Source organism: Gopherus evgoodei, chromosome 7 (assembly GCF_007399415.2).
Source record: "Gopherus evgoodei ecotype Sinaloan lineage chromosome 7, rGopEvg1_v1.p, whole genome shotgun sequence".
Classification (NCBI taxonomy): Eukaryota; Metazoa; Chordata; order Testudines; family Testudinidae; genus Gopherus; species Gopherus evgoodei.
This window is the reverse complement of record NC_044328.1, coordinates 110,165,159-110,225,801: the sequence shown is the minus strand read 5'-3', so window position 1 is coordinate 110,225,801 and position 60,643 is coordinate 110,165,159. Positions and strand designations below refer to the sequence as shown.

The 60,643-nt window shown below is 43.6% G+C and overlaps 1 long non-coding RNA gene across 1 annotated transcript; it reads right to left on the bottom strand.

Annotated features, from left to right (window-relative positions):
• Positions 1–18,331: 18,331 nt before the first annotated feature.
• Positions 18,332–36,216, bottom strand: LOC115655195. The gene is made up of 3 exons (XR_004001347.1): positions 36,129–36,216; positions 22,577–22,748; positions 18,332–19,440 (listed from the first exon to the last, which is right to left on the bottom strand). It is a non-coding gene; the product is annotated as an uncharacterized LOC115655195 (long non-coding RNA).
• Positions 36,217–60,643: the final 24,427 nt, after the last annotated feature.

The window sequence follows — 60,643 nt, the reverse complement described above, 5'->3', positions numbered from 1 at the left end:
CTTAGCTGATGGAGATCTTTAAGAGCAAAGTGTTGTTGTATTATTAACAGCCATGTCAGAGCTCCACACAGCTGGGGTGTGAATGGGTGGGAACAGTAGCCAGTAGAAACAAATGCATATGGTAGCCACCTAAGTGGCTAAGAAGGGAATTTTAAACAATAATCAGATGGTAGCAGCAACCATATTATGTTTGTGTTTCTTGTTTTGTTTTTTTAACTCTGCTGATTGTAGGAATCTTTAGAATACAACAGAATTAAAAAAATCAGAGACGATTATATAAAGGATATTGCATTTCCTTTCCACTCACAGATGGCATCTGTCGGTCTTCTTGTCAGCCAAATGGGAAATAAAACACTGCAATTCTCACATTAGTAGGTAGAAGTGGAGAACATACCGTATGTAAGAACAATAGAGCATAAACGACCTTATTTTAGGAATGCATTCCTTTTGTCCTCTAGAAATTAATATAAATGAACTATCTTTTGTTGACTGTTTTATCTCACATCCTATGAATGTATGTAAATAAAACTGTACATAGATGCATATCTGTATAAAATATCTTTTAATAACATATCAAAATTTGTGTAAATTGGAAACAAAAATATCTATAAAGCCAGTGTACATAAGTTACAATTCTGTATATTTTTCTTTTGTTCTTCATAAAATATATTTACTTTGACAATAAAATGAAAATGGAAATTTTAAATCCCTTTTGAAATGATTTTTCCCCAATCATGTTTGAGAGAAGAAATTAGTTCTGGAATTTTATTTTCCCTCAGCATAACTTCTTAGGTATGGAGTGAAAGAGTGAGGCTGGAGCTGGGCCACAGTCAACTTCAGAAGCTTTTGTGATCCTGATAGACCCAAAGTTAACTGTAGGGATGTTTGCTCTGCTTCATGTGACAGGCATAGAACCAATATTCAGCAGGGATCAGAGCTCAGAAATTATTGGGGGTCCTGAGACGTTTCTGTTCCCCCTTCTATTCTATTTAAGTTTTCATGCCATGCCTGTCAGTCAGTGTGGTGCCCTCTGCGTAGGGTGACCAGATGTCCGTTTTTAAAGGGACAGTCCCATTTTTGGGGACTTTTTCGTGTATAGGCACCTATTACTCCCCACCCCCTGTCCCGTTTTCTCACAGTTGCTATCTGGTCACCCCACCTCTGTGGTATCTGACTGCCATGGAATATGTTTGCAGTGCAAATGTGGTTAACGAATGAAAAGCTAACAGGCTCAAGGCAGTGGGGTCTAATGGTTAGTGTGTAAAATAAGGACTCGGGGCTGCAGGGTTCTAGTTGTGGCTCTGTCAATAGCTCACTGTGTGACCCAGGGCAAAATACTGAACCACTCTATGCCTCAGTTTCCTCATCTATAAAATGGGAATAATGATACACCACAGAAATACTGCAGGGGTTTTATTATGTTTATAAGATGCTAAGATGAAAGGTGCTAAAGAAGAACCAGATATTATTAGTAGTAATAATAGTCATAGGGCTAGACTGTGAAATTAAGCAGCCAGTAGGAAGATCCTGCATGACAACACAGATTTAATTGCTAATTCATTTTGGTCTGATTTTCTTGTGAAAGTCCCATATCCAACAGAATAGTACATGAGATCTGAAAGCCCTCTGTGGGTCTGGGGAGGAAGACAAATTCTGTCCTGCTTTCTACTCCTCTTTCACAGAATTGGGGCATAACATATGCTGCTCTCACGCTCTGCACAGGAGGACATCTGTACTGCCTGGAGTCTGTCTGTCTTTTCACCATTTGAGGAGGAAATCAATGATGTACTTCCTGTCAGCATTGTGTCTGCATCTATGCAGAAACTGCTGTACGGGGTCAGACCAGCAGTCCACATTGTCCAGAAACATATCCCTAGCAATGTCCAATACCAGGCTAACAAGCATTTAGGGACAGTGTATATTATTCTCCTGACCCACAGGTTACTCCACCAAAACAGACTGACATATGACCCAAGTCTTTCTGTAACTTTGATGGTGATCTTACAGAATCCTTGCATGACCAACAACATAGCTCAGGAATGTGTCAAACTGGGTTCCGTTCTCCAGTGTGTGTTGTTAACTCATAAAATGTGGCAAGATCATAGTCCTAAAAACACTAGACTGCTGGTTGCGTGCAGGCTTTTAATAGTAAACATTCACCTTTCCCATCTCCTCTCTTTACAGATGTTATATATTAAACCAGTTACTTTATATTAACAAACACCACAATCTCATCCCCATCTTCCTTGTAGTTCTGATATGAATATAACTTTGCAATCTACTCTAAAATGAACTGGAAGCAGAAATTCTTATGCCACTGCAGTAGAAGGTACTGTATTTAAAGCAAACTGGAGTTATTAAAAAAACTTACTATTAGAACAGAGCAAAAGTGAACATTTTTTTAATCCTAGTCTGGGTCCTGTTGCAACCTGGAATATTTTGTTTTCCATCAAATGGCATTTACCCCCTTTAAAAAAAAAAGTGTATACATTCAAAACTGTACCTGATTGTTAGGAAAACTAATATCTGCCCAAAAGAAATTAGAAAAAATTGAATTTTTGCTCAAAAATAGGGCCTTTTATGCGATGCAAGTCATGCCATTGTTGAGTGAAAGTTTATAATGTTTCAGGGGTTTATCATGAAAATTGGACAATTTTTGAAAATTCCAAATGAAGTTTTTGAATTTTACTTAGACTTACTTGCATACATCCACCTATCGTGGACATAGGCCCTGATCCAGTAATGCACTTATGCACGTATTTAACTTTAGATACCTGAGTCGAAGATACTAGGACTACCTATAGGCTTGAATTTAAACATATACTTACATTCTTAAGTGGATTGGGACCATAACTGGAGGCACCTTCACTATGTCCCTTATTCAATAAAGCATCTCTATTCAGCAAAACACTGAAACACCTAACCTTTATGCACACGCTTAATTCCTATTGACTTCAGTCATCTATAGTTGCAGCCTAGAAATATGAATAAATTACATATTGACCCTACCATAAATCTATAAGATGATTATCATGATCCCAAGGTTTGTATGCGTCTCTAAAATATTTTAACGGCCATTTTTGGTTGCTGTCATCTTAATTTCTTCAGAATTTAGCAGAAAAAAACCCATTAAATGATAGAAGGTAAGAAATGAAGTCTGATAAAGTCAAATGCAGGTGGGGCATAGCCATAACAATAAACGGATGTTGACATTAACATGCTTGACATATATCTATTTTACCTTTGACTAAATGGAAGCTTAGAATGATTTAGTGACTTGTCCAAGATCACACAGCAAGGCTGAGGTAGAGCTGGGAATAGAAACAAGAAGTCATGAAACTTAGTCCTATTCTCTACCCACTGGAGCGGACCACATGTAGATAACATACATTAGATTACAGAAGCCAAAGAGTAAAAGAACTTAAGGGCGGGACATCAGATAAGAGAAGGTCAGAACAGGGCACCAGATAAAGTTAGGTTGTACTGATAATTATTACAATGGGAAAAGATGCCAAGGAGAGAAAAATAACCAGTTTGCCAAGATCCTGATGTTGTGGCTCACTACTTAGCCAGGCCAAACTCACTGGGTCTGGCTCTCTTGTTGCTTATATCAGTTTTATACCAGTGTAACTCCATTGGCTTCAGCGGAATTACTCCCAATTTACACCCAAGTGGTGGGAGAATCAGGCCTGGTCTCAGGCTCTGATTTGGCATGGTCAATATCCATGCGCATCAATCCACTAGCTTCAATGGGCTGACTCATGTGATTAAGGGTGGCAGAACTGACCCCTGGTGAGGATTTCAATATTTGTGTATATTTTTTTCTCATTGCTGTGGGGACTGTCACACACCAAGGATTGTTGCAGTCTCTCTGCTTCCTTCCCCTGGGATTTCCTGATTTACAGGGTCAGTGGTAAGAGGAGGTTGGAACATTTCTTCTTTTCTAACATACCACTTATACATTTAAACCAAACAAGCAGGTGACTTCAGAACAAAGTACCTGGCACTGAGCCGAAGTTAATGACTACAGTGACCTCCTTGCTGTTATGTAAGCCTTTGTGTTTGATAACACGGGCACTTGGTGCCTCCAGCTCGCTGATCCTGCCGTCCCGTTTGCGAGAAATAGCAAAGATGTGAACAGGGATGTAGTTTTCCTTCTCCCACGTAACAGCACCTATTAAATCTTTCCTGTTTGGTTCACTGAGCATTACACATTGTAGTAAAATACCAGTTGTTCTTTTATTTAGAAATACCATTGATGTGGCCCTTCTAAGGAGCACAGGCTTGATTGGTGCCGAGGCACACTGACTTCACTGTGAGTTGTGGGCACTTAGCAACTCACAGAAGCTGCTTAGCACCGAGCTGGATCGTGCCCATAAGGCCTGATCCATCTGCCATGGAAGTTAATGGGAATCTTCCCATTGCTTTTCATGGGAGTCAGAGTGGGTCCTTAATCTGTTACAATAATACTTCCCCAAGCCTATATTGTGATCTCACTTTTTTGTGGTGAAGCTGGCATGAACCCAATTAAGGTGGCCCCTCTTTTCTCTAGATAGGGCTAAATGAGCTCCTTAGCACCGAGACAAGCATGCTGCTGAGAGCTTTCATCAGTGTACCTATCCTGCCCTTAATTTTATTCTACTAAGGAATGTGTATGTCTTGGCCTGCATTCTGCTAAAATGGGGTCATTCGTAAAGCTTCCTATGGTTTACAACAACATTAGTAAGGCTTCCTATAGTTTCAAACAACATCCGAGAAAGTTCCAGCCAGCTGGAGCAGAGGGCAGGGTTGCATCTTTCTGCTTAGCTCTGCAAGCCAAAGTATTATGTAAAACAGAAATGAAATATGTGAATGACAAGTTAACTCTTTGAAAGACTGGAAGACACAGGGCCTGATTTTCCTCTCACTTACGACAGGGCAACTAAGGAATAACTGCTCCATGGATGTCAGCGGAGTTATGACAGTTCTGAAACTGGTATGAATGAGAGATGAATCGGACCTGGAAAGAAAGGAGAGCAAGAGGTATGTTAACAGGGAGATATTCTCTTGCCTCCTCCAATATGCACAGAGGATTGGACCCCATTTATACAGCAAAAGGTATCCCTGCATTACTATTATATAGCAATGCAAGAGGGTCCTTGGTGGAACCATCACAGGAAAACTAGATTAGACCCCAAGAGGGAGAAAAATCTAGTGGTTAGAAATGGGGGATTGGATGAAAGGACAACATAGGTCTCTTCCTGATGTTGCAACTGCCTCCCTGTGTGACCTCAGGGAAGCCATTTAACTGCCCTGTGCCTCAGTTTCCCCTAGTGTTAAATGAGAATAATTTATCTGCCCCACCTATATAGTATGAAGCTTAACTAATGTGTGCTTTGAGCTCCTTAGATGAAATGTGACATAGACATTACTATCATGGGGTTTTTAGCACACCCCTTGACATAGTGTCTGAACACATATCAGCAACGCAGCTAAAAAAGCATAAACTCCTATTATTTTACCTCTCAAAATATTCCGGCCAAAATTTTCAAACCTAGGTGCCTAACGTGAGGTTCCTAAATCTCTGGATAGGCACCTACATAAGAGAGGCATGATTTTCAAAAGTGCTAGGCAGCTGCAGCCTTCATTGACGTCACTGGGTAGTGGATTGGGCTCTCAGAGTTAATATAATGTTCTGATTGGAAAGAGAAGCTGCGGGCTGTTGCGCTGAAAAGACTCCAGGCATTTTATAAATCAGCCTCCAATAAGTGCAAGAGTGCCATGAAGGCTGGGTTTGGCTGCTGGAGAGCTGGCTTTTTCTGAGAATTCTAAAAATGGCAGCCAGGTAGTTACCCACTTTGTGTTTTCTCTGATTTGTGTTATTTTTCCAGAGACAGCATGTCCCAGACCTTGGAGAGCAAAAATTAGATTCATTCAGAGGGAAGGTCCCCACTGGCAGATAATCCAGCTGGGGGTAAAGCCTTTGCAAATTCAGTTATGCCAGAGAATGGCCATAATGGGGTCAGCACTGTTCGGAAAGGGGGCTGTGTTAGACAGAGCAGGCATCATAGCATGTGAGCTGTGGTGTGCACTGGTTCAGAAGTTCCCCTCGCTGGTTGTTTCAGGCGGGGAGCATCCAATAGGGTTTAAGCTGACCCACTGGAAAACCTGAGAGACAGTGATGATTCTACTTGGTGAATTCCTGCCCAGGATATGGAACCTATCGGGTGTGTGGAGATGTAAATTACACCTGCCTGTACTGGATTTTCTGTAAATGGTCTCTGAAATGGAAGAGGTGAACGATCATTTTGTCTTCCAGAAGCAAATGGTGAAACATCTGCCCCCTACCATGAAGTCCATAATCAGTTCCTTATGAGCTTTGAAGTGGGAGTCCCAGCAGCATGCTGAAAGGTGGAGGGGAATGTCACCTGCTGAGGTTTCTTTGTTGATTTCAGTGCTACCCAGGAAAGTTGAATGGAAAAAGAGGGGTGAGGGGCTTTTTTCTATCAGAAAAGAGCGTCCGTAATATGTAGCTGACATGTATATCTAGTAAACTCTTCCTCTTCTTGTCTCGGGAATGAATGAACCAACTTGAGCTGGGTCATTCACTTGCCATCTGGAATCATTTTTCTATTCACAATGAATAACTGGTAAATAAACATGCTCTAATAACACATTTCTCCTTGAGAGTTCATGGTTTTCTTTGGCTATGAGCTACTCAAGGTCTCCCTGGTTGTGTGAGCCAATGGTGAACACAAACACATTATAGCTGGAAGTGTCCTGTAGGTAAAGCATGGGTGTCTGACATATGTGATACCCACAAAATGTTTAATTCAGATAAGACTGTGGCTTCCAAGCTGATAGAAATCATGTGATGCCTCAGGGGATGATCAGCAAAGTGGAGTTGGTCCTGATGGTATAAGGCTTGAAACTTGATATCTGCTGGAGCACCATGGCAGGTGGAGTACTGTGAATCCTGAGAACCCTGAAGACATCTCCAATTTGCTCCTGCAGTTTCATTTAATCTCAGTGGATTAAATCACTTAATCTAAATTAATAATAATAATAATAATAATAATAATAATAAATAGTGAGTGGCACTTCTCTAGCATCTTTCATCTCAGGATCAAAGTGTGCTTTACAGATAGGAATGAATTAAGCCTTGCAGACCTTCTGCAGAATAAGAACTGTCTCGATTTTACAAATGGAAGAAACTCAGAGACAGAGTTTAAATGACTGCCCCACGATCACAGAGAAAGCCAGTGGCAGACATAGGAATTTGCTCCCAAGTGTCCTGATTCCCTGCCCCAGGCCTGTGCCTTAGCCACTAGCCTGTACTTCTTAAAAATCACTTGGTGTTTTTTTAACTCCTCTCTGATCTTATAAATACAATTGTCTCAGGCAAAACAGAGAGTGACAGGAATAGAACTTTTTGTTCTTTGAGTTCGGCTAGAGGTCTGCACTATATATTACCATGATATGACAAAGTTACCAAATGTGAGCTATGGCCACATTCCCAGTTGCGTGGATGGAAAAAGCTGCATTAACTGTATCCACACGTGGACTATTTGGGGCCCAGTTCATTCTAGCACTGTGGCACAAAGGAGCCTAGGAAAGGCATAACTCATCTAAGAACTGTCCCTCCCACATATTGCAGGACCAACTCTGCTACCTCTGCAGGAATCTGAGGAGCAGAGGGGCATTCCAAGGAGGCCTGGGGGAAAGATAGGGAGTAGCCAGGGTTGTCCTGATCCCTGGCAATTCTGAGCCCACCAAGTAGCTCATAATGGCTTTTGCAAGAGGGGCTCAAGTTTGGACCGGCCTGAGGGCTTCTCTGCCTTATGCTACGGGCTGCATTGGCCCCACAGTCCTCGAACAGAGGACACACCAACTAACTTCCCTCCATTCCTATGCCAGTGCCTATTCAAGGAATGAATCTGGCCCTTGATTTAGAATGTACATTGCACCATACAGCAGCAATAGTTTAATCTTTAATCCTACATGCGAACGAGTGAATGTGGCCGTGACCCTCAAAGGTTTATCTTAGCTAACACTGGAATCATAACTCTCTTTTCCCTTCTATTCCTTACAGCTGCTATTCTCACTCTTCATCTTTGATACTTTCTGCTGGTTGCAAGTGCCCACACATACTTTTCTTTACAAAAACCCCAACCCTCTGCCCCCAGAAAACACCAGCATTGGTCATTCATTCACTATGTCTGTGGGCTAAGTCGTTATCTATTAACACAAACATTTTGCTTGAGTAAGAGTTCCCGTTTTGAAAGCTAGTACAGAGGATTTCACTGGCGTCAGTTTCTGGTGGTTAGTCTGATCTTCCATTTAATCTCTGTAACTACATAAATTGTGTTAAAATTAACAAATTCCGTCCTTTGTTGTGAACAATTCTAATTGCATTTTTAAGGCAAGTTTATTGGGTCAATAAATAACCAATTGGTGTCTAGAGAGAGATGCTACTTAGGGCCAGATTCTGCCTCTCTTACCTATCATGAGTATTATTATTTTTTCTATTGCAGTAATTCTTAGAAACTGGGGCCTTATTTTGCTAGGTGCTCGATGTGTGCATAGCAAGAGCTAGTTCCAGACTGCTTACAATATCACTGGACAAGACAGACAAAGGAATTTTTATTATCCCCACTTTACAGCTGGGGAATTGAGTGCATTGCACAGGTAGAACCAGGAACTGAAGTCAGAACTCCTGAGCCCCAGTTCAGTATCTGAAACACAAGATCATACTTCTCCTCTCATTGATTTTTCACCCCCATGAAAAATTTCATAGAAAATTTTTGCTGAAAGTAGAAATAGTTCTATAGAAATTTTTCACATCTCTTCAAATATCCCATTCCTCAGCCGTGTGGCAACAACCTCTCAGGGCAACAACATGGCAAAAGAAATTTGTCTTCAATGGATCAATGAAGCTGACTCATGTTGCTAAGAAAACTCCACAGAGCTCAGCAATGAAGAGTCTATCAAGGCCATTTGCATACACGGAATAAGTACAATTGGACTAAAAAATAGCTCAAAGTCAGCTAAGTGCTCTAGGGTTTTCTGGCAGCAAGAAGAGAACAGTATAACTGAAGATTATTGCTACCTGTGTGAAAAACACCTTAGTTACTAGTGGAAAGGAAACTCCAGCACCACAAGCAGCTTCAGGTGCTGCTGCAGATAGTCAGGGTCCTAATTAGCTTTCACATGTAGGCTGTAGTACCCAGTCCCTTCTTGCTTTCCCTATTTCACACATATGCTGTTCAAGTGATATTATCCTCCATTGTACAAACAAGGAAACAAATGCAGTGGTGTGTGTGGGGCGCTCTTTGAATCCTAGGTTGAGTTAGAAACAGAACCCAGGTCTCTTAACATCCAGCCCATAATTATTCTGCTAGACCACAGCCCTGCACTTGATAGATGGGGCACATTTTGGAGACCATCTCACTCAGGGCATATGTGTGTAGGGCACATACTAAAATTTCTATTCAGGATAAAATATGAGCCTTAGTGAAGTCAATGGCAAAGCTCCCATTGACTTTAAGGGGGGGGACAGGATTTCACCCTTAGTTCTTACTCAAGCAAAACTCCCATCCAAGGCTTCAGGTTATGGTCTTGTACCACAAGGCTGACTCTTTAGGGGCTGCTTGACCCAACCCCACCTGTGATGAATCAGCTGCCTCCCAGCTGAGGCAATGAGGCCAGAGATCAGCTGATAGTTTGAAGATTCATCATTCTCATAAAAGCCAGCAGGTAGCTCAGTAGAAGAGGGAATTTGGGGGGGGGGTGTAATGATAATCATATAGGAGTCTTTGGCTCAGGGGAAAGAACTCTGTTTATATGAGCCTCCCAGACAGATGGTCTGCAGAGTGTAATCCTACAGGGAGTAGATAGGCTCACACAGAAGCCAGTGGGTCAAGGGGAAAGGACAGAGAGGACATGGTGAACTTATATTCAGTAGTTTTCTTCTGAAGAAGTAAAACTCAGTCTCTGAAGAAAAGGGAGTGGAGTCCTACAGCTGGAAAATGTTCTTTGATATGCAAGTTTTTGAGTTAGCTCAGTGGCCTTACACTGTGTATGAAGAGCAAAGCAAAGAAGGGACCCAATGGAAATAAGTGAGGTTGGAAATCTACACAAGTGTTTGATCACCAGAGGGGAGGGCAGGTACTCCAGCAGTCATCAGCTTACAGCAACAACTTCTAGGGGTTATTGGGCACAAAATGTGACTTAGCATATTAGATTATTTGGGGGCACTGGGGGGTTATTTGCACATCTCTCTGTGGCCTGATCTATATTGCTATAAAAGTGAAATGTTTTCCATGTGTTTTTATTTCATTCTTTTTAAAATACAAGCATCAATTATTTTCTGCTGGAAAAAAAATGCTGGTTATATAAAGTGCAGAACCCCAGGCACAGCTCTGTCCAACCACATGTGCTGAAAGTCATAAACAAAACTATAAGAGTGGAATAAAAGTCTGGGGCCTCTGAACAGGAGAGATTTCTAGTACGTCAGGGTCCAGATTTTCCTACTTACAGGCCAAACATCACCATGACAAAATGCAACAACATAAATAAAAATAAAAATAACTTCCAGATGAGATGTATGTAATGTTTTTGTTTTATTGGCATTTATGCTTATTTGGCTGCAATTCCCAACCAGATTTGTTTACAGCAACCATGTAATAGTATAAAAACAATAACAACAATATTGTTTGTTCATACTGTGCCCTTCATCCTAAAGGACATGGGAAGTGCCATGCCATCTGCTGACAGGCAGCCTTCTGTTGGATCGAACATGACAGTTGTTTTATAACAGTGCATGGCAACACTGCACAATAGTTTAGGATAGGAAGCAAAGCATACTATATCCAGTTCATGGGTGTTGTTTGGCATATGGTATGTTCATGTGGGTTACACTTTTCATTTCCTTTTGTTAACAGTATATGCTATTCTAGTCTGGGAAGAGGTCGGTGTCTCTGTTGTGGGGAAGTGGGAGAGGTCAGAATAGAAAGTGGAGAGTCAATGCATCAGATAGAGTACATGTGCACATGTTTGAAATAGCTGGCTCTATCTATGGAGGAAATTCAAGGAATCAAAATGTAGTTACCCAAACCAGAGTTAGCTAAGGATCCAGTGTTTACACTCCGACTGTTGTGAACATTTCTGTGAGATTATTATTGTGATTTAATATTTGTATTATCATAGTGCCTAGAAGCCCTAAGGTAAGCAGGCAGGAGCTCTGTTTTTGTATCCCACCTCTTAGACATCATTAGAGCAGTTATACATGTTTAGTTCCTTTTGTTGTGATCCTTCCTCATAAATCAATCCCTCAGACTCCTAGGTTATGTTTGATTAGAATTGTACATTTAATGCTCTTCAGTTGGGAGCAACATGAAGGGGACAGAATGGGTAGTGCAGTGCTCAGCAACTTTCATATAAAGAAAAATCTTCTATCACATTTGGCAAAGACTATGGTGTTTTGGCTGTAGGAGTATTGCATGGACTGATATCTGTGAGAGCAGAATTGTTATTTCACTTCCTAATTTCCCCTGGGTAATAAGAAGATGGGCTTACACAAAATCTAGTATCAGAGAGGTAGCCGTGTTAGTCTGGATCTGTAAAAAGCAACAAAGAATCCTGTGGCATCTTAGGGTACATCCAGACTACCCACTGGATCGGCAGGTAGTGATTGATTTATCGGGGATCAATATATCGCGTCTCGTCTAGACGCGATATATCGATACCCGAACGCACTACCCATCAACTCCGGAACTCTACCAGAGTGAGCAGCAGTAGTGGAGTAGATGGCAGGAGCCGCGGCCATTGATTCGACGCTGTGAGGATGGGAGTTAAGTCGAAATAAGATATGTCGACTTCAGCTACGCTATTCCCCTAGCTGAAGTTGCATATCTTACATCAAACCCCCGTCCGCCAGTGTAGACCAGCCCTTATAGACTAACTACCCACGAAAGCTCATGCTCCAATACGTCTGTTAGTCTATAAGGTGCCACAGGACGCTTTGTCGCTTTTTACAGAATCTAGTATATAGTGAAGCGAGAGTCTTTTTCTACCACCCTGAGGCTAAAAATAGGGCACTGACTTAGCGTGAGCTTTTTCTGGTTTCTGAAAAATGTTATAAAAATGGACCAACTAGGCTATAATTCAGTTCTCTCAAGATGACAAATTAAAGGCGTGATTCCTTCTGCGTAGTCATGGCCCATTGTCCTGCTGGACCTGATTCACTGCTGATTTACCCTTCTGTCAATCAGGACTCACACCACTGAAGTTAGTCGAGCTGGGCCCAATCCTAGCAGGTTTTGAGCACTCGGACTGCCCATTGTCTTTGGAGGGTGCTCAGCACGTTGGCAGATCAGGCTTTGTGTGTAGTGTAGATGAATTACAGTAGCCACCGCAGATACTGCTAATTAATGTGTCATCTGTCCACAGATCTAAAAATAAATGGATAAATCAGACCAAGAAGACAGTCGGCTAATATAGTCAGCCCTTTGTCTTTAATAAACAAATGCATATGAACCTATATTTCTATGTTGGATCAAGGATCTGTGTGTGTGTGTGTGTAAAAACACTTAGCAGAGCACTGTGTGTGGCAGCTCAAGTGCACAGTTTCCACCGCAAACATATTTGTGTTTGCTGAACAAGTGCTGCCTTAGGAAGGCAGGGAGAGGTGGGAGCACGTGTCAGAGCAGTGAACTGCTGTTGCTGCTCACTTTCAGAGCTTCAGTTTACAAAGCACGTAGGGAAATGACTTTTTTGCAGTTAAATTTAGGCTTTTAGGGGTGGTTTTAAAGATTGTAGACCAGGCTGGGAAAGATGCCTGCTCACACCAACAGACCAAGCAGTGTAAGTCCAAACTGATTTCCGTCTCTGGGGCTTGGCTTTAGAAAATAGCAAGAAGATAACACAACAGCAAAGTTCAGCTCAGACTTTCTTTTCAGGCTTCACTGCTCCTAGGGTGCCTTGCTCAGATGTACCCTAGTCTCCTCTCTCCAAAAAGTCACTTCCTTATATCCAGGTGTTATTAGAGCCACCTGCCTCACAGAGTCAGCAAAACCCTTTTTATCTTTTTCCAGAAAGATTAACACCAGCTAAAAAAGCAGGGGTGTTTCAGGCAAACATTTCCAACTTGTTGTCAGGCTGTCTAGAGTGGCTTGTGACCATGAGTGCTTACCTCAGGGCAGACTGTCAGAAAACAGGACAGACACCCCAAACTGGTGGTCTGATCTATAATTAGATTTCACCAAGCCAGTAACAAGTGTGAACACCATGATCACTATACCAATATTACCATGGAGTCACAGACCATCCTCTTAGACTCTCCAGTCCATCTTGCCACCCAGACAAACTGGACTTTGTGATAAGAGGTCACTTATACCAAAAATCACATTACATTTAGATTGCTTCCAGTCCCAAGAGACCATCCCAAGAGACCAGTTACTTTCCCCAGATCAATTGGTACTCTAGATCTTACACAAAAGACAATGATGGAAGCCAATTCTATAGTAAACTAACTAAAAGTGTATTAGTTTAGAAAAGGAAATGAGAGTGATTGAGGGATTAAAGCAGATAAAATATATGCACAGGTGAGCCACAGTTTGTAATTCAAAATGGTGGCAGTGATGTAATAAGCTGCCAGTTTCCCAAAAGTCTTCTCGGGATATCCAGATTGTCTCTGGAGATCTCCACTTTGCATCTGGTACACTTCCCTATAAGAATCCAAACAGTCCGGAGATGCAGGCTCTGTCCTTGAATCCATACTTATAACTGCTTCTCCCAGAAACCAAGCAGACAGTGACACTACCCATATGGGCTCTTCCTTTGATGACAGAGAGTAAGGAATGCAGTTACAGTCTTTGACCTCCGATCATCACACACAATGATTGCTTTCTTTGAAATTAGCACTTTTCTGTTAAAGTTCTTCATTCGCATTCCACAAAGCTTCTTTGTTATTTGATGGGTTATTTGATTACAGGGTGTGACGTTGCACTCTCTATGTTTATGGAAATATGCTTATGAGTGGAATTATAATGTAATTGGAATATTACAAAACTTACAATCTACTGAATGTGTTCGTCCTATTTGTATGAATGTATCATTCTTGTATCTGAAGCTAGAAATATGAAGTGTTACTCTGAACTCCTATTGTAACTATGAAAAGTGTGGGCCATTAATGGTGGCTTTGAATCTTGATGGAGCTCATCAACTAGGACAACTGGTGGTAAATGGCTCTCTTTATTTGCAAGTCTCCACTGCATATGTGCGGGCCAGTCCTGGAGGAATGAAGCAGGGCTCACAGGATATGTGACCATGTCACCTGGTACTGGAATCCATCTTTAACCTGGTGCTTTTCCATTTAGAAAGAGGGGTGGGAACCCAAAGAGAGAAAAAGGATTCCTGTCTTGTGCCAGAGCTATAAAAGGGGGTGGAATAGAACAAGGGGGGCTGCAGTCATGAGAAATCCCCTAGCTACCACTCAGCTGGAACAAGGACTGTACTAGGGGAAAGAATTCATCCCAGACTAGGAAGGAGTCTAGTCTGTGAAAAAAGCTTATGGGAACACCTCTGAGGGTGAGATTTACCTGTATTCAGTTTCATACCATATCAGGCTTAGACTTGCGTGTTTTGTTTTATTTTGCTTGATAACTTACTTGGTTCTGTCTGTTACTATTGGAAACACCTAAATCCTACTTTTTATATTTAATAAAATCACTTTTGCTTATTAATTAACTCAGAGTAAGTAATTAATACCTGGGGAGCAAACAGCTGTGCATATCTCTCTATCAGTGTTATAGAGGGCAGACAATTTGTGAGTTTACCCTGTATAAGCTTTATACAGAGTAAAACGGATTATTTGAGGTTTGGATCCCATTGGGAGCTAGGTGTCTGGTTGCTAAAGACAGGATCTTAAGTTGTTTTCAGTTAAATCTGCAGCTTTGGGGCCTGTGGTTCAGACCCCGGGGTCTGTGTTGGAGCAGACTGATGTGTGTGGCTCGAAAAGCCAGGGTTCTGAAGACCCAAGCTGGCAGGGAAAACAGGCTGAGAGGTAGTCTCAGCACATCAGGTGACAGTCCCAAAGGGGTCTCTGTGACCGAACCCATCACACTGGGGTATCCACAATGTCAGTGCTTGCTGCTACATTATAAAATGGGATACAGATAAGTGGAAGCAATGTAAGTAACATCCCACTAGTTTTCATGAAATTTAAACAACAAATATACACTTACAAATTTAACAATCACTTTGGTCTATACTAATACACAAGAGAATTGGCCTGGGGCTCTGGAATAGATTGGCACCTGGTCTGCCAGCATCATACCTATTACAGATGTATTTTTTGATCATTTCTTTCCCTTTGTGACAGGTTCCTACTATTGTGGTGAAGATGTAAAGAACGCATGGAAGGAGACTCTGGAAAGAGCATGTTGAGTGCTTAAAATAAGCCTCATTTAAGGTCCCTGAGAAGGGAAGCCTAAGAGCTGGCATTCAAATATTATGGTGATGAAGATGGTGCATTTGCTTAGAAAGCAAGACAGCTAGATGGATGAGGGGATGTGTCCATGCAACCCCTTTCCCACAGAAAGGAATTAGCAGCATATATAATAATGACTGTCTCCTGTGTTTATGATGTAGAAGTCTTATTGAACGGGAGTCCATTGAAATAGTCTTAAAGTGCAGCATAGCTTTTCTGTGCACTGTTAAACACCTCTTGTTCTTAACCCCAGAGTAGCAGTAGTCAGTGGTGAGTGAATGATCCTTGAATATATTATGTATAGATATAGATTTTCCTCAATCCCGAAGCCCTCACTCAGACCTGGAACTTGTAGACCTATTAGTTACAAATAGTGTTTAGTTATGAGATTTTCCCCCTTTTGGGTTGGCAAGTCATTCACATTTTCTTTGAATGTCTTTATATTTGCCAAATAGTTTGAATGAATAATTATCAGGCCGTTGACTTGAACTATTCAGTGTCTGTTAGTGGTGGTATCCAAGTCAAACGATATTATTTTTGCTCCCTGATCAGGTTACTGAAACATGCTGAACGGGAGGCTAACAAACAACAAAGAGGAAATAGCATTTTTAGGTAAATATGTTGAAATTTGTGAAACTCTGCAGATCTGTGAACACTATAACTCCATCAATAACAGCAAACCAAACTCAGCAATTTTATTTGTGCGTGTACCTTTTCTTTCCTATATGGCAGCTCCAGTTATATTTTGCTCAGACAAAAATCAATGAGTCAAATCCTTAGGGTCAGATCCTCGGTGGCAGCTCCACCCATATGCCCTAAAAGATTCCAGGGAATTCAGGACTTCCTCTGTCACCTTCCCAGCTCCTCCCAACTGACTTCCTGCTAAAGTTTTAAAGAAACAGCACATATGTCCTTCCAGATGGAAAGGTGAGCTCCATGCATGAAGGCATACACCCTGGCACAATCTAAGCCCATGTTAGGGGACAGTGGAAAATAAACATGGTTAAACCAGGGTTCCTTCACATATTTGTAACATGCAGGGTAGGTTTTTTTCCTATCTGCATTGACAGGAAGGGATCATTTTATAACATGGCTGGGCCTCACAATTGTGTGTCACAGCGCTGTTGCATATGATTTTTTATTTTTATTTTTTTGCAGAGACTTAATGCTCAAAATCTTTGTCCCATGTTGAAATGACTGAATGCAGTTTTATCTCCAGTTTCCTCTGGGTTTGGTGAACAGAGGGAGGAAAACAGGAAGATGACAAGGACAATAAGAATTGGACATGATTCAGTGGAGTGATGTGAGTGGGCAACAGCCTCAGAGACCCAACAGTTTTTGCCCAGGGTCTGTTGACACTTAGTCAGAGTCACAAGGCAGACAGCTGTCATATTTCCATTGAACTGAAATCTTCAGAGGGATTGGGAAACTTGAAATGGAGTGGCAACATCTCACCACTCCCCAAGGAAAGTCTGTGCTAATGTATGCTAGAAATGAATGCATTGTCTCCGTGATGGTGCATAGCTATTCTGATGATTTCCAGTATGGATCAATAAATCACCAGACAGAATGAATGTTTAGTGCCAGATGGTGGTACACAGAAAATCAGACCTTTTGAAGAATGTTTTCTTGGGCTGGGTGAGACTTTTCTGGTAGGCTTGGGAGTAGAAAGTGGGCAGTTTTCCTCCTGGATATTTTCATTAAGCAATGGGGTGAATCAGCTCCAGAAGAGATAGATATCCTAAAAGAAATAGGGGACCAGATGTAAAGCAGCATAGCTCCTTTGATTTCAATGCGTCAGTGACTGATTTACACTAGCTGCAGATCTGTCCAGGTAGCTCAGTTGTGACCCTCCTTACCCCACCTTTAAACTAGCAATAGGCTTGTTAAGTGGCAAAGCTGCTATGTTCCTACTGGCTTTTCAGAGGTGGCACTTCCTTGGGTGAAAAAAACGGCATGGAATTTGGGAAGGCAGCGAACTGCCAGATCTTTGAGACAGCACTGGTTGAAGATGGCATTTGAGGAAAATACCTGACTGCACTGGAGGTAGGTGGGTCATTTCATTCTGCTCCATCTTTAGTTCTAGTCTATTTCCGTATACCCTGACTTCCATCAAACTCATCCTCCATCTGTTCCATGTCTTCTGGGCTCAGTGCATAGAGTAATTAATCTCTGGAATTCATTGCCGCATGACAGAGCGTGATAAAATTTAAAAAGAATTAGACATTTTGATAGATACTGAAAATATCATCCACAGTGATATTAATTAGGGCAAACAATCTCATTGCTCATGCTTAAAGATATAAACTGACCATCAGACACATAGGATTAGAGGAAAAACTTCCCACATATGCATGTTATTGCAAAATTGCCCATTATGGTGGTTTTGACTGCTATCAGAGACAGGATACCCAAATATATGGACCTATGGTCTGAACTTCTATGAAAATTTCTATGGTCCACAGTTATTTTTGAAGTAGCTCCACCAGGCAATTGGTAACATAAATTGAGCTAAAGGTTTTTAAACAAATAGCAGGTTCAAGTTAAATATTAACTTTTGGTCATTCCAACTCTGATAGCTTTGGCCTTCATGTTGATCATTTAATGTTCTCCTTTTTGTTGCCTCAGCAACTGCAGCCCTAGAAGACCTTGATTTTCAGTCAGCAAAAAAATAAAGCTTGTGCTGAAATTTGTTTAGGCCTCTTTTGATAAGTGTCTGTGCTCCAAGTCAATTTTCAGACAAACAAGGCCTGGAACTGTTGGAAATTTAATGTGTGTTTTAATGCAATTGTTGCATAATATTACCCAGATGTTTGGTTTCAGAGCCTCAACACTGTAAAAATGAAATACCTTCTAATTCATATTCTTCTTCTTAAACAAAATGAATGACACCCACTGTGTGATTTAGCAATCTAATAGTTCATTAATCACAAAATACACAATTAATTGTGCAAAGAACATGTATGCCCTCTTTGTTGCACTAGTGAACCATATATATGCAGAATGGACTGAACTTACAAATGATGGGCTCATAAATTTCTCCCTCAAAATATGTACTTTCACTCGTGTTTCCAAGTATCAGATTTGCATTAGAGATGGGCAGAAAACAAAACTCCAGGTATGAAGGACACACCCCACTCCCTGCAACCCAAAATGTGAGGCATTAGAACTCAGTCCTGGATCCAGCACCTACTTTTGCAAATGCATTAATGGATAGATCTTCAGCTGGTGTAAATCAGCAGCGTAGCCCCATTAACTTCAATGCAGCTGCACCAATTTACTCCAGCTGAGCATTTGGCCCTCCATCTTTAATATGTGCCAAAGCAATTCCCTTAACTTTTGATCAAAATGTTGCAGTTTGAGTCTATTTCAATATTGCAATTATTTGCCCTGCCAATTGTGCAGCACCTACATCTTTGCTGGCCTACTTGATGTGGAACATGGGTACATAGTGTGTACATGCACAACCTACACCCTTCTCTTTCAGTCCCTTTGAACAGCTCTGATGTAGATGTCGATACCTTTTTTAAACGGAAGGCTACAGATACAGGGCTCAATACTCATTGAAGTCACTGGCAAAGTGCCCATTGATTTGAATGGTGCAGGTTCAGGGCCATGTGGTTTATTCCACGTTTCACATTTGACTTTTAAAGTTTTAGGGCCTGATCCAAAGCCATTGGAAGTCAAAGGAAAAACTTTATATGAATTCAGTAGGATTTGGCTCAGACCCTTAGTCTTTTGATATTAAAGATATTGGAGCCACATATATTCTTACACTAAAATATTGCCACTCCTACTGGAGGTCTACATTGATTCTGCTACTGCCCCCAAATACCAAAGAACAGAAAAAGGACCATCTTGGCATCACCAGGCTTCTCCAGAATTTGATGATCTTCAGATCTGGGGATTTGGTTTTGGTTTCTCTCTTTCAAGAGGAGTTTATTGATTTCTTCATTTGGCTGGAACAGACTCTGAAAGGACACCACACAGAGACATCCCTGTCAGATGTGTTTTCACACACATCCACCCTGCGATTAAAACAACAAAAATAACCCCCTCACACACACATATTTGGCCCTAAGTTAGCCTTAGCTTTTAAATTAAGTTGGAAAAAGCTCAAAAGGCAACAGCTGTAAAACCACTGTGAAGCAAAATACAAAAAAACCAAAATACAATTAAGTCCAGATGAAATCAGCTCTTCATGTAACTCTGGCAGATGCACACATTGATGGCCAGGCAAGCTTGGTGGAGCACTGGCCTGCATACCACTCAAGGTGCAAAGTGACCACATTCTCCTGGGAAGAAGGGAAAGAAAGGGAGCTAGCTTCCAGCGTCAAGTGAAACAATAATCCTGAGCTGCAAGAAAAAGCTTCCAAGTCTTCAGATGGTGAATTATTTATCCGCTGACATGGAACAATGCACACACTGTAGTCCATGTGCAAGGTTCCCAATATGTATTGCATTAGAAAGCAAAGCGACTTAGTTATATAATTATTCATTTTTCATTGGGGGGAACACCCACGCTCTCCCTCATCTGCTTTAAAACCTATTATCCACAAGGGACTCTGAATGTCCCCAGGCAGCCCCTTTGTAGGCTATTGGTTATTACAGTATTAAAACTGAATGATAGTGCTGGGGAAAGGTGCCCAATTCAAGCCCAGGAATCTTTTCTGGAACCACAGAACAGGTCTAGCACAGGCACGTATCCCCAGAACACCTCCTGCAGATGGGTGCCTGTTGCTTTTTGTTTCTTCTCACGTCCATTTCTATATGTCTGTATAAAGTATAAGCTCTAATGGGCAGGGGCTCTGTCTTCAAATCAGTCTGTATAACACCTTTCATATGGGTGCTAGGTGAATAATAATGATGTGCCTCATTTCCAGTGCAGAGGGACCCACCTTCTGAAGATCAGTTTTTCTGCCCTGATGAGTGATGGGCCTCATTGCTAAGATCACAGACAAGGGCGCCTGTTAATGTCACACACAATTGTGGTTTCCATGACATGGACTCCTTTCCATTAGGAACTGGACTGAGATGACCAGTCTCAATTCACAGAGAGGTCACTGAGCAGCTGTCAGGTGGTAACGACTTCACTTCCTACTGACCTGATCTGGATTGGCAACAGTTACCTAGAGGAGAAAAACTTCGTATGTTGTTTCCAAATCTCTGAGCTAGCTCTTAATTATTTTAATCTTTAATTAGAGGTAGGTTACTCAGTTAACTGGTAGAGATGCTGCCAGCCTGAGAATAACAAACATGAATGCCTTTGCTAATAGAGAAACCAAACCCCCCAAATGCCACCTTTTTAGAAGGGACCCAGTGAGCTGGCATTGAGGAGGTGTATGGCATTGCCGGGCAATGGGACATAAAATATCACAGCATGATGTGTTGATCTCAGTCTTCTTCTTGGGGCAAATGTTTAGCACCTGCTTTACCTGCTTCACAACCCATTACTCACTCCAGGCAGCACCTTATTAGGTGACTGGTTATTTACACAGTATTCAAAGTGACTGGTGGGGCTGGTGAAAGGTGCCAAAGTCAAAGCCCTGGAATCTTCTTTGAAAACTCAGAACAGGGCCAATTTCCTTTTGATGGGTCTCTCTCCAATTCCAAGTGGACTTGTGTCCTCCTCACAAAAACCACCAACACAGTCCCAGTAGAGAGGCCAAGGGTTGAATAGAGTGAATTCCTCTTTTAGGCCTAAAGAGAGTCCATACAGGTCAGGGTTGAGGCACATTGCATTGCCACTGCCTGTTCTGTGGCTCAGTAGAGGAGTTCAGACTCCAGCTCACTCATTCTAGCACCTTCCATCAGCATTCTGCTCACAGACATTCTATTTTTTAAATGACGGGGATGCAACATTACAGAAAGCTGTAACCTGAGACCATATCTAAGGTATTCAAAGGGAAGGCTGGAATTCTACCTTGTTTTGTCCACATATATCAGTGCACAGGCTACTTCTTATGAGAAACAATCTCATCAGCACCTGGATGTTATGGAGTTTGGTATAAATCCCAAATATCTAAGAGACTCCCATGATAATCAGATGCAGCGGGGAACATTAGAGACACAACAGCAGTGACATGGATTTTTCACAAAGTGTGCCATGAAGCTAATTCACTCTCAGGCTGAGGATCTATGCACAGCGGCGGCTCCAGGCACCAGCACACCAAGCGGGTGCCTGGGGCGGCAAGCCACGGGGGTCGCTCTGTCTGTCACCTCAATGGCCTCCCGCAGGCATGCCGCTGAATCGGTGGGATCGGGGACCTCCTGCAGGCAAACCGCCAAAGGCAGCCTGCCTGTCATGCTTGGGGCGGCAAAATACCTAGAGCCGCCCCTATCTATGCAGCCAGATAGCATGCATCCATTCTGTGCGAGGCACAACATATATCTTAACCAAAACACCACAGATAAGATACTGAAAACAAATCACTCATTGTCCACCTGAGCAAGCCATTGTCAGCTTTTGTTGTGCCCATCCACCCTAGTAAAAGTACAGTGGATGGGTGCAAATGAAATAGGTTTTTCAGCTGCTCATGGAGAAGAACCATGAACATTACTTGGACTTCAGTGTGGAGAGCAGAGTAGACCTCACTGGGTTTAATGACACAGGAAACTAGCTTCAGTTAGACCGAAAATTGGCTCTGTAGTTAATTAAATCCACGCTCTGCACAAGTTCCCTGGCTTTGCGCACTGGAGGCTGCTGTTGTTTTGCAGAAACTACTCTGAATTAAGGAAAGTACTGCTCCTGATAAAAGTATCATAAAACACAATTTTATCTAGTGATAGCAGTTCCAGAAACAAGGGAAACAAAACACATGAAACTTTACACTCTCTTTACAACATATAATCAGCCAGATCAGCCAGTCAACAGTAAATAACGTAATAAAGGAACAGCCTGTGATAGCTCCTTTTAGGGCCTTTGCTTGCTTGGTTCCATAATCTGAACTGAATGGCAGCTCCCCTTTCCATTCTTCATTCCCTTTATTATCTCGGGGGTGGGGAGAGGGGAGATTGCCACACTTGCTCTTTGCCTTCACTTTTCTTGCCCTTACACAATTTTGCTGTTAAGCACATTTCTGAACCATCTGGTTACTGATGAAATACCTTGTACAGATGACAGGCCACATTTCATATCCTCTCGCTGCCGTATTATTGCTGGGACAGTTGTTTGCTGGCTTGGCTGTAAGGCAGGGGCATGGGTCCTGGTGCGTCTCAGCAATTTGAAAGCTTCAGACAGGGGTTAGTGACGTGCTGGATAGGAATCCACATCTTCAGCCTGAACAAAACAGCATGTCCAACTCTGCCAGAACTGGATCCAAACACCCCGAACTTGGAGAATTCAGATATGGATCTAGAGCTGACCTTTGCACCTCAGATCCCTGTGTGTTAAGAACTTTCCTTCCTAGGAATTCAGAATCAAATCAATGTAGAGCCATTTTATGTGGAATTTTCCATGAGCTGCAGTTGTATCAACTTGCACCCACACTTTGCAGTTGCAAACATCTGCATTTGCATTAATACTTGCTTGCACACTTTAAACATGCTAGCACCAGCTTGCACGTACTGGGGTGGGGCCAGAGTGCGGGTGCAAGGCAGAGGCTTGTTTGTGCACAGCTGTTAGACTATTTAAAGGGTGCTTACAAGGGTTGGAATTTTTAACAGGTTTTTCCATCTGCAAAGAGCAGATGTAAGTAAGTGTGTGCATAGTCCAGTGGAGTAGAAGCTGGATAGAGGCTAAGCTGACAATTTACATTGCAGTGGTCTTGGTGAGATCTATGATTTCATTGCATCCTTTTGTAGGCACTGCCTACAGTCATTGCATCTCCATACAGAGGGCAGGATGCTTGGCCAATGCCTGAGGACTGGACTGTGGTGTCTGAGAAGTGAATCCTCCCTAGGTGAGGGGTTAGGGAGAATGAAAAGAAGGAAAGGGCTGTCTCACGTGGCACAACTGCTAAAGTTTAGGAAACTTCAAGGAAATTAGCTTGCTGGCTATTGTCCTCTGTGCCACATGCATTTAAAATGTGGTTAAATGGTTGATAAAATGAAACAGTTTGATGCACGCTATAAGTCTAATGTTAACTGTACAGGTGCAATTGTCTGCACAAAACTATGCATGAAATTGTATGCTTAATTTGTGCACACAGTTGTCTTGTTCACACCCAGCTGGAACTGTTGAGCTGCTGTCATCACAACTGCTCCAGTTGCTTCCACAGCCAACTCCTAATCAGCCAGAGGGCGTAGAGAATATAAGAATGTAAGAATGGCCATACTGGGTCAGACCAAAGGTCCATCTAGCTCAGTATCCTGTCTACCGACAGTGGCCAATGCCAGGTGCCCCAGAGGTACTGAACAGAACAGGTAATCATCAAGTGATCCATGCCCTGTTGCCCATTCCCAGCTTCTGGAAAACAGAGACTAGGGACACCATCCCTGCCCATCCTGGCTAATAGCCATTGATGGACCTATCCTCTATGAATTTATCTAGTTCTTTTCTGAACCCTGTTATAGTCTTGGCCTTCACAACAACCTCTGGTAAAGAGTTCCATAGGTTGACTGTGTATTGTGTGAATAAATATTTCCTTTTGTTTGTTTTAAATCTGTTGCCTATTCATTTCATTTGGTGACTCCTATTTTTGTGTTATGAGAAAAAAAGGGAAGTTTTTCTCATTGTATCAGATTCCTTCTTCCTGTCACTTATTGATTATATAAACTTACTATATTATTGACTTCCCTGCTTTTGGCTTCTTCTGCACAAATTAATAGCTTTGCACATTGACTGCCACACCTTGGGCTCAAGTCAGTTCCTGTGCCTGGTTCTCCCATGTAGAAATACCACCTATTGCGTCACTATCACAGCCTGTGTTTACCAGTATGCCACTAATCCATGAGTGCTTGCATAATGCAGGAGGCCAAATTTATCCCTGGTGTAACTCCATTGACTTCAGAATGGATTTGTCTCCAGGAGTCGAGTTTCCATAGCAGTGCCATCCATCAGGAGATCTTGGGCACCAGCCCGCACTGTGCTTGGAGCATGGCTATTGCTTTCTTAGGTTGTGAGTTTGAAGCCCACCAAGAGGAGTTGGATGCCTGATTCCAAACAAAAATGAATGGGAATGAGGTGTCCAAATCCCTTATCTTTGAAAATCTCAGCCTTAGGCTCTTGACAGTGCACACTGAGAGCTACTTAGTTCCTTTAAGCAATTCATTGCCTTGGAACTGTTGCCACACTTCACTGAACTGGAACATTGACCCTCTGTAACTTTTGTGTTTGGACCTTATATCTGCTTAGCAAGTCTTTCACTTTAACCAGAGCATTCATGTGGCACACTTTTAATCCCTCACTGCCTCTGAAGAACAGTAATTCTACCTGAAATCCTGTCCCAGTTGAAGTCAATGGTTGTTTTGCCATTGACTTAAATGAGGCTAGCATTTCACCTTCTGTCCCCAGGAGAGCACTGAGCCGTAACATGGGAGAAGTGTTTGCATGTACTAAGTGCAGGATAAAAAGGGGGTGAGCTGGAGAACGAGCACAGGGCAGCCTGATCTTGCATTAAGGAAAGTCCCATTTCACAGCTACCAAGTAGGAGCCAAAGAGGGGAGCATGTAGCTAGGCATCTAATAAACATGTTCATTCTCCTCAGACCCAACCATGCTATGCCTATGACATACTGGGGGCTTTTGCAAGAAAGTGGAAGAAACACATGACAGAACAGGAGCAGACTCCAGCTCCAAACCAGCACTTGAGGGTCTTGGTTGGTTGCCCTTGCATCCTCGTCTGTGCTTTTGGTCAAACAAAGCGAAGGGAATAGAACAGCTGACGGGGGCAAAAGGGCAGAAGGGAAAAATCATCCATAAAAGAAACTGAATGCAAACAATTCCCTAGCGTGAGCATGAGTGTTTGTCTTGGCCACTGATCTGACCTAACAACCCTCTCTCACTCTGTTGCTTTTTCTTTCTCTTTTGTTGACAAAGCTTTGTGCCCTGTAGGATGGTTCCTCAGACTGGAGGAAGTAGTGGAGGAGGAGTGCACTACATCCTTATCAATAAACAGAGGGGAGCTTGGAGAAGCAATGACTAAGGCAGGACATTCTAACCATCTGCAAATATTTGAAGTCTGTAAACATCAAAGAGAGAGAGAGAAAGTGGACTTAGGGTGCTACAAGTGGAATAATTAAGACTAATAGGGTAAGACTAACCAATGGAAAATGTAAGCTTAAATATCAGGAAGTTTCCTAACAGTGATTTCTATTAGACTGTAGAATATTCCCATAAGGGAAATGGTGGAAATGGAAAACCTCATATTCTGAGACATTTTTCAAATTAGATTGGATCAAGGTACTGAAGAATAGACTCTTGCAAAGAGAGATTAATTAGATACTCTAATAGCCTTTTTTCTGTCTCTAAAGTATCTTATTCTATAAACCACACAATGCCAGGCAGACAAATAGTTGTATTAAAAATGGATTAAACACAATCAAAGATCTTTTTAAATGGCTTGTGATCTTAAGCATTCAGTTTGTCTGAAAGAATTAAAGTTTCTAGCCCATATATTGCTGTAAACTAGTTTCATGGAGTATGCTTAATAAGCATAAATCCATTTATGAGTCCTCGTGCTGGATAATAGGAATGGATGTGAACTGATATTTTTAATTGCTATGTGATCTTGAGAAGGAATTAAAAAAATGCAATTTTTAAAGGGCCTGATAGGACAAAGGCCATGAAATTGTTCTTTATATTAACTTTAAAAAAATGTATTTGTGTAGCCATTTGTTTCATGTAGTATAGGACAACTACATTTGTGTTTTAATTATACAAACAGATACAATAACAGAGCAATTAGAACCTGATCCAAAGCCCCTTAGGTCAAGGGGAATATTCCCGTCTGAATCCAATGGGCTTTGGATCAGGCCCTCCAAGAACCAAGTTCCAGGGCCTGATCTTGCAACACTTCCTCATATGACTAATCCTCAACCCACATGCAAAACATGGTTGAAGACAATGGACCTACTCACAAGAGTAAGGATTGCTCACATCTCAGGATCAGTTTTCATTCTGTTTGTATTCAGGCAAAACTCCCATTGACTTCAGTGGAAGTTTTGCTGGAAAAAGACCTCAGGCTTTGGCCAAATAGCTTGTATCCCCATTGATTTCATTGGAGCTACTCCTATTAACAGCAGTGCGAGAGGAGATTCAGACCTTACAAATCTGTGCACAATTCATTTGGACTATTTGGGGGTGAGAGGGTAGAAGTTTCCCTTAATACTTCCTGAGGAGTTTGCTATGAGTTGTTACCAAGGCTGGCCTTATCACCCAAGGAGGAAAACATTTTCAGTGTCTACCTGCCCTTCTCTCCCACAAAAGGTACAAGCAAAACAACAAATAAACACAAATGGGGATTTGGTGCCCCGGAACATTGGCTCTGAAGGTGGTAGCCCTGATTGGATGATAGATAATGATCTGGAGGATGGCATGGACTGAACCCTCAGCAAGTTTGCAGATGACACTAAACTAGGAGGAGTGGTAGATATACTGGAGGGTAGGGATAGAATACAGAGGGACCTAGACAAATTAGAAGATTGGGCCAAAAGAAATCCGATGAGGTTCAACAAGGACAAGTGCAGAGTACTGCACTTAGGATGGAAGAATCCCATGCACTGCTACAGACTAGGGACCGAATGGTAAGGCAGCAGTTCTGCAGAAAAGGACCTAGGGTTACAGCGAATGAGAAGCTGGATATGAGTCGACAGTATGCCCTTGTTGCCAAGAAGGCTAACAGCATTTTGGGCTGTATAAGTAGGGGCATTGCCAGCAGATCAAGGGAGGTGATCATTCCGCTTTATTTGACATTGGTGAGACCTCATCTGGAGTACGGTGTCCAGTTTTGGGCCCTACACTACAAGAAGGATGTGGAAAAATTGGAAAGAGTCCAGCGAAGGGCAACAAAAATGATTAGGGGGCTGGAGCACATGACTTATGAGGAGAGGCTGAGGGAACTGAGATTGTTTAGTCTGCGGAAGGAAGAATGAGGGGGGATTTGGTAGTTGCTTTCAACTACCTGAAGAGGGGTTCCAAAAAGGATGGATCTAGACTGTTCTCAGTGGTAGCAGATGAGAGAACAAGGAGTAATGGTCTCAAGTTGCAGTGAGGTAGGTTTAGGTTGGATATTAGAAAAAACTTTTTCACTAGGAGGGCGATGAAGCACTGGAATGGGTTACCGAGGGAGCTGGTGGAATCTCTTTCCTTAGAGGTTTTTAAGATCAGGATTGACAAAGCCCTGACTGGGATGATTTAGTTGGGGATTGGTCCTTCTTTGAGCCGAGGATTTGACTAGATGATCTTCTGAGGTCCCTTCCAACCCTGATATTCTATTATTCTATGATTCTCTGATTGCCTGACGCTGGTTGTTGTTATAAGTTATTATTTTTATAAACTTTTATAAAAAGTTATTATTTTATAAGTGCTCCAAATGGGTGAGGCATTATAGAAGCAAATTGGAAAGCAAAGTCCCTGCCCCAAAGAACTTACAATCTAAATCACAAATTCTGTTGTTAGGGATCTATCTAGCTATCTAGCTATCGTGTTTATAGGCCACAAATCACCATCATGCCTAGGCACAACTAGAACCAGATTTTACACTACTGAACTATTGAAGCCAATTAGATTTTGCCATTGGTACTGGAACTAGGGATTCTGGGGGTGCCGCAGCACTGCCTGACTTGCAGTGGTTTCCATTATATCAAGGGTTAACAGTTTGGTACAATGGCTCTCAGCACCCCCACTACACAAACTGTTTCAGCACCACTGGATTTTGCTACTGATTTCAATAAGATTAAGTTCAAGCCTCCAGTATCTGGGTTTCTCAGTCCAGGCAGGTGTCCCTGTTCACTAAATTCTACTGTACCTATTTTTTTAAGAGAGTTTTCAAGAAAGAAATGTTGCTCCAGAGTTTCAGCTAGGGTAAATGGGTATAGCTCCAGTGGAGTGGAGTTGGACTTTCATAGAATGCCATCAATTTTTCCAGCTGAGGATCCTACCTATTAAAAATAAAGCAGTCTCTCCTCCTTTCAAGGTAGTGAGGATCAAGACATAAAAAATTCCCATTTTTTTTTTTTTGCTGCCCATTCTGTTTTCTGTTTGGAAATGTTTCTTTCTATGGCTGTGTTTAAGCAATCAGAGATGATATTACCTTAGTCTCTAGATGATGAATCTAATAAACAGTGACGAACTGATGTTATAAAATATAATACTCCCAAGAAAACATATTTCTGATCCAAATTGGAAAAAAAAAGTTCCGATTGTAATGATAGGTAATTAGAAACTCCCAGAAGCCTAACTCAGCCCTGTTGTAATATTGTGAATCACGGCCTGTACTGGAACAATGAGCTCCAGTGATCAAGCCCTGCTGAGGAGGAATCACATAAAGGAAACAAACTTTACAGTTTATCATAAACAGCCATGGAGTTCACCTCTCCCTCCCTCCTGGGTCAGATTCGGATTTCTTGCATCACTGTAAATCTAGAATAGCATCATTGACTTTTGAGCAGAATCTGACCCTCTGTCTCTGGGTCCTAACATGCATGAAAGAGCTCAGGACCATGCAAGATTGGGCCCTATCTCTTTCTCTCTTTGTTTAAAACCACAGAGGACTGTGTGTAGGAGGTCTAGTGGTGACACAGGGAAATGTACATATGAGGCATTGCTCTTTTGATGAAACATGTGGAAAACAAGCTGAGCCAAATTCTGTCCTCCATTCCACCCCACCAATAAGTGAAGATGTGGTCTGGCCCTCTCTGACTCTTTGCCAAAGGAAAGGGGGAGGACTTCATCAAAGAGCCACACACAGCACATCACCTTTAACTGGGTTTTATAAAAGGAAGACCAGAAATAGGTCTGGCAGTGAGATGGTGGACAAGGTATCTTCCCATAGCTCTCAGACTTGGCAAATTAGCCAGCTGGATTTTTTACTTCATAGTTAACTCCAGCCAGGAGCAAAATGTCAGTCATGGCCCCTGTCATAACCTTAGTCCCAGATTTGGACCTTAGCGTCCAAAATATGGGGGTTAGCATGAAAACCTCCAAGTTTAGTTACCAGCTTGGACCTGGTACTTGCTGCCACCACCCAAAAAATTAGAGTGTTTTGGGGCACTCTGGTCCCCCTGAAAAACCTTCCCTGGAGACCCCAAGACCCAAATCCCTTGAGTCTCACACCAAAGGGAAATAAACCTTTTTCCCTTCCCCCCTCCAGGTGCTCCTGGAGAGATACACAGACACAAGCTCTGTGAATTCAAACAGAGTGACTCCCCCTCTCCGTTCCCAGTCCTGGAAACAAAAAGCACTTTCCTCTTCACCCAGAGGAAATGCAAAATCAGGCTAGCAAATCCAACACACACAGATTTCCCCCTGATTTCTTCCTCCCACCAATTCCCTGGTGAGTACAGATTCAATTTCCCTGAAATTTCCCAGAAAAGAAAACTCCAACAGGTCTCAAAAAGAAAGCTTTATATAAAAAGAAAGAAAATACATACAAATGGTCTCTCTGTATTAAGGTGACAAAATACAGGGTCAATTGCTTAGAAGAAATATTGAATAAACAGCCTTCTTCAAAAAGAATACAAATCAAAGCACTCCAGCACTTATATTCATGCAACTACCAAAGAAAAGAAACCATATAACTTACTATCTGATCTCTTTGTCCTTACACTTAGAAACAGAAGACTAGAAAGTAGAAACTACTTCTCCAAAGCTCAGAGAAAGCAGGCAGACAGAAAACAAAGACCTCAGATACAAACTTCCCTCCACCCAGAGTTGAAAAAATCCGGTTTCCTGATTGGTCCTCTGGTCAGGTGCTTCAGGTGAAAGAGACATTAACCCTTAGCTATCTGTTTATGATAGCCCCTAACTGCAAACTATCACAGACAACAGAGATCCTGTGAGCGTGCAGAACAAAGGAAATAGGTCACTGTTACCACATAGGGAAAATATGTGGTCTCTTAGAACAAGGGACTGGGAATCAGGACTCCTGGATTGAAGTAATAGAATCATGGAAATGCAGGGCTAGAAGGGACCTTGAGAAGTCATCAAGTCCATCCCCTGGCACTGAGACAGGACAAAATAAATCTAGACCATCCCTGACAGGTGTTTGTCCAGCCTGATCTTAAAAATCTCCATAAAAGGGTTTCCATAACCTTCCTTGGAAGCAATTCCAGAGTTTAATTACCAGTATAGTTAGATTTTTTTCCCAAGATCTAACCTAAATCTCCCTTCCTGCAGATAAAGCTCATTAGTTCTTGTCCCAGCTACCCTCCTACCTCAAGATGGAACTTTATCTGAGTTTAGGACTTAATGATTTCTCTCATGGTTATCCTACTTGCCATGCAGATTCCCATAGAAACCTTTTCCAATGGCCTCTGATCAATTTTTAAAAATCACCGTGTATTTTCTTTTGTTAGATATTATTCATAGTGTGACAGACCCAGGCCAGTGGAATACAGGAGTCTGGTCCTATTGGCATCCAGCGGAGGTGGGTGGGCAAAGCCCGCCCACTTCTAAAGGGCCTCCCCCCAGCCTAAGGGGAGGACCCACAGGTCTGGGACACCAAATAATTACGGGGGACAACTAATGAAAAAACAGGATTGGGAGTGAGGTCATAGGGCTAAACGAAGGGAACCTGATGGGGACACCAAGCAGAGAACCCCGGACAACGCCCACTGCTCCTCGAAGGCGTCAAGGGAGTCAGTGGACGCCGCCCAGAGGAACTCTGCCCGGATGCATGAGCAGACGGAGGAACGGAAATAGGCCCCACAGTCGCAGGAAATCCCGTCGGCCAACCTCCTCTCCCTGGTGTTGTAGATAGCCAGTTTGGCCAGGGCCAAGAGGAGGTTGAGAAGGAGATCCCGCGACTTCGTGGGGCCACGGATGGGGAGCATGTAGATAAAAAGGTGAGGGGAAAAGTGCAACGAAAAACTCAGAAAAATATTCAAGAGGAGCTGGAACAGGGGCTGCAACCTGGCGCACTCCAAATAAACGTGCGCCAAGGTCTCCTTCTCACCACAGAAAGGGCAGGTGCTAGGGACAGACGTGAACCTTGCCAAGTACACGCACGTGCTCGGCTCCGTGAAGGAGCCGCCAACTGATATCCCCGGCGGGCCTTGGGACCAAGGCAGAGTACAAGCTGGCCCACCGGGGCTTACAGGAGTCTGGTAGAGGGCAAATATACTGGTCACTGGATGAGTAGTTTTCTGTTTCCTGAGTGACCAGAGCAGGGGCTGCACTAGAGTAATCAGAAACCTGCTAGAACCAATTAAAGCAGACAGGCTGATTAGATCACCTGCAGCTAATCAAGGCAGGCTAATCAGGGCACCTGGGTTTAAAAAGGAGCTCACTCCAGTCAGGTGAGGAGGAGCCAGAGGAGAGGAAGTGCTTGTGAGGAGCTGGGAGCAAGAGGCACAAGGAGCTGAGGCCATGTCTACATCTAAAATTTTGCAGCGCTGGTTGTTACAGCTGTATTAGTACAGCTGTATAGGGCCAGCGCTGCAGAGTGGCCACACTTACAGCAACCAGCGCTGCAAGTGGTGTTAGATGTGGCCACACTGCAGCGCTGTTGGGCGGCTTCAAGGGGGGTTCCGGGACGAGAGAGCAAACCGGGAAAGGAAACCAGCTTCCCCGCGGTTTGCTCTCTCGGTCCCGGAGCCAGCCAGCAAACCGCAGGGAAGGAGACCTGCTTGCTCGGGGTTCCGGGACCGAGAGAGCAAACCGGGAACGCCGTGGTTTGCTCTCTCGGTCCCGGAGCCAGCCAGCAAACCGCAGGGAAGGAGACCTACTTGCTCGGGGTTCCGGGACCGAGAGAGCAAACCGGGAACGCCGCGGTTTGCTCTCTCGGTCCCGGAGCCACCCAGCAAACCGCAGGGAAGGAGACCTGCTTGCTCGGGGTTCCGGGACCGAGAGAGCAAACCGCAGCGAAGCTGGTTTCCTTTCCCGGTTTGCTCTCTCGGTCCCGGAACCCCGAGCAAGCAGGTCTCCTTCCCTGCGGTTTGCTGGGTGGCTCCGGGACCGAGAGAGCAAACCGGGAAAGGAAACCAGCTTGATTACCAGAGGCTTCCTCCTTCCACGGAGGTCAAGAAAAGCGCTGGTAACTGTCTACATTGGATTACCAGCGCTGGATCACCAGCGCTGGATCCTCTACACCCGAGACAAAACGGGAGTACGGCCAGCGCTGCAAACAGGGAGTTGCAGCGCTGGTGGTGCCCTGCAGATGTGTACACCTTCCAAGTTGCAGCGCTGTAACTCCCTCACCAGCGCTGCAACTTTCTGATGTAGACAAGCCCTGAGAGGGAGAGGGAGAGGGAGAGGGAAAGGGAAAGGGTGCGATGCTGGAGGACTAAGGAGTACAAGCATTATCAGACACCAGGAAGAAGGTCCTGTGGTGAGGATAAAGAAGGTGTTTGGAGGAGGCCAAGGGGAAGTAGGCCAAGGAGTTGTAGCTGTCATGCAGCTGTTACAGGAGGCACTATAGACAGCTGCAATCCACAGGGCCCTGGGCTGGAACCCGGAGTAGAGGGTGGGCCCAGGTTCCCCCTAAACCTCCCAACTCCTGTTCAGACACAGGAGGAGTTGATCCGGACTGTGGGGAAGATCACTGAGGTGAGCAAATCTACCAATAAGTGCAGGACCCACCAAGGTAGAGGAGGAACTTTGTCACAATAGCAATTCACATTTCAGCTTTCCCAATAGTGCCTTTTTGTTTTTTATTTGTCTATATTTAAGGCAGGAACTTTAGAGGCTTAATCAGCTTTATTGGAATTTTCCTTTGACTATTGAGCAACTAGATGACAAAACGCTACTCAGGGGAAGCCAGTAAACTGCATAATACTTCTGTCTTTGCGAAATATTACACACAAATGCGTGCCTGCAATTTGATGCTATCTTCCCTTTCTCTTTCTAGTCAGAGCCCCTGTGGGCATTGAGCAATGATCCTGATTTATTATCTATGTTGAACATGTAATCAGCTGAACTGGCCAACTCCACATATACATTGGGTCAGATTTCCAAAGCTAAGCACTCAATTGCATATGCGTATTTGCATGCAGTGAACTTATGCTTGCAAATGCTATGTGTGTATGTATACAAATCAGGTTTTTGTGTGTGCACACAGCCAGCTGGACAATAAATGGTCTATGTTCTTGTGAAAATATCTGATTTGTACATGCACACTGAATATTTGCAATCACACTGAAAGCATGCAACTGTAGGTCCCTAACTTTGAAAATTTGGCCCTCTCATCTCCTTCAGTTCATTCCTATCTAGAGATGGGTGACATTTTTCAGCTGAAACTTTTTTTTACTGAAAAATGCAGATTTTGTAATTTTTGTGAATTTGTGACAATACTGGCTAATTGTTTCAGTTAAAATGAAAAAAGAAGAAAACCAGAAATGTTAAAACAAACTACTTGACATTTCCTGAATGGTTGCATTCACAAGGTGCCATTTGCAAAATCAGAAGGGGTACAAATGGTCTCCTTATACCCAATACCACTCATTCAGGTTCAAATCCCCATTTTGAAAGCTGGGTTTCCCACATCCCAGGTGAGTACTCTAGCCCTCAGATTACTGAGTGTTGTAAAGTGAGTCTCCCTCAATCTCTCCTGTTCAAGCTGATCCAATTTGTATAAATAATTAAATATTCTTTGGAGTGGGGATTGAAATCCAGGTATTTTCCCACCCAGGTGTGTACTCGAACCACCAGATTACAGTCATTATCTCTCTCTTTGCTTCAATGACTATTCAGTTCTATTCCTATCCCCCTAACCTAGCATTCCACTTTGCCTGAGAAGAATCTGCTAAAAGAGCTTTAGCTGAGCAAAGGGTATTTCCTTCCTAAAACCTTCTAGTGTTTTTCTTAATGCTTCAGAAAATAAGTGAATTCTGTACATTTATTTTCCAGTATGGTTATTTGGTTTCCTTCACGTGAGATCAGAAGGACCTGTACCTTTGTCAGGGTAAGTAGTATGTATTCCAAACAGAGGTCAAACAGGCTCAGATAGAACTACACGGAGAAAGATTTTAGACATGAAAAGCTCATGCTGCCATTCAGAGAAGTTCATTTCACAATCGTATAATGGCTTGGTTTGTATGTCCTACGGCATCTTTGGGCCTTTGCTGGCTACATGACAGTGATGCATGAACAATATGTTACTAATCAAAACTACCTGGCAAGGCTACCCAAAAAGAATACAGCTAGGAATAAATAAATATATGTAGGAAGGGAAATGACGGCAGCGGACAGATTTCAAATAGGCTAATCTCAGTTTAAATGAGGCTTTGATGAGCAAAGATTGAAACCAAAGATTGAATGATGAGCTGGAAATCATACGGTATGAATAATGAAAACATCCATAGTTATATTAACTAGGATAAAATAATCACAAGAGAGAGTAACCCTCATGCACCAATTAACTCGTGGGAGGTAGGAAGAAACTTAGCATGTGGCCAAGTTACTCCAGAACATGGGGCATCTTTAATCTTCATTTAAAGTGTCTCTGGCTGTTACAACCATCTGAGAGAATTCAGAGATTTAAAACACAGTCTGAGCCCAAACAGTCATACGTATGTTATCTTAGCCCCATTGGAGTTTCGGAGTGGATAGCTGAAACTTTGGACTATATTATAAGTAATAATAATAATCCTTTGCAGCTTTCTAGCATCATTTATCACAGATCTCAAAGCACGTTCCAAATATTCAAGCATTAAGCCTCATAGCTCTTCTGTTTGCAAGGTACTACACCTCTACTTCAATATAACGCGACCCGATATAACACGAATTCGGATATAACGCCGTAAGCAGCACTCCGGGGAGGCAGGGCTGCACACTCCAGTGGATCAAAGCAAGTTCGCTATAATGCGGTTTCACCTATAACCTGGTAAGATTTTTTGGCTCCCGAGGACAGCGTTATATCGAGGTAGAGGTGTAGTATTAATCATCAGCAGCCCCATTTTACAGATGGTGAACGAGTGGCACAGAGAAGGAAAGTAATTTTATAAGAGCTCCACAGCTGGTCAGCGGCAGAACTAGGAATGAATGCAAGTGTTGCTTCTCTGTCTAGCACTCTAACTACTAGAACACACAGTGCATCAATACTGACAGACATGAGTGGTGTTTTCCTTCGCCAGGCGTTTCTATGTAGTAGGGGACTGTTCTGCACTGTGAGTGGTGTTTTCAAGCCCTGGTAAGCCGCTTTCTGGGCCAATCCAATTTATAACACTAAACAAAGGAGCACACCAAGAAGGCTGCTTTACGTGGACTCAGGCTGGATGGCACTGAGTGCAGATTCAATGAAGTATGTTCAGAAGTGTTCTCAGCCAAGTCAGGTAATTAGCTTCCTGTTAGATTTCAGTAAAGCAAGCCCAGTTTCACTGTGTTGTGAATTTCTGGGATGGGGCAGCATCTGCAATGAAGCCTACCGTTACTTGCTGGGACTATTCTGGTAAGATCTGTGTCCTGCATAAGCAGAGCCTGTTTGGATAATGCTGTTAAAGCTACAGCCACCTGGTATTTGGGGGCTCCCAGTGCCAGGGACAAGTTGAAATATCAGTGTGATCAGGAGCATGCACAAGGGGGACAAGCAGGGGCACCCCCAATATCCATCTAAAATACATACCCTGCCCGCTGCTCCAGCCTAGCCACTGATCCAGCCCCAGCCACGCTCAGGCCCTGGAACCAGCTCTGACCATTGACGTAGCGCACAGCTGCTGCTCTAAAGTGCCCTTCCAAAAGCGATCAGGTGTAAATTCCTGCACACATCCCTGAGTGTGATGTTCTTTATATTGCAGTGTCACCTACAGGCCGAATCCAGGCCCCTGCTCCAGTGCTGCATATGGTGGCATGTGAGCATCCTTTTTCTGACAGAGAGCAGTGGGGGGTTAATTAGTGCAGCTCCTTGGAGAGGAAACTTGGTGAAGCGATAGATTAGCCTGGGACTTGGGGGAGCAGCGTTCAGTTCTCTGCTGTGCCACAGACTTCCTGTGTGACCTTGGTAAGTCGTATAGTCTTTGTATTCCTCAGGTGTAAAATGGCACTTCCTGCCTCCCCCAGGGTATTGTGAAGATAAATACATGAAAAAAACAGCTTGCAAGGGGCTCAGCTACTGTGGTGATGGGTGCCATATTCAAGTACTGAACATAGATCGTCCATGATTAGCCTAACTGCTTCCCCAATTTCAACCCAGGACACTACATCACCCAGACCCCTACGACCACCGTCCTCAGGTGGCATTGCAAAGGAATTTAGGGCAGGTGCCGGAGAGGAGATTGCCCTGGGCTTTGCACCTGGCTGAGGGAAGGGGACAACAGAATGACTTAGTAGGGGGAATGCAGATTTGTCTGAACTATGTATAAATGGCTCGTGCTGTGAGGGAAAAGGAAACATGGCAATTGGCCTAAGGAGAGAGAGAATGACTGGGTGAATCAACTCTAGAAGGTGCTGTAAGGAATTGCTTCTCTACATAAAAAAACCCAAGGGTTATTAGTTTACCCTTGAACTTTGTCCTTGGCTTCATTTAAGTGGAATTCATTCATTTAAGTGGAGTCCAGATCAGAGGATTGTATCACAAACTGCAGAATCGTTTACAGACCTCCAATGGGGTTGCACTGTCAGACTTAGCTATTTCACCTCATAGCACCCATTTCAGCTGTATCTTGCAACAGTTAACAACCGGTTTGCAAGACTCCAGCAGAGAACGTGCTTTGTTGCAGCTGAGTGCACAAAACCGTGTATATAGGCTTATTCTCAGTTTAGGTGGTAAAATCTTTAAACTTTTATGTTTAGATTCAAGACTGGTGTTACGTGAAATGTTTTGCAAGGTTTCAGTATGTATATAAATGAGTGGATTATGTTGCCCCATTCCATTTTCTTACAAAACCGCCAAAATAGAATATCAAGGTCCCAAGTGGAAGCTGTTTGAAACAGGGAACTGAGAGAGTATCGCTGCAAAATTGTAGTTGTGTTCTCTGTCATCTTCATGGAGAAATCAGCACTTCAGTATCCCCTTGCGGGCTCCATTTTGCAGCATTTGTGAAGGGCTCTGGAAAGCCAAAGATGAAAAGGTGCTCTGTTTGTTGATGCATTTATTCACATAAGTGGATGGAGACCTAATGGAGACCCTCCAGCCAGGAGTGGCACCAGGATTTCTGGCTCCCTAGGCAGAATTCAAGGGCCGGCATTTTGTGCACTCCCCACAGGGCGCATGGGAGCTTCTGGTTCCACTCCCATCACGCCGCCGAAGAAGGACCCTCCGCTGAAATGCCGCAGGTGACAGCAGCGGTCATTGAGCTACTCAATTGCCTGCAGCTGTTTTCTGCGGCACATCGGCAGAAGGTCTTTCTTTAGCAGCGCAACGGGAGTGGAACTGGAAGCTCCCGTGCGCCCCATGCAGAGAGCACAAAATGCCGCCCCCTGAATCCTGGCACCCTAGGCGACCACCTAGGGTCGCCTAATGGAATCGCCGGCCCTGCCTCCAGCTGTGCAACTTGAAACAAGAGCTGGCAGAGCATCAGGCGTCCTAGAAGAACAATCATTATTATGTATCTCCCCAAGAATTCAAATCTCCCAATTAGACATTTCTGGGCTCGGTTTAGGGTTACAGATTGGGTTAGAATCAGTGTAGAATTAGTGTACATGAGGGTCCCAATTAAGGTTAATGATAGGGCTTAGTTTAGGGTTACGATCTTATTTTTGCTCAAGGGTCCCAGTGATTCTAATGTGCAGAGCTAGAGCCCTGCTTGCTTCTATGTCCACTATTCATAGTGGGAGCCTTGAGGCTAAGGGTAAATGTCATCTGTGTTTGCCAAGAATAGAGAGAATGTGAAGAACAAACATATCTGGGGAGGACACGTTTTTAAAAGCTGACAGTATCTAACCACGAGAGGTAGCATCTCATCTTCTGCACCGCTGTCCTATGCATACTGCACCTAACAGATTGGATTATAATTTCAAACCCACTCTATCACGGCAAAGAAATATGAGCAAATAGCTCAGAAATATCTCCCCCACTGCTGCGGACATGGTGCAGAAGGGCTGAATTCAAAACCGCCCTCTTAGTTTTTAAAACTTCCTAGGGATTCACTCCCCCAGTTTCTACCACTACAAAATCTCCATCCTTCCCCTTTGATTGGCCTGTGCATACTCAGCTTCTTCAGTTATGCCCTCCTCCCTGTACCCTTCCTAGGAATCTCCAAAATCAGGAATTTCTCTTTCAGTTGTGCTGCCCCATCTATCTGGAACAGCCCCCCATCCTCTCCCAAAGCCACCAAGTCATTTCCATTCTTTAAGGGCCAGATTGTTTAAAAACTGGCTGTTGGTTTTGTACAGCAGATTGTGGGTGCTCATTTACCTGCCTGTGTACGGAACTTGCCTGCACCCACAAATCAGGTCCTTCAGTAGCAAAACTGTGCCTGGAAATAACTATAGGTTCAAAACTTCACCCACAAAATTGCAGAGACAGAGACACATTTAAGACTGGGCTAACTATCAGGCCCTGTTCCCTACTTTAAAATCTCCTCCCTTTGTTTATGATTGACTTTCTCTGTATAGCATTTAGTGGTGCTGGGTAAGAAATTATAGTATATAAAAATAAAAAACACTACATGTTTGAGCACTCTCCAATATCTGTCTAGGGACATCTTGTTCTCTCCCTCCTTTTGTCCTCAAGGTGTCAGGTTTCCTTGTTTACAATCTGTCCAAACAAGGAGCTGGAATTCCTAGAGTAGCAAAACAATATCACGTGACCGAAGGCTTGTTTCCAGGAAATGAAGTAGAAGTTCCAGAAAGTCGAGTTAGCACCTCACTCTCCCAAAAAGAGGAAGGAGGTGAGTTGTTAGGCCCATATGGAGTCTCTTTAAAAATCTCAGTGCTGGAGCTTTAAATACAGCTGTAAGAAAGAACCATCTGTTTGAATGTAGTTTCTCATACATGTCAGTTTGTTCTTCCTTTATATTGTCTTATTTAGGGACATTCTGCATTTAAACAGGATTCCTGTTGCTTGGATGTTAATCTGATCTTGCATCTGATTCCTCATCTGGAATTATGATCCTGTTTGTGCTATCTCAATTGTACGCCATTGTAAATTAAGACAATGAGGATGGTTAGCTCTCCACTGGCACAGTAACTGGAAGCAAAGACAAAAACCACCTAAGTACCATATGCCTGTGGCATAACTCATACAAGGCTTGGGCCAGCAAAGAATCAGTGAAATATCACTGGCTCCCTAGTGGACTTCCAACTCCACACCAAGTGGAGTTTGGGTGCATAAGAGAACCGAGCCCTAGGACTCACATGCCAGATTCAGCAGGGGAAGAAACTGCAATGTGAACGAAGACCGTTCTTATTTTAAAATAAATCATAAATATACTAGCAAAGAATGTTGGGAAATACCATCTGAGGCCATTTCTTCTAGCTTACATGTCCCTTTTTTCAAGTTTTATCTGCTGCAGAAGTCACACTTTAAAAGCCAGATACAAGTCTTTTAATGGTGTCGTCATGATTCTCCTACTTGGAATTTGCAGCGCAATTGAAAAATTGGGTGCCTAAATGAACCCTTAGGTGAGCCTAAATTATGGCAGATCCCATTGAAGTCAGTGGGAAAAGCTTCCACTGGTCTTCAGGGGGAACAAATTCTGTCCAATGCACATAGGCTTTGATCCAGTAATGTGCTGAGTATGCTGGCCTGGATCCAGAAAAATGCTTATGCATATGCTTAACTTGAAACATGTGAGAGTCCCACTGAGATCAATGATACCGTGTGTGTGTGCTTAAAGTTAAGTACATGATTAAGTGCTTTTCCAGATCAGGGTAGTGCACTCAGCACCTTATCTTACCTTCTGTATACTTAATAAGCATGAGACACTTTGATGAAGGGTTATGCATACAGATGCTTGTAAACAGTGATGTGTATTATTGTCTCATAATAAGAATAATGTATACAGCACTGTGAATGGATGTGACACCATGCAAACATGCCAGGATGCCCAGATACATATATGCCAGTTTCTGAGCACAGGTTTGCTGATGTAAATCCAGAGCAATTCCAAGGAAGACAATGGAGTTACTACATTTTTAGGGTTATATTGTGGCTTTATCCCCAGCCTGTGCTGCAGGCTGAAGAGGTATGAAAGGGGTATAATACACCTCTACCGCGATATAACTCTGTCCTGGGAGCCAAAAAATCTTATTGCATTATAAGTGAAACCGCGTTATATTGAACTTGCTTTGATCCACCAGAGTGCGCAGCCCCGCACCCCCAGAGCACTGCTTTACCGCTTTATATCCAAATTTGTGTTATATTGGGTGGCGTTATATTGAGGTAGCGGTGTACATCTAAAGCCCCCAGTTGGAATTCTAGCTGAGTCAGTGGGTTATATGCAGCCAAACAATGATTTGGGATTAGTATAAATCAACAAGGCTTTTACTTTTCTTGGGTCTTATGTAACAGACTGTAGGCTTGAATTGAATCCAATATGGTGGATCAATGAAAGGTATGACGCTGTAGGGATTTGTTTTTCAATGACACTGATAAATCAGTGTTGCAAGATACCCAGCTCAGACTTGGAGTTTGGCTAACTGATGATTGTGAAATTTCCAAAGGCGAACAGAAAAAAACAAACAAACCCATGTTAAAATTGTCAGTGCAATCATCCTCAAAACAATAATTTTCTAAGTTCATTAACGCTGGACACAGTGATTCACTGTAACTGGAGTCCATGGAAAGTCATTTCTAAATATATCAGCTAGACGTCTGACCCTAAATCTGCTTGCGCGGGAGTTCAAAATATAATTTTTTGGCACCAAGAGACCAAGTTCTGTCCTTGGCTAATAAATAGTCTGACTTAATATTGGGATCGTGTCAAGCAATTGGACAGCGGGTGTTGTTCTTCAGAATGGCTCTCTTCATCTGTAAGCTGAAACCAAGCAGCAAGATCCAACTGCAACTGGAATGCTTGATTAACGATCAACATAGAAATGAGGATTCTTGCTGTGAAACAGCTCCCAGGGCTGCACTGGTGCTTCAAAGCATTCTTCGTCAACGTCTAGGGGAGCTATGGTTTTAGTTGCTATGTATTGATGAGAGGACTCCATACCTCTCATTCAGCATTTTAGCAGCACTCTTTGGCTTATGACTTAGGGTTATTGCCTGAGACTTCAAGGTGCTGTGTTAACTGGAATTCTTCCCCAGAGCCACCGTCAGAGACAAACCCACAGGACCAAGAATTCCTGGATGAAGTCATACCAGTCTGCACTTGCTGCCAGTAAAGGAACTAAGGCTAGGGCTACCTACCTGTGCCGTTCAGACTATGGGGGTATAAATAGCAGGGCATGCTAAAGTGGTGTGTTGTGCCTGACCCATGTGGATGGGAACTCAGCGTTTCCTAGTTCACACACATGTAATCCTGTTTGAAGAGAACTTCATGAACGTGCACCAGGAACCTTTAAGTTCACATCTGCCGTGTCCACATGGAGGAGTTCCAGTGCAGCACTTTGGTGCTTACTACTATTCACATCTCTGTTGTCCAAACTGCAAGGCAGAGTAGACAAGCCCTACTGTAAGAATAAGGAAAAAAAGTGGCCAGGATAAACAGCATTGGAAAATGTTTCCAGCTCAGTTTGTTCCTTATTAATTATTATTATTATTAAAAATATTTAAAAACAGACCTCTTTCATCACATCAGGGCTCAGCATTTCTCCCTCTGGCATTGGAGGGGCCTAGGCTAAATCAGTCCTACTGTGGAGGTTTAATTCTTCACTTTGATTTATTTACAATATTTACAGGGTAAGCTGAGAGGGCTTCTTTAAACAAAACCCCCCAAAAGTACATTTCTTAATTCCCATTGGAATACTGCCTCAACCTGTGCTGGCTACCAATCACCAGCCACCCTTTCTAATCCATTCTGGGCCTTACTATGCAGGGATCCAAGGCCCTCTCACCAAACAGAAATAGACCCAAGATTTCCCTTACGGGGAAAAAAACGTTCTTCTTCACCTAGGAGAAGCCTTTTTCCTTCACTACCCACAGCTCTTCTGCAGTGCTCACTGAAAGATTTTTAAAAGTCACAGGCTACCCTTAATTAGACTCCCATGTCCCTAAGGAACTAGAGGTACCCTCTTTCAGTTCATAGGAAAGAGGGCTTTAACTTCTCAAAGACTGGTATACAGGTCTATCGCATCTAACGCAGATTTAACATGCGTGATTTCAGCTTTGCATGGTCAGCAAAAACAAAACAAAAAAAGAGAAAATAACAATTTTAATACTGTACCTGTAGTGCGGGTGATTCTGCCCGCCATTACACTCAATGTAATTTTGACTATACGCGATTTTCGCTTTATGCGCTGACTGCGGAATGAGCCCCAGCGTAAGATGCGACAGACCTATACCTACTTTCAACTGGTATACCTACTTCCAGAACTATCAGGTCTGACATTGTCATGATAATAACATGTACAATTATTTACTTGTATTGCAGTAGCACCTAGAAGTCCCAGTCATGGCCCAGGCCTCCATTGTGTTCAGTGCTGTAAAAACATGGAACAAAAAGACAGTCCCTGCCTCAAACAGCTTGATCAGAGCTGACTGAAGGCTTTATTGTACCACACACATCATTGTCCTCCCAGGCCAGCATCCAGCTTCCAGTAGTGACCAATACCTGGTTCTTCAGAGGTAGGTGAAAAACCAACTGTGCAGTGACATACGTAGGGGGATATTTTACTTCTGGACCCTTTTACTCCTCTGCAGGTGAACAGAGGCATGACATTGCATTATGACCCTTATCATTTGAGGTACAAATGGTTGGTCATAAAATGATCCCTTCTACAAAGTTTACCCCTCGAAAGTATTTAGTCAATAAAAGCTTCACTTCTGTGACTTTTATTCCTGTTTCAGGATTCTAAACCCACATGTATCCTGGCTACATCATAGTCTAATACTGAAGCTGTAAATTGAGATCCTCCTTAAAACCTACACGTCAGAACTTCTCCCAGTCCCCCTCTTTGGGTGGCCACCAGTCCGTTATGAGTGGACTCAACCTCTGGATCCCACATGCTTCTAAACCCTCTGGGTCTGGATGGAGTCAGGCCTCTGTTCCTTGCTCTGGGTCTCTGAGGTGCAGGTGCAGACTCCACGTCTTCCACCTTTCTTTGGGACATGGAGCTCCATAGCCCAGCTTCCTTGAACCCTAAAATGAGTGCCCCAGCCCCACTGAGCCTCCAGTTACTTATACACACTCATTCCGGCTTCCACCTTCCTGGGGGAACACTGAGCTTCTTGATTAACCACTTCAGTTACAATGTGGCAAACAAGCAAGGAACACTGTCTTAGCAAAATAATTTCTCACCACAGGCACTTTACTCTTAAAAAGCACTAGAGAGTTACAGATCTTTACAAAATAACCAAGTTCTGAGATGCAGCCTCCCAGTTTGATCTCACCCCTTCTCTGAATTCGAGGTCTTGGCAGTGACTCTGGAAAGGCAGAGCCCTCCTGCCTTCGCTCTCTTTATAGCCTGGTTTTCTGGCACGTGGTAGTGTATGGCCCCCTTGTTCAGAGACCCCTCTGTCATTCCCCCCCCACCTTAAATAATCTGTCCCTCTTTGTCCATGAGCTCCAGCTGGAAAATCCTAGCCCCTTCCCTCAATCAGGCTTTTGTGTAGAGAGTCCATTGTCCCATGGCAATGGGCTGGTAGTTGAAAGACAATCAAAGCTGATGACCCTAGATTGCGCCATGATGGCTTCTCAGCCATAGTCCTTCAACTAGGGTGCCAGCCCCCTGATACAAAATAGATGTTCTAATCCAATAGTGTAGGTTACACTGTGAAATGAAGGTCACGGTGAAGGTCACAAGCCAAGACGGAGGGTGCAGTACAAAATGCAGTTCACAACTGATAGAGCCTTGTCCCACTCTGTCACACCAACTTCCTTCATGAAGTTCACCAACAATAATCCATGTCAACACAAATGCCGCCATCCACCCAAACAACCACCATCCTACACTCTGCATCAGGGGTGTCAAATTCCTTCTTTGGACAAGCTCCGAATTCTATGTTTAGTTTTGGTCTATGGGCCACAGTACTACGTGCTGCCCACAAATCGCAATGGAATGCCTACTGATGTAGATCAAGAGACCAGGTCCTGTTGAATATGGCCTTTTTGTAGTAACAAAATGCTTAGTTATTGCATTCATCACTCAGTGAGAAAATCTACTCCCCTTAAGGCGACCACTATTCCTGCCTTTTATTTCTCTTCCTTTCCCATCCACCTTTCTCATTTCTCTCCCCTTCTTCTGTCATTATGAGTCTCCACCTTTCCTTTTTCTGCATTTCCTTCCCTGTTGCACTTCCCAAGTTCCAAACCATCTTGCTTCCCTTTCACCTCCTCTCCCCATTCCATGTGCAGAAATGAGAAATGGCAAAGTAGTTAATGTTAACACTGATGTGTCAACTTTACAGCTGATCGTCCAGTCAGATTCATAGAGGAAAAGGAAGTTCTCTGCTCTGAGTCGTTATTTCAGGTTGTTTGCAGTCTAAGGCTGACATCACTGCTGTGGTTGCACCTGGCTGGCAGTTGAAATGTAATCTCTGCAGCCCTGAGTGCTAAGAACTTATTTTAAAAAACCCCCAAAATCTTAGATTCTGGAGCATCAGAATATGGCATGCAGACTGGATCCAGTAAACAGGCTGTGGGTTGGACATCACTGCCCTTTAGACATCCTCTAAATCACAGTCCCTGGTTGTCTGATTTGGGTAGTCTTTCTATGACCGTGACTTCCTTTGAGACTAAGCCTATTGTCAGCACTTAATAAATAAATAATAAAAGGAAGAAGATGGAGAGGTGGAGGCCACAGATGGCAGGCCTATGGGGAGGGAAACTGTATGAGTGAGGTTCCCCTTAGAATTCCTCCATGGGGAACGGGTCAGCTTCATAGAGGAGGGGGTTCCATCCCCAAATCCTGCAGATCTCCTAGGATATGAGCCAGATCAATCTATTTGTCTCCTCTGTTAGATAGATTTTTTCAGTGAAATAGTCTTAAAGAACAGAATCTTTGCTACTTTAGGTTAATTAACAATGGATTTTGGTGTCTCATGTGTGCTGTCCCATGCAGCTCCTGCAACAGGTGAATTATCCGGCAACCTTTAGCAATTGCAATTATTGTTTAATTGAGTCTCTCTGCACCAGGAAATGTTTGTTAATGACAAATGTACTCAGGGATATCCTTGTGAACATTTGCACCATGTTACTAATGGGAGGCTGGGAGTGTTTCAGACTAAGGGGAAACTACTAATTTGGAGTGGTGTTTCCAAGTTCTGCTAATGACCTTTATGTAATCACAACCAAAAGCTTCCTTTACACTTAATTGCTCCATGTCTCAGTTTACCCACTGGTAAAATGGATCTAACACAGATGGTGCTTCCATGAATTCCATATGGGTGTAGAGAACAGCAAGCAGGATCAAGAGCCTTAGGTCCCATTCCTGCAATCTGATCTGCCTGCGTGCATCTAATTGCAAGATGTGGCCAAAGCTTTTACTATCTTTAAATTGAAGTAAAATGCCCTTAATGGGGATCTGCGTGGGTCCAAGGGTCCATCCTGACTGTGGCAGTTTGCAGGATCGGAGCCTAAGGTTATATAGTATCATACTAAGAGATTCCCATTTTACTTTAGTAAACACGTCAATCTTCAGTATTTTTTAATTAACATGTTGACATTATTACATATTTCTGTTTTGATGGTATATTGGAATGTGGATATGAAGACTAAAAGGAAGAAAGAAAACGATGATGACAAAGGTATTTTGCATAGTCTGCCATAAAACTAAAAATACTGACCTGCTGCACAGAAGTGTTGTGACGCAATTAGCAAAGGCCAGATTCTGATCCTCTTACTTATGCTGAATATTATCTTGCTCCATTAAGTCAATGGGGCTACTCATGGAGTAAGGTGCTACTCAGCAGCATTAGTAAAAACATCAGAATCTGGTCCTTTCAACTTGCAAAGTGCTTTGAGATCCTCAGAAGAGAGGTGCAATGGAAGGGCAAAGAATTATTATTTCCTTCAACATTTTATGACTCCTGTATGCAAGTTTGCAAAATGAGATCATGTACTGTTATTCTGAACATCACACAGTCCTTGTTCTGGTTCCTAGATCTGCCTTTGTGATGGCCGCTTCAAGGACAATCCACCCTAAAGAGATCTATGTGCAGGCTCCAGAAGTTTAATTCAACCCTACTGCTCCTCACTGAGAATACACAAGTGTTTTTACCCCTATGTTTTTTCCAGCCCCTCCTAGTTTAAAGATCAGTGAATTAGTTCTGGGTGCTTTGATGTCAGCTATTGCATGTCCTCTCTAGGTGATCTATTACTTCCAGGAACCCAAGGATAAAACCACATGTGAAATGTTCCAGCTCCAGAAGGCCTTTGCGTTACCTAACAAATGGTGAATGGAGTTACAGGGACCTCTGTTAATTTCAGAACTTGGGTGTGCAAGCTCAGTGGACAGAGTGTTCTGTAGAATTCTGCATGACGTCTCTCCTGATGGTCAAAGAATGATGGTTTAGCTCCAGAAATGGAGTTGCTAAGGTCCTATATATCAATCAGTCTCGGAGTATCTAGCGTGCATGCAGGCACAGTGTTAGGTGGGGAGGATGTGGGCTGGAATTGGGAAAAATGGCAGCCCTAAATGAAGGAATAAACGAAAGCTCTGTGCTCCTATTGAGGCAGAGCTAGTTTGCCTCCAACTCGAAGCACTGACTAGGTGCAAGCTTTGGTGGAGCTTAGTGGATGGCGAGAGAGCCGGTGTTTGGAGGTACTTGGACACCACAGCACAATAAACAATTTTAAAAAGGAAAAATAAATAGTTTCTAAAGAGCTGAACCCCAGGAAAAACAACCTGATGTCTAATAAAGGCTGATTCTATCCACACGGAAAGGGATGGCTGCCACTTACTCGAGCTGGCAAGACAGAATCCCAAAAGGCAATTAAAATCAAGTTGCATAAGGCCTTGGCTGCATGGCAGTAGGAATACAGGGCCTCTTCTCTGAATGCTGGCCACAGCTGTTAAAGAGGCTGAAGGAATTGTCTCTATTTCTGTGAAACATCTGCTTAATAAGCATTTTGAAAGAAGAAAAATTTTGTCAGTGCATACAACTTACTGTAATGTAAGGAGGCAGAGCCAGGATTCAGCAAGCTGCCGTTATAAATATGCATGACTTTGACTGATGAGCCCCAAACCCACTGATTTAATTTGTTCTGTGGCTTGTCATTCAAAATGTCTACTAGAAAAGTAGAGACCATTGGTCCTGGCTCTGACCGCAATTACACCAGCGTAAATCTGGTGGAATTCAATTGACTTCAGTGGAGTCAGTCCAGATTTATGCCAATGTAAAGGAGATCAGAATCTGGCCTTACCTCTTTGCTAAATCAGCCTAGAAATGACGACAAATACTCAAGAATACTCTTAGAAAAGCTCACCGAACTATGTCATTTTTCTCTCTCGTGTTTTTCTATTTCATCGGTGCAGCTTTCAAATCTTGAAAACAGGAACATATTCACAGGCCAAGGATTATTCAATGTACAGGTGGGTGGACCTCAAAGGGCTGATTCCAAAAATTGGGATTTGCACTGAACCCTTTGTGGTCACACATCTTCTTCTTTTTCTCCACCTTCCATCCTGGGCTGGTTTTACTCCCAATCATTGTGAACAGAACTGGGGGTTTCATGTGCCACAGATTCCATAAACTGAACGCTGAAGCCTTTGTTTGAGATAACCTACCTCAGGCAGTAGAGGTGTGTGCTTTTACCACAGAAGGTGCTGAGTTCAAGCCCCATGCTCTGTCTAAGAGGATACAAGGAGTACAACTAATATGGGACTTCAACTCCAGGAGATCACAGACACATGGGATAAGCGTTGCAGGCTGAGGGAAATATGCAACCCATACTCCTGGAAGTGGGTCTTCATCGCCTTCCAGCGTCTGGTTCACCTAAGAGATTCATGAATCTGCTACTGCTACCAGCTAGGCCATGTAATTACTCCTTTACCTTAGGTGGCAGAGACCCATGCTTTTACTGCTGATGATCCCAGGATCATGTCTTGCTATTGGGCCAAGAGGAACTGGTTACATTTGCAAAGATTTTCCATTTGGGCTGCAAATTTGCAAAGCCTAACCTTCTTCCCCTCTCCCAGAGATTGGTCCTCATATCTGTAATCTGACTCATCTCCCCCTCGCAGTGTGAAAAACCTCTTAAAAGTAAAAGGATTGCGATGGCACGAATGGATGAATGACTAGTTGCATAGGAAAGGCTGTCCTGCTGATCTCACCTGTTTTTCTCCTGGTAGAGAGCTGTAGGTGCACTTCTGTGTAGGCCGGAGCTGTTTATCTGCGTCTTTGACAAAATTTGTTAGCTCACAGTGACTCAACTGCACATTTTTTATATATATAATCAAAGATAAACAATTAAGATTGCCAGATCAGTTGTCTGTGCCAAGGGGTAACTACAGTTCAAAGGACCTTTTGCTCAGTTAACAACAGGTTGAACTACGTTTCCTCCACACCCTCTGAACAAAGCCACCCAGTGTAATACCTAATAGGCCTATCCAATCAAGAACTTAGTGTGTGTGACTAAATTTTACATTCTAGCAAAGCAGATTCACCTTGGAATGTTGATGGCATAGACTAAACATAAAGGCCTTGGCTACACTGGCGCTTCACAGAGCTGCAATTTTCTCACTCAGAGGTGTGGAAAAACACACACCCCCCCCCGAGTGCAGCAAGTTACAGCTCTGTAAAGTGCCAGTGTAAACAGTGCCCCAGAGCTGTGAGTGCGGCTCCCAGTGCTGTAGGCTAATCCCTACGGGGAGGTGGAGTACCTGCAGCACCGGGAGAGCTCTCTCCCAGCGCTGGCGCCGCGACCACACTCGCACTTCAAAGCGCTGCCGCGGGAGCGCTCCCAGGGCAGTGCTGTACAGCTGCAAGTGTAACCACACCCATAGTCACCAACAGCTGGAAACTTATTGCTAAGCAAGCAACCCTGGTCAAAGTGTTTTCTGTATTATTCTATCCAGCAGATGAGGTGTTGGCAGAAGGCAGGAGAGTCTAGTGGTTAAGGCACAACATTAGGAAGCAGAAGGACTGGATTTTGTTCCTAGCACTGCCACCACCTCTATGCCTCAGTTTCTTTTAATCTGTAAAATGGGCATAGCAATACTGCTTTCCAACATTGTAGGAGTGCAGTGAAAATAAACTGATTAATTGCCTCTAATGCACTTTGAGATCCTGAGGTTCCATGGGGATCTATTATGGGCCAGTCTTGTTTAACCTCTATTAATGGCCTGGATGTAGATGTAGAGAGCATATGGATCAAGTTTACAGATGACACAAAGCTGGGGGAAGTTGCCAATACTTTGGAGGGTAGAGCTAAAATTCAGAGGGATCTTGATTAATTGGAGAACTGGGCTATAGACAACAAAATTAAATTCATCAAAGACAAATGTAAGGTGCTACACTTAGGGGGAAAAAACCCAAATGCACAAATACAGAATGGGGGGGAACTGACTGGCCAGCAGTACTACTGAGAAGGATCTGGGAGTTGTGGTGGATCACAACCTCACCATGAGTCAGCAATGAGTTGCTGTTGCAAAAAAAGCAAATGCAATTTTAGGTTGCATTAACACAGACATAGCATGCAAGCCACACGAGTGACAGTACTGCTCTACTTAGCACTGGTTAGGCCTCAGCTGGAGTACTGTGTTCAGTTTTGGTCACCAATGTATAGAAAGGATGTAGGGAAACTGGAAAGGATCCAGAGGTGAGTGACAAAGATGACCAGAGAGATGGAATGCAAGTCATCTGAGCTGAGGCTGAAGGAGCTGGTATGTTTAGTTTGGAAAAGAGGAGATTAAGGGGGGACATGATAGTGGTTTTCAAATACTTCAAAGGCTGCCATAAAAAAGATGGAGAAAAGTTGTTCTCTTTTGCCACAGAGGGCAGGACAAGAAGCAATGGATTCAAACTACAGCATAGCAGATTTAGATTAAATCTCAGGAGAAACTTCCTAATGGTAAGAACAGTAGGACAATGGAACAGACGGCCTAGGAGGGGAGTAGGGGGAAGCTCCTTCATTGGAGGGTTTCCAAAGGAGGCTGGAGCCATCTGCCTTGGATGGTTTAGATACAACAACTCCTGCATCTTGGCAGGGGGTTAGACAAGAAGACCCTTGCAGTCCCTTCCAACCCTGATTCTATGACTCTATTATGGAAGCACTGTGCAGGTGCTATCAGTGCATTAGAAATACCATAAGAAATAGGAGAGATCGATCACCTTTTAGTGATGTCTGCTCATGCACCATCCCTCTGAAATCCCCTTACAGTAAGATTTGCTCTAGTTGTTCACATAACTAGTTGCATTTACCGTGGCTAACACAGGCAGTGCTGTCTCATTGGAAAGATGGGCCATCATCAAATTTAAATTCAAACCATTAAAAAAAAAAAGTGAAACCATTGGGACGGTGGAATTTTTTGGGAGCTGTCTTGCTTGTGGAATTGGTAGTGGGATTGTCATAAACAGATAGCTAAGGGTTAATGTCTCTTTCACCTGAAAACACCTGACCAGAAAACCAATCAGGAAACCGGATTTTTTCAACTTTGGGGGGAGGGAAGTGTGTGTCTGAGTCTTTTGTCTGTCTGCCTGTTTCCTCTGAGCTTTGGAGAAGTAGTTCTATCTTCTAGTCTTCTGTTTCTAAGTGTAAGGACAAAGAGATCAGATAGTAAGTTCTATGGTTTCTTTTCTTTGGTATTTGCATGAATATAAGTGCTGAAGTGCTTTGATTTGTATTCTTTTTGAATAAGGCTGTTTATTCAATATTCTTTTAAGCAATTGACCCTGTGTTGTATCATCTTAATACAGAGACAACATTTGTATTTTTTCTTTCTTTTTATATAAAGCTTTCTTTTAAGACCTGTTGGAGTTTTTCTTTACTTCAGGAAAATTGAGTCTGTACTCACCAGGGAATTGGTGGGAGGAAGAAATCAGGGGAGGTCTGTGTGTGTTGAATTGGCTAGCCTGATTTTGCATTTCCTCTGGGTGAATAGGAAAGTCCTTTTTGTTCCCAGGACGGGGGAACGGAGAGGGGGAATCACTCTGTGTAGTTTCACAGAGCTTGTGTCTGTGCATCTCTCCAGGAGCACCTGGAGGGGGGAAGGGAATAGGATTATTTCCCTTTGTTGTGAGACTCAAGGGATTTGGGTCTTGGGGTCCCAGGGAAGGTTTTTCAGGGGGACCAGAGTGCCCCAAAACACTCTAATTTTTTGGGTGGTGGCAGCAGTACCAGGTCCAAGCTGGTAACTAAGCTTGGAGGTTTTCATGCTAACCCCCATATTTTGGACGCTAAGGTCCAAATCTGGGAATAAGGTTATGTCATGAGTGGCAGCGGCGGGATCTAGACAGAATCCAGAAGCCAGTAGGAATATTATATTTTTCTTTTCTCTGCTAAGGGCTTTTTAGCAGAGAGAAACAGTTTGGTTTTAAAAGGGAACCAGAGAGAATTTTTTTTTTCTGCTCTCTCTGGCAGTTTGTGGTTTGCATGTTAAGCGAGAAGACTGTTAAGGGTCTTTTGTCATGCAATAGCCCTCCCATTAGGAGGCAAGTAGCAGCACTTATATGCATGCAAATAAAGTGGTTTTTCTGGTTTCCCTTCATTGAACATTAGCTAGAGAGAGAAAGGGGAAAAAAGCACTGTTGCTAGGCAGACTTCAGGAGGCAACAGAGCCTGCAGTTCAACAGAGAAACACCGGAGGGCACCCCAACACAAGAAAACAGGAACCATGTCTACTAGGACAAAAATGGAGGCCGAAGACCATTTAAAAGAAGCTGAACACAGGCGACAACTGGAAATAAAACAAAAAGAGATGGAGATAAAAGAAAAGGAAGAAAGCATCAAACTGGCAGCCTTCCAAAGAGAACAGGCAGCCCAAGAGGCAGCACACAAAAGAAAACTAGAGGAAGAAGAGGTGGCCTACCGAAGGAAACAAGCAGAAGATGAGGTGGCCCACCGCCGAGAAATGGAAAAGCACCAAAAAGAAATGGAAAAGCACCAAAAAGAAATGGAAAAACAACAAAAAGAAATGGAAAAACAACAAAAAGAGAATGAAGAGAAGGAAAAACAGAGAAAACATGAACTGGAGATGGCAAAAGCTGGGCTGCATGTGCCAGCCAACCCTAACAACCCGGCGCCAATTATTGCTCCACAGCACAGGAAATTTCCCACCTACAAGGCAGGTGATGACACCGAGGCCTTCTTGGAAAATTTTGAAAGAGCCTGTCTTGGGTACAGCATCCCCGAAGACCAGTACATGGTAGAATTAAGGCCACACCTCAGTGGACCTTTAGCAGAGGTGGCAGCTGAAATGCCCAAGCCGCAAATGAATGACTATAAACTTTTTCAAACCAAGGCCAGATACCGGATGGGGATAACCCCAGATCATGCCCGTCGGCGCTTCAGAACCCAAAAGTGGAAACCAGAGGTGTCATTTCCCAAACACGCCTACTACATTGCAAAAAACTATGAGGCCTGGTTAACAGGAAACAACATTCAAACCTTGGAAGAAGTGAACCTCCTCATACAAATGGAGCAGTTCTTGGATGGTGTTCCTGAAGACATCACACGGTACATACAAGATAGAAATCCCAAAACTATCGCTGAGGCGGGGGAGATTGGAGCCAAATGGATGGAACTGGCAGAAAGCAAAAAAGCTACTGTCAAGGGGAACGATTACCACAGGGGGCACACAGACCATAAACCCTACAACCGAGGACAGCCAAAGACCCTACATACCACCCAAGTAAAGCCACAGATACCCTACTCTTCAACCTCACCAGTCTCCAGTAACTCACCTCGGCCCAGTGACCCATCAGATGGAAGATGCTTTAAGTGTAATGAACTGGGACATATCAAGGCCAACTGTCCCAAGAACACCATGCGAGTGCAATTCATTACACCACCATCACCCCAAAGATTCCCAGGCCCAGATGCCTCTCAAATACCCTTGGAGCGAAGGGAAAATTTGAGAGTGGGCGGAAAGAAGGTTACTGCGTGGAGAGACACGGGGGCACAAGTGTCAGCTATCCACCAATCCTTCGTTGACCCCAAATTCATCAACCCAAAGGCCAAAGTTACAATTTACCCCTTCATGTCACAAGCTGTAGACTTGCCTACAGCTCAACTGCCTGTCCAGTACAAAGGCTGGTCAGGAATGTGGACTTTTGCAGTCTATGACAATTATCCTATCCCCATGCTACTGGGGGAAGACTTGGCCAACCAGGTGAGGCGGGCCAAGAGAGTGGGAATGGTTACCCGTAGCCAAACCAGGCAAGCTTCCAGACCCATTCCTGTTCCTGAGCCGTCCACAGAGGCCCCGTCTGTGTTACCAGAGACCCAGACAGAGGTAGTGGACCCGGATTCCATGCCTACCACTGAAACAGCCACAGCATCTCCAGTCCCAGGCCCGGAACTGGAACAGCAACCAGCACCAGCAAGTGCAACCACATCTTCAAACTCAACGCCAGAGGGCGCCAGCGAGCCAGAACTGGCAGAAGCACACGACAGCCATACCCAAAAGGCTCAGCCAGAGCCTGAAATACCCTCAGGTGCACCAGCGGAGAGCGGTTCACCAGCAACGGAAACAACCCCATCACCTACATCGCTTCCAGAAGGACCAAGCCCAAGTCCACAGTCTGAGGAAGAACTGGTGACCCCAGCCTCAAGGGAACAGTTCCAGGCTGAGCAGGAAGCAGATGACAGCCTTCAGAAAGCGTGGGCGGCGGCACAGAGCACCCCACCGCCTCTCAGCTCTTCTAATCGATCCCGGTTTGTTATAGACCAAGGACTTTTATACAAGGAAATTCTTTCTGGTGGACACCGGGAGGAATGGCAGCCGCAAAAACAGTTGGTGGTTCCAACTAAGTACCGGGGGAAGCTCTTAAGCTTAGCCCATGATCATCCCAGTGGCCATGCTGGGGTGAACCGAACCAAGGACCGGTTGGGGAAGTCCTTCCACTGGGAGGGGATGGGCAAGGATGTTGCCAAGTATGTCCGGTCTTGTGAGGTATGCCAAAGAGTGGGTAAGCCTCAAGACCAGGTCAAGGCCCCTCTCCAGCCACTCCCCATAATTGAGGTCCCATTTCAGCGAGTAGCTGTGGATATTCTGGGCCCTTTCCCAAAAAAGACGCCCAGAGGAAAGCAGTACGTACTGACTTTAGTGGACTTTGCTACCCGATGGCCAGAAGCAGTAGCTCTAGGCAACACCAGGGCTAACACTGTGTGCCTGGCCCTAACAGACATCTTTGCCAGGGTAGGTTGGCCCTCTGACATCCTTACAGATTCAGGGTCTAATTTCCTGGCAGGGACCATGGAAAAACTGTGGGAAACTCATGGGGTGAATCACTTGGTTGCCACCCCGTACCACCATCAAACCAATGGCCTGGTGGAAAGGTTCAATGGAACTTTGGGGGCCATGATAAGAAAATTCATCAACGAATTCTCCAATAATTGGGACCTAGTGTTGCAGCAGTTGCTGTTTGCCTACAGGGCTGTACCACATCCCAGTTTAGGGTTTTCACCATTTGAACTTGTGTATGGTCACGAGGTTAAGGGGCCATTACAGTTGGTGAAGCAGCAATGGGAGGGGTTTACGCCTTCTCCAGGAACTAACATTCTGGACTTTGTAAGCAACCTACAAAGCACCCTCCGACACTCTTTAGCCCTTGCTAGAGAGAACCTAAAGGATGCTCAGGAAGAGCAAAAGGCCTGGTATGACAGACATGCCAGAGAACGTTCCTTCAAGGTAGGAGACCAGGTTATGGTCTTGAAGGCGCAACAGGCCCATAAGATGGAAGCATCATGGGAAGGGCCATTCACGGTCCAAGAGCGCCTGGGAGCTGTAAACTACCTCATAGCATTTCCCAATTCCTCACTAAAGCCTAAAGTGTACCATGTTAATTCTCTCAAGCCTTTCTATTCCAGAGACTTACAGGTTTGTCAGTTTACAGTCCAGGGAGATGATGCTGAGTGGCCTGACGGTGTCTACTACGACGGGAAAAAAGACGGTGGCGTGGAAGAGGTGAACCTCTCAACCACCCTGGAACATCTGCAGCGGCAACAAATCAAGGAGCTGTGCACTAGCTTCGCCCCATTGTTCTCAGCCACCCCAGGACGGACTGAACGGGCATACCACTCCATTGATACAGGTAATGCTCACCCAATCAGAACCCCACCCTACCGGGTGTCTCCTCATGCCCAAGCTGCTATAGAACGGGAGATCCAGAACATGCTACAGATGGGTATAATCCGCCCATCTACCAGTGCATGGGCATCTCCAGTGGTTCTGGTACCCAAACCAGATGGGGAAATACGCTTTTGCGTGGACTACCGTAAGCTAAATGCTGTAACTCGTCCGGACAACTATCCAATGCCACGTACCGATGAGCTATTGGAAAAGTTGGGACGTGCCCAGTTCATCTCTACAATAGACTTAACCAAGGGGTACTGGCAAGTACCACTAGATGAACCTGCCAAGGAGAGGTCAGCATTCGTCACCCATGCGGGGGTGTATGAATTCAATGTCCTTCCTTTCGGCCTTCGAAATGCACCCGCCACCTTCCAGAGGCTGGTAGACGGTCTACTAGCTGGACTGGGAGAATTTGCAGTTGCCTACCTCGATGATGTGGCCATTTTTTCAGACTCCTGGCCCGAACACCTACTCCACCTGGAAAAGGTCTTTGAGCGCATCAGGCAGGCAGGACTAACTGTTAAGGCCAAAAAGTGTCAAATAGGCCAAAACAGAGTGACTTACCTGGGGCACCAGGTGGGTCGAGGAACCATAAACCCCCTACAGGCCAAGGTGGATGCTATCCAAAAGTGGCCTGTCCCAAGGTCAAAGAAACAGGTCCAATCCTTCTTAGGCTTGGCCGGATACTACAGGCGATTTGTACCACACTACAGCCAAATCGCTGCCCCATTGACCGACCTGACCAAAAAGACCCAGCCAAATGCCGTTAAGTGGACTGATGAGTGTCAAAAAGCCTTTACCCAACTTAAGGCAACACTCATGTCTGACCCTGTACTCAGGGCCCCGGATTTTGACAAGCCATTCCTAGTAACCACAGATGCATCTGAGCGTGGTATAGGAGCAGTGCTCATGCAGGAAGCAACAGATCACAACTTCCATCCTGTCGTGTTTCTCAGCAAGAAACTGTCTGAGAGGGAAAGTCACTGGTCAGTCAGTGAAAAGGAATGCTATGCCATTGTGTACGCCCTGGAAAAGCTACGCCCATATGTTTGGGGACGGCGGTTCCAACTACAAACTGACCATGCTGCACTAAAGTGGCTTCATACTGCCCAGGGGAACAACAAGAAACTTCTTCGTTGGAGTTTAGCTCTCCAAGATTTTGATTTTGAAATTCAACACATCACAGGAGCTTCTAACAAAGTTGCTGATGCACTCTCCCGTGACAGTTTCCCAGAATCCAGTAGTTAAAAAGTGTTCTTAAAATGTAAAAGTCTGTTAGTTATATACTTAGTAGTATATGTAAAGGTGCATGTGTTGTATTAATCTGTTTATTTTCAAGTTCTAGAAGGAAATTGCCGCCAGTGAGCTTCCCCACTGTCTGCAATTTGGGGGGCGTGTCATAAACAGATAGCTAAGGGTTAATGTCTCTTTCACCTGAAAACACCTGACCAGAAAACCAATCAGGAAACCGGATTTTTTCAACTTTGGGGGGAGGGAAGTGTGTGTCTGAGTCTTTTGTCTGTCTGCCTGTTTCCTCTGAGCTTTGGAGAAGTAGTTCTATCTTCTAGTCTTCTGTTTCTAAGTGTAAGGACAAAGAGATCAGATAGTAAGTTCTATGGTTTCTTTTCTTTGGTATTTGCATGAATATAAGTGCTGAAGTGCTTTGATTTGTATTCTTTTTGAATAAGGCTGTTTATTCAATATTCTTTTAAGCAATTGACCCTGTGTTGTATCATCTTAATACAGAGACAACATTTGTATTTTTTCTTTCTTTTTATATAAAGCTTTCTTTTAAGACCTGTTGGAGTTTTTCTTTACTTCAGGAAAATTGAGTCTGTACTCACCAGGGAATTGGTGGGAGGAAGAAATCAGGGGAGGTCTGTGTGTGTTGAATTGGCTAGCCTGATTTTGCATTTCCTCTGGGTGAATAGGAAAGTCCTTTTTGTTCCCAGGACGGGGGAACGGAGAGGGGGAATCACTCTGTGTAGTTTCACAGAGCTTGTGTCTGTGCATCTCTCCAGGAGCACCTGGAGGGGGGAAGGGAATAGGATTATTTCCCTTTGTTGTGAGACTCAAGGGATTTGGGTCTTGGGGTCCCAGGGAAGGTTTTTCAGGGGGACCAGAGTGCCCCAAAACACTCTAATTTTTTGGGTGGTGGCAGCAGTACCAGGTCCAAGCTGGTAACTAAGCTTGGAGGTTTTCATGCTAACCCCCATATTTTGGACGCTAAGGTCCAAATCTGGGAATAAGGTTATGTCAGGGATAGAGAACCTTTCAGCTCCCAGGTTCAAACCCAGCACAAGTTAATAGAAACTGCATTACCATCTGGCAGCCATTTGGTAGCTTGTGTGGCATGTGTGGGTGAGTAACCCTGTTAGCCCAGCCATATCTGTTTCCCCAGGTTACCACTGTAATGCATTAGGAGGGTGGCATGTTTAAAAAGCATGTGCTGCCTGTGTCTGCGTTCTGCGTGTCCAGTAAATAGGCAGAGAATGTCAGTCTCTGAGGCTGTCCATGTGACATCTTTCACCATGGAATGGTGAGCATGGGCAAGGTGTTGGCATGGTTCACAGGGTCCCCCTGACAACTACTCTTCCTGCATCAAGAGGGAGACTCTAGCACTCACCTGCCTCCAAGTGCATCAGGGCGCAAACCATCTTTCAGCTTCTCCAGAAGCTCCTGCTGAGGTTTCGATTGCACTTCTCCCTACATCTCTTCCTTTATGCACTCCCTGTCTGTGGCTCCACAGAGAAGTGGAATTTCCTTGTCAGCCACTTCCTGGCACTGGCTAAGATGGCCACACATTAGCCCAGGAGGAGGAAGCTCAGTTTGGAGGTCCTCTGTGGCTACTTTTGGCCCCTACTCATTTCATGTACCAAGGCGGAGTTCTTCTGTCTGGCATCCACTGCCTCCTTGGGTGAATTTCTTCTCAGAACAGTGAGCAATGTCTAAATTCTCTGCTCAGCATCCCCATCCAGTTCCTTCATTTGATGGCTATGATCTGCTCCTGTCCTTTTCATTTCCCACCCCCAACCCCCTCCAGAATTAACTGATGGTCCTGTTGTCCTGCCCTCAACTAAGGGGGAAGGTCTTTAGTTATAAGTAGACTCTGCCTACCTTTATGGGACATCAAATATGCCAACACTTTCCACTGGCTCTAAATACATTTTCAGAAATTGGCACCACTCACTTTGGTGTTCCAGAAAGATGCCTGGTATTGAATGACAAAGAAAAGGGATGGGACCCTGTTTTTTTTTTCTAGGATATAGCTTTATCTTTACTCTTTTTATCAACAACTTTTGTAAAATATATTCTTTTTGCATTCATAATCTGGGAAGGGGGAAAAGAGGCAGAGATGGACTGATGGTTTGGCAACTTTATCAGTATTGCCAGCAGGACCTAAAGAAGTTCAATGACTCATGGATTTGCAGTGACATTACACAACTTATATCACTTGCTTGAACTGTGCACACTGAATGTTAAACAACCCTCTGAAATTCAAGGGGTCATTGCTCAGAAACAGTGCTCCATTCTCCATTACACCAAAGTCTCTGGGGCTGCTACCTACAACCAGCCCTGCATTCTCTGTCATCCTGAAATCTAGGAGGCCAAAAACTGCATTAATGACATCCACAAGAGTCCATGTGGGTGGCCCTCGCTGAAGTCAGGGGCAATTCAAAAGGGTGCAGAGGTCCACCTGAGAGCTCTCTGCAGAACTGAGGCCTTGAAGTCTCTAAGACCGTGCTCAGAAATAACCTTGCATTCTCTATTCCAGTGAAATCTCTGTGCCTGCTGCCCAGTTGCTGCTCTGAATTCTTTCGGATATACTCATGTGTTTAGGCTTGTTTTCTACACTTGCTGCTGGCAATTTAATCACTCTCCTGGGATTTTCATTCACCATCTGGAACATGAGAGATGTAGTGAATTTGGAAACTGTCTTGTCCCCCTTTTAGCCTGAAAAATTATTTGAGCTCAATTTTTAAGGCAGTGTGATAAATCAGAACTAATAGCACTTTGCATTTCTATAGTTCCTTTTCCCCAAAGATTTCAAAGTAGTTTAATAAGTAAACATTAGTGAAGGCTCGTGGTGAGCTTATCATCAGGGAGATAAATATTAGAGCTAGGCAAATACTTGTAGCAAAAATGTGTTTTTCATTGAAATTTTGCCTGATTTTTGACACTGGTCAGAAGTTTTTTGTAAAAATATTTTTTTTCATCAGGAAAAGCTATTTCAATGAAACTGAAATTTTGATTAAATTTCCTGTTGGAAAAATTTCCTGTTGGAAATAAAAAAATTTTTTGGAAAATTTTGGAACATTTTGAAATTTTGTTTCAAGTTTTTGAAATTTTTTGTTTTTTTCATTTGTATATATTTTTATTATTTTTATGTTCTTTCATGCCATCAGTAATAATAGTAATATGCACTACTTATTGGCATGTCATAATATAACATAATGTATTAGTTGAAATATTCTGTTATTTTTATTTATCTTATTTTTAAAATTGTTTATGGCAGCTGCTACTTTGTACTGAGTGAACCATCTTATCTTCTTTGTTAGATGAAAGAGTCGCCTGTTTGTGTGGGAATGAAACAGATATCCAAGGGAAACTTTGATCTAGAGAATAAGATAAGTGTACGAATCAGAGGAGCAGCTGTTTTCGTTATCCTTGTGTTAGCTTGGAATCATTTTTCTAGGATATTGAAAATGGAAATTCTGAGTTTCGATCAGCTCTGCTGCATTTGAGCTTACTGAGCAGTCACAAAAGTGGAGCAATTTTTCAAAATGTGCAATGAATTCTCACTTTAGGTGATTTAGTGTTTGTAGATCTGAAAGCCAGAAAGGACTTCTCCTATGA